The 72089-nt window shown below is 44.0% G+C and overlaps 1 protein-coding gene across 2 annotated transcripts; it reads right to left on the bottom strand.

Annotated features, from left to right (window-relative positions):
• Positions 1–18886: 18886 nt before the first annotated feature.
• On the bottom strand, positions 18887–35761 carry LOC306881639 (adiponectin-like). Of its 2 annotated transcripts, none has more exons than XM_079435816.1 (3): positions 31601–32229; positions 31015–31307; positions 18887–20965 (listed from the first exon to the last, which is right to left on the bottom strand). In XM_079435816.1, exons 2-3 carry the CDS (start codon positions 31304–31306, stop codon positions 20427–20429), a joined length of 831 nt encoding a protein of 276 aa, XP_079291942.1. In that variant the 5' UTR covers position 31307; positions 31601–32229; the 3' UTR covers positions 18887–20426. The 2 variants fall into 2 exon arrangements, with proteins under 2 accessions (XP_079291942.1, XP_079291943.1); XM_079435817.1 differs by lacking the exon at positions 31601–32229 and adding an exon at positions 35621–35761 and having other exon boundaries at positions 19854–20965.
• Between the last annotated feature and the right edge of the window lie 36328 nt (positions 35762–72089).

Raw genomic sequence — 72089 nt, 5'->3', positions numbered from 1 at the left:
CAGCCAAAACTTGAACCAACTGTCAATTTACATTAAAAGCAGTTTAATGCTGCCATCTACAGTAGGATATGTGCGCTTACACTGAAATGGACACTAATAGACATATTTAATTCAACCAACTACAGCTGGTATAAAATAAAATAAATGAATAAAACAAACAAACAAACGAAAAATACCTTGTGTGCAGCTGTTACTGAACTATATTATGCCTCAAGTTTTAGGCAAAAGAGAATATCAATAACCTAATATAAAAACAATGGAAGTTTATGAGATGTCTTCACTAATATAGTGAAACCAGTGTGCATGTGCTTCAAGGTCAGACTGGTCTAGACATAAGGGGGATTTCTAATCAGCACTGCTCATATTACTCCACTATATGAGGAGATTATATTTCAAACTTTGCCCTCATATTATCACTTTAATGTTAAATAATTTATTTGTACAGTCTTTCAGTATTCTAGCATATACACTACATATTGTAATCAATATACAACCAACCATTTCAAGAAACAAATTCAAATAAATAAAAATTCCTACTTTTCACAGTATGATCAAACAACAGAGTCAGTTAAAGGAATAACTGACTCAAAAATGGACGTTTTGTCCTCATGTTCTTACAAACTATACATGACGTACTTTACTTTAGATCAATTTTGAAGTACCGGTGTGTACTAATTGTCCTTTCTTTCTTTCTTTCTTTCTTTCTTTCTTTCTTTCTTTCTTTCTTTCTTTCTTTCTTTCTTTCTTTCTTTCTTTTTTTCTTTCTTTCTTTCTTTCTTTCTTTCTTTCTTTTCTGTGCAATTTAAGAATAGAGACTGGAGCCCAAAATAAATAAAGACAAGAAAAAATATGAAAGTGAATAAATGACAACAGTTAATTCATGGGTGAATTGTCTCTTTCAGCATAATTAAATTAATCTTGCAAATGAGGGCCAGATTTTAGAAAGAGATTTTGTTGCACCCTGGTGTCCTCACCAATTAGACTAAAAATAAACTAAAAGTAGACCATGTAACAGCTGCTTGGGCTGGACAGTGGCCAATGGAAGAGTCTTGACAATCCATTCATTGCTCGCAGACCAATACAGATTTGATTGAACTCTGGATCTACATTTGATATTCATTCATAAGTAAAATGTTAAGGCACTGTATGTGGGTTATTATTGAAAAATAAATCCTGACAAGATAAAACAAATGTTGAACAATATACAGTAGGTTAATATTAATATTAGACTGTCATGTTCAATGCAATCAATAAGGGAGATGCATGGTGCCAGTTGGGCTGTAACAAGAGAAAGCGAGTCTGTGGTGTAATATGAGACACAAGGTGGTATTATGAACAATCAGGTCCCACAAGAATATCCAGAGGTAGTTGTTGAAGCTATCAGTTCTCAAATTACATAAGAAGCTTTTTAAGTTTAGTTTAGTTTAGTTTTAAGCACTTTCAAAACAGCCTAGAGGCTGACCAAAGTGCTGTAAATGAGGAGAATAAGCCCAATATAAAATCCAAAATAAAAATATGCTGCTCTGTATAACATGGACACACAATTTAAAACATAAATAAAAATCAACATATTAACACATGTTGAAAGCTAAGGAAAACAAATGAGTTTTAAGGAGAGATTTGAAAACTGATAAAGAGGGGGCCATTCTAAATTGTACAGGCAAACTATTCCACAATCGATGGCCCACCACCGAAAAGGCTCGGTTCCCCCCTGCGTTTCAGCCTTGAGCAAGGGATGGTCAATAAGTTAAGGTTGCTAGATCTTAAACTTCTAGAGGGGTTATAGGGACACAGTCAATCGGACAAATATTTAGGAGCAAGATTATGTAGATATTTAAACACAAATAAAATAATTTTAAACTGAATCCTGAAGTGGACTGGGAGCCAATTAATGGCTTCGAAAATGGGGGTAATGGGGATCAAATTTGCGCCCATTTTTGAGAAATTTAGCTGCAGCATTTTGAACCAACTGAAGTCGAGCTCCCTGAGATTTAGAGATACCGTAAAATAGAGAATTGCAGTAATCCAAACGCGAAGTTATAAAAGCGTGGATTACTGTCTCACAAGATTTTTCAGACAAAACTTTTTTTTATTTTGAAGAGTGAACGAAGCTGAAAGAAACTAGCGACTATCAATGAGAACACCAAGATTACGTACACAGTTTGAATTAAAAACAGGCAAATTGCCCAGGACAGAATTATTAAATTCAGCTTTATCAGATGGACCAAAAATTATGATCTCAGTCTTAGAGTCATTAAGAGTTAAAAAGTTATTAGATAGCCAAAGTTTGTAGAGTAAGTAAAGCAGAGGGGTCATTTCTTTTTATCGGCAGGCAGATATGACTATCATCAGCATAAAAATGGAACGATACTCCAAACTTTCTCAAAATCGAGCCTAAAGGAAGCAAATAGATGGAAAAGAGCGAAGGTGACAAGATAGAGCCCTGGGGAAGTCCAGATATGAGCGGGGCAGCAGAGGAGGTACATTTGCCAATCCTAACGGAGAAGTATCTCTCAGATAGAAAAGATTTAAACCAGTTAAGGACAGAGCCTTTTATCGCCAAACGGGATTGTAATCTAGATAAGAGCAATGTGTGATCAACAGTATCAAAGGCAGGGGATAAGTCTAGGAGTACCAGAATTACGAATCACCAGCATCAGTAGCTATATAGATGTCATTTAAAACTCTCAAAAGAGCAGATTCAGTGCTGTGGAAAGGCTTAAAACCTGACTGAAAGGCCTCTGAGATGTGATTCTTATTCAAAAATGACTGAAGTTGGCAAAACACAGCTTTTTCCAAATTTTTGAAAATAAAAGGAACCACAGAGATTGGACGAAAATTATTTAAGTTAGTAGACATTTGTTTAAGAGGGATAGCAGACCAGGGCCAACAGAATCTACTACCAGCTTAAGAAACCGGAGATGTATCACATCCTGTGGGCAAAAGGACGTTTTGAGATTGGCAATAATTTCAGTAAAATGGAGAGGCGAAATAGGATCAAAAACTTCCCATGAGGTCAACGGCTGGGTAGAAACACAAGCGCCGATATATGGAGGTATCGGCTGCGGCCTTAGTTTAGAAATTGTGTCAATGAAATAGCTCTAAAAGGATTCACAGAGTGCATTAGAAGGGTTTGGGATATGGTTAACAGGTGGAGTTAAAACACTATTAATAATTGAAAACAGGACCTTAGGTCTATGATAGTTAGTGGAGATTATATTTGACAAGTAAGCAGCTTTTGCAGCCTTGGCAGCGTACTGGTTATCCCAGAGGCAGATCTTAAACGAATCATATGATGACTGGGATCTGTCCTTTTGCATTTTTCGCTCTGCTTTCCTACAGGCTTGTCTGAGCAGGCGAGTATTCGAAGTATGCCAGTGATCAGATTTGGGTTTAAAAGGTGCAGTCACATTTAAAGTGTCCAGCCATGCTGCATTTAACAACTCAAGATGTTGGTTGACATGCAAATCAGGAAAAGACAAATCTGATAACTAAGCGCTCTGAAAATTAAATAGCTCATTAAAATCAGATTTAAAGTGAGGTGAATATTACCGAGATTGTGTCTGGGCTTCAACAGATACAGAGGTTAGTTCTGGAAGCAATAAAAAAAATAGAATTGGCTTATGATCTGATTACAGCGTGTCACATAATACAGGCTCAGAAATGGCAAAACCATGGGTGAGAACAAGGTCCAAAATATGGCTGTGAATATTAGTAGCATCATTTATCCATTGTACCAGATTAAAAGATTCAATGTTAAAAACTCCTTTGATAGAGTATTTGATGGGCAAAATACATGGAGATTGAAATCACCAACTAATAAAACGCGATCATAGTTAGTAGTAATGAATCCCAGCAGGTCCTTAAATTCAACAACAAAGTCATTAACAAAATGAGGAGGACAATATATCAGAGGTATCAAGATAGGGCAATTCCACTCAACTCTTAATAACTGGACTTCAAAAGTAGAGAAAGCCCTTATAGAAACCAGTTGACTGCGAGAAAGAAAAGTCAGTTTAAAAACAGTCACTAACCCACGTCCTCGGCCTTTTTGACGGGGAGAGTTCAAAAATGAACAGTCATTCGAAACTAAATCAGAAAAAGGACTTAAATCTCCCACCTGTAACCAGGATTCAGTCATAAACATAAAATCCAGCTTGTGGGACAGATCTAGAAGGACGAAATCACATCCAGTCCGTAGGTAAGCTTTCCGTCGGGCAGAGGATCCAGTCCGTTTACCACGTTTCCTTCTGCGTTTTCTTCGTGTGAAATCGACATCCCATCGTACTAAACAGTCCGGTATGTCTGAGGGAGGAGACCCATGAGCTTTGTTTAGAAAACATTCCGCGTCCACCTTTCCAGAAGCCAAAACAGAGGAGCGAATGTCCAGCAGTGTTTGTCGATCGTAGAAAAACAGTTCAGAGGCCACAGAGAAAACAATAAGAGCAGAGAGAGGAACAGTAGCAGACGGCAAGCCGACACCGGCGCCGTCTTGAAATCTCCTCCCATAAATCTAGAAAATCTAATCTAATCTAATCTAATTTTAAATGTAATTCTGTTCACTTTATAGATTTCATTTAACAGATGTGCACTGTATAATTCCAAAATATTTTAGTACAAATATAACATTAAGAGTTAATGTTAACTCTAATTAAAGGACTCTATTTAAAATATCTAATACAGAACATGGAATTTAAAAGAAATGCAAAGTTCTGTCATGAAATTCTAGATGGCGGAGGCTGATGGGTAAATAAAGCAAACTGATAATATTCATAGCATTAAACAACTTGTCACAAGCTGATTAGTTCATGTTGCATATGCAACCAATGAGCCTGCTGCTTTACATTTAAATGGCTGGTTAGTATGCACTAGAGCATTTCACAGCATACTTTCAGAGTTCCTCTGAAACCCTCCACCTTCCCCAGCTCCACCTGTAAAGATCTGCTATGGGTTAATATATGCTATTTGTGCAGAAGTATGTCTTAAATACTCACAGCACCATATTGGCATATTATTCTTTGGGTCTGTTCCCTTCACAGAGACCAGTGGGCTGGTGTCGTTTTGGTGCTTTTGATGATGATGATGACAAGACCTTGTCGGTGCCTTCTAATAACGAAGACTGGTCCCAAAGTAGTCTAATGGATGACATTGTGCCTCAATGTGACACGAGCAGGCCTCCTGTCACTGTGGACGGTAAGGTGTTGAAGGTATTGACTAAGGCTATTGAGGAGCTCCGCTTTGAGTGGTCACCCCCTGCCAAACTCATTCACAGTTGCTTGGATGAGTAGTAGGCCTATTTCTAGTTGGGCCACAAGCAGAAAGCCACCCCTTTAAAGTTAGCCCCATTTTTTCCTGTGTCCATGACAAGATCTCCAAAACGTGACATGCCCCACACTCGGCTTGCAGTCACATCTCCGGAACACCACTCCACTTTTCAATGGAAGACATGTCTGTGATTGGCTACATTGCTCAGCGTTGCAAAAACATGTTGAAAACAGAAACCCCTTTGATGCTGTCCTGCAAACATAAATACGAACTGGAGCATTTGTCAAATCTGTTTTTCCAATATGGTATTATTACAGCTTCAGACGAGGGTGCTCTTGCTTTCCTTTGAGGGCTTAATTTACTTCCCACAGACTGGTCAAATGTATTGTGTGTTCTCACCGAATGTGCTTCGTGGAGTTTTGACATGCTTTCTAGACACAACATCTACACACCACCACTTGCTCCTTGGTTATGTAGTTTTCAAGTGCTTCTAAGACTAAGCAAGGAATTGAGTTTGACTTTTTTTTCCCCGACATTAATGTCATGTTTGTCTTGTACAAATATGTGGTTTAATAATTACAGTGTATACTTTTTTTCTTTATTTACCCCCAAAATAATGGAGGTGAAATGTGACAACATGCATCATAGGTGGGGCACATTGTAACATCTGAGGGGCACGTTATAATATGACCATATGATAGCTTACAATATTATCTGATCTAGTCAAGTCAAGTCACTATTATTTGTATAACGCTTTTAACAACTCAAATTGTGTCAGAGCAGCTTTACATCAGGGCCCGTATTCATAAAGATTCTAAGAATCCTCTCAGAGAGCTCCTATTTTAGTTAAAAAATTTCTAACTAGGAGTCTTAGCTTAAGAGTGATTCAGGACCAATCTGAGACCAACTCTGAGCAAGGAAAAGACAAAAACTTTTATCTTAGTGAGGAGGCAGGGCTGACCCCGTTGCTAGGAATGACACAGTCTTTTGAAGACTGTGATTGGTTGGTTGTAAAGAAGGAAATAAAAGAGCGCTTTTAGGAGTAGGGTATATTATAAGCCTTCACTTTGAAATTACAGGAGTAATTTTTCCTCTCGCTCTTTCTCTCTTTCTCTCTCTCTCTCACACACACACACACACATTATATATGTATATATATTCTTTATTTTTTATTTACCATGCTGTCATACTTACCGTGTTTTATAGGAAATTAACAAAGGCATAGCCTAATAAGTGCTGTAACAGACCCAAATCATCACTGCTGCATAGTTGCATTTTTCCAGTTGCCAAATATGTTAATGTAGTGATTACGTCCATTTCTGGCGCTATGGCATTTGTGCGTGGTGTTGGAGATGTTAGCACGTCTTTAATAAGATCGGTCACAAACATGATCCCTGCACGATCTAATGTGTAGCGTCTTATTAACTCACTGTCATACATTGTGTGCAACACATTTCTTCTCCCTCTTCATGTTTCGTCCATTTTCTCCACTGCTAAAGAAACTCTTAAGCCCCTTAAAAGTCCTCGTCCGCACTCCTAACAATTTTGGACCTGTTACGGGCTGTAGAGGTCATCTCTAGGTGCTGATCCACCATCTGATCTGGATACAGTCTGGATCTGGGTGGCTATGGTGACCTCGGAATAAGAAAGACTAATTTTAGCATAGATGCCATTCTTCTAATGATGTAACAAGTACATCGGGTGTTTTGGGAAGTGTTCCCAGTTCTGGTTGACCTAGTTAATGCAGCCTAACAATCCTTTAACGGATTTGAATAATAGAAGCGTATTAGTGTGTTATGTGTTCGTCAGGTTAAAGAGATGGGTCTTTAATCTAGATTTAAACTGACAGAGTGTGTCTGCTTCCCGAATAGTGTTAGGCAGGTTGTTCCAGAGTTTGGGCACTAAATAGGAAAGCAATCTCCTGCCTATATAAATTATAATAATACATACATACATACATACATATACACTCACCAGCCACTTTATTAGGTACACCTGTTCAATTGCTTGGTAAAACAAATTGCTAATCAGCCAATCACATGGCAACAACTCAGTGCATTTAGGCATCTAGATGTGGTGAAGACGACTTGCTGAAGTTCAAACCGAGTATCAGAATGAGGAAGAAAGGGGACTTTGAACGTGGAATGGTTGTTGGTGCCAGACGGGCTGGTCTGAGTATTTAAAAAACTGCTGATCTAGTGGGATTTTCACGCACAACTATCTCTAGGGTTTACAGAGAATGGACTGAAAAAGAGAAAATATCCAGTGAGCGGCAGTTGTGTGGACAAAAATGCCTTGTTGATGTCAGAGGTCAGAGGAGAATGGGCAGACTGGTTAGAGATGATAGAAAGGTAACAGTAACTTAAATAACCACTCGTTACAACCAAGGTATGCAGAATACCATCTCTGAACGCACAACACGTCAAACCCTGAAGCAGATGGACCACACCGGGTGCCGCTCCTGTCAGCTAACAACAGGAAAAGGAGTCTACAATTTGCACAGGCTCACCAAAATTGGACAACAGAAGATTGGAAAAACGTTGCCTGGTCTGATGAGTCTTGATTTCTGCTGCGACATTCATATGGTAGGGTCAGAATTTGGCGTAAAGAACATTAAAGCATGGATCCATCCTACCTTGTCTCAACGGTTCAGGCTGGTGGTGGTGGTGTAATGGTGTGGGGGATATTTTCTTGGCACACTTTGGGCCCCTTAGTACCAATTGAGCATTGTTTAAATGCCACAGCCTACCTGAGTATTGTTGCTGACCATGTCCATCCCTTTATGATTACAGCGTACCCATCTTCTGATGGCTACTTCCAGCAGGATAATGGACCATGTCACAAAGCTCACATGACAATGAGTTCACTTGACTCAAATGGTCTCCACAGTCACCAGATCTCAATCCAATAGAGCACCTTTGGGATGTGGTGGAACGGGAGATTCGCATCATGGACGTGCAGCCGACAAATCTGCAGCAACTGCATGATGCTATCATGTCAATATGGACCAAAATCTCTGAGGAATGTTTCCAACACCCTGAAGGCAAAAGGGGGTCCAACCCGGTACTAGCAAGGTGTACCTAATAAAGTGGCAAGTGAGTGTATATATATTAATATATATATATATATATATATATATAAGACAAGCTAAAATATTTTGTCAATAAAATAAAATTCTTAGCTTTTTCAAAAATTATTTTTTTAAGAATTAGAAATAAACTCATTTAAGTTTGACAATGAACACATAACAAATAGGCGAGCAAAACAGCTTTACATTTCTTGAAATAATAATTCCTGAACATTGATTCTGTCTTTATTCACCTGTTTCACATGGATTCTCATTAACGTTCATGAAAGTAATAAGTGTAAATTACATCACTAATCTCATAGAATAGCATAGGTTTAATCATAGCAGGCACATTGTAACGCAGTGTTACAGCGTTCCCCATCTGCACAACTGGAATTTAACACTGGTCAGTGTCTTTTGCTAGTTAGCAAAGCATTAAATAACTACCTAAATTGCTAAATAACAGATTGGAGATAAAAAATAATAGCAGATTTGTCTCATTATAAATAAACACTAAAAACTGAGATTAAAATTTACTTCAGCCAGAAATAAACTCTTGCTATGGTTAAATAAATGTTCAGCGATATCTTCAAAAGATTATGAATTTTTGCACAATTTATTTCTTTAGATAGTGTTGATATGGCAGTTAGTAAATACTATAAGTTTTATTATGCTAGCATGTGTGGAAATATTTAAACCGTGGTTTTTTACAAACCCTGCATTAGTTTCTATTAGAATTAGAATTTGAAAACCGATAGGGCCGACTTTTTTCATATTAAATGTAACAAAGCACAGCTTATTGTGACTGATATTGGATGACAGGTGCTACAAATATTGTTCCCTGTCGATATTTCACTCGTACTGCATTGTAAGACATTGTATGGGAAAAACTCAATTTTCCTCTTCAACTGAAGCCTTTTCAATCACGCAGTGAAACTGCACGTCCGTGCAGTTCATGCAGTGCTATAAAAATGAACCAATTGCTCGGCGGCAGCGATGAGCGAGCCTATGGCTTTGCAGCACGCCATAGCCCGCCAATATGGGCGGGGCCTCTGGCTATATAAGAAATCTCAGCTTTCTTCTCTTCAGCGACAAAGTTTCTTCCTCGCTGACTCTTCACTGACGCCGACTTCGCCGTGGAAACACCTCAGCAGTTGGATTGGACCTCACTTTGCCTGAGATGGAGGCGGATTAGGTCCCCTTCCTTGACGCTCCAGTCTGTGGAGGGCTTTGCAGAGCGGTTTACAGAGGCTCAGAAGTCGTCTCAGTCGATGTGACACTTCCTCCCGAAACGCTCCAGTTCCTCTGCTGCTGCTTGTCACCCCAAACCTGCGCCGATTCAGCAGCCCACCAAGCCAACGTCAGCCACTCCCGAACCCCAAGCCCCCAAGGATCGGCAGGACAGGGGGCGTTCCTGCTTGACAAGACGCTACCCCTTCCCAAAGCACCAAGGACCCCGGCCCAAGATCGCCTTGGATCCGGTGCCTCAGAATTCCTCCTGAACAGCCAGGCAGAAAGAGGAGGGGCTCGAGTCTCGCTACCGCCGGACCACCCCGCAAAGCAGCCTCTGACGTGCCTCTTGTCACCCCGCTTAGCGCTGGGTGCAGAGGGAAGTGTGTTATTGGTTCCCCAAGGGCCCACTCTAGCTCCCGGGTGTCCGACTGCTGTGATAGCTGACAAAATAAAACAAATACAATTTCAAAAAGAGAGCAAATATCCTTTTCTGCCTACCATAAGCATCCTGCCCTTATGCAGTCAGTCTTTAGAGCCTATTCAACCTCTCACCACACAAGCCGAGGTCTGGCAGGCCATCCCTGGTGTGTCAGAGTGGGTAATGGCTACGATAAGGTGAGGTTATTCACTCCAATTCACTCGAAGACCACCACACTTCTGCGGTGTGGTCACCACCACAGTACGCAGCAAGGACGCTCCAGTTCTGCGCGCAGAGGTGATGAATCTGCTGGTAAAAGGAGCCATTAAGGTCGTTCCTCCAGCACAGAGCGAGCCAGGCTTCTACAACCGCTACTTCTTTGTCCCCAAAAAAGACGGTTGATAGACGCTTACATTCACATCCAGGTAGCCCCCCATCACAGACGATTCTTGAAATTTGCATTCGAGGCGGTGGCATATCAATACAAGGACCTCCCGTTTGGGCTGTCCCTGGCTCCCCACACTTTTACGTGATGCATGGATGAGGCTCTCTCCCCTCTGCGACAGATGGGAATCCGCATCCTCAACTACCTCGACGACTGGATCATTCTGGCCCAGTCGGAGGCGGTTTCAGCGTCGCACAAGACCCTCCTCCTCAGCCACTTAGATCGCCTGGGGCTCAGGGTCAACTTTGCCAAGAGCACACTGTCACCCAGCCAATGAGTGTCGTTCCTTATCAACAGTTATCAACTCAGCAGAACGAGCCATGACGATTCAGCGCCGTGCGGCCTCCTTCAAGGAAGGGACCATCCACCCGCTCAAGACTTTCCAGAAAATGCTGGGCCTTATGGCAGCAGCTTCACCAGTACTTCGGTTGGGCTTGCTTTGCATGCGGCCCATCCAGTTTTGGCTAAAGCAGAGGGTTCCATTTGCGGCTTGGCGTCACGGTCGCCATCGCATAACGGTGACTCTGGCCTGTGTTTCAGCCCTGAACCATTAGAGGGACCCTCTCTGGCTGAAGCAAGGTGTGATCTTAGACACGGCGCACAGAAGGAAGGTTGTCACGACAGATGCTTCCAACAAGGGTTGGGGAGCGCTGTGCGAGGGCAAGCCGACCTTTGGTCTCTGGTCCGAGGAGAAGTTGGGTCTGCACATCGACTGCCTAGAGATGCTAGCAGTGTGCCGTGCCTGTCAATTCTTCCTGCCGGACATAAGGAGACACCATGTGCTAATACGCTCAGACAGCAGGTCCGTGGTGTCATACATAAATCACCAGGGCGGCCTCGTCTCGAAGCACCTCTGCACGCTGGAGAAAGGCATTTTTGTTTGGGCTCAGGCCAATCTGCGCTCACTGAAGGCGATGCATGTGTCGGGCAAGTTGAACCAAGGAGCGGACATGTTGTCGAGGAACAACGTCTCCTCAGAAGAATGGACGCTCCACCCTCTTGCGGTTCAGAAATTCTGGGGGGTCTTTGGCAGAGCTTGAGTACACCTCTTCGCCTCCGAAGACAATTCTCATTGCCCAATCTATTTCACAAAGAGCACAGATGCCCTAGCCCACGAGTGGCCCAGCCTTCCGCTCTATGCGTTCCCTCCAATCGCTCTGCTACCACAGGTACTCAGACAACGGCAGAGTCAGGGAACAACGGCACAGGCTTCTTCTAGTAGCCCCCCTTTGGAGGAACCAACCTTGGGTGTCGGAGTTATACCAGCTGCTCGAAGCAGCCCTGTGGCCCATTCCCTTGAGACGGGACCTCCTCTCTCAAGCGAACGGCACGCTGTGGCATGCACGCCCCGAGTTATGGGCCCTGCATGTGTGGCCGCTCAACGGGAGTCTTTTGTCCTCCCAGAGCGTGGCTTAAACACTATGGCAGAATCAAGAGCCCCGTCTACCAGATGCCTCTATGCTCTGAAATGGTCTATTTTCTCTTGGTGTCAAGACCGCGACGTAGATCCGGTTTCCTCCGAGATATCAGTGGTTCTTTCGTTTGTCAAGTCAAGTCAAGTCACCTTTATTTATATAGCGCTTTTTACAATGCAAATTGTCTCAAAGCACTGCACAATATCAAAAAAGGAAAATAATGTGTCAATAAGTTTAAATAGTGTCTTTGCAATCAGGTCGACGATATCGCTGGAAATGAAGCATCCCCAACTAAGCAAGCCAGAGGCGACAGTGGCAAGGAACCAAAACTCCATCGGTGACAGAATGGAGAAAAAACCTTGGGAGAAACCAGGCTCAGTCGGGGGGCCAATTCTCCTCTGGCCAAACAAACCAGCAGTTCAGTTCCAAACTGCAGCATGTCAGATTGAATGGGCTCAGCTGGTTCCAGTGGTCTTTTCCGATGGCTGTCTAAGTGGCGGGGTCCTCAATGGGGATCTGTCTCTGGCGTTCATCCAGGTGTCTGGCCTCTGCCTACGATCAGGGACACATACGTCATCTCCCGGCGCTGATCCTCCATCTCAGGTGTTCGGTCATCTCAGATCATGTAATGGTTGGATCCAGACTGAAGTTCTGTAATTCCTAGCTACCACGGGATGTTAGTCCCGTGGCAGAAACGGAGAGACAAGCAGAGACATGATTAGCGTAGCTGCTGTTCCATCTAAGCAAAAATAAATTGTTCAACCCAAGCTAAAGAATAGTAATAATGTACGTCTGATCAGATATAACTGCAGTACAAGATTATAAAATGCATTATGTGAATGCTTGGCTAAAGAGATGTGTCTTTAATCTAGATTTAAACAGAGAGAGTATATCTGAACCCCGAATGTTATCAGGAAGGCTATTCCAGAGTTTGGGAGCCAAATGTGAAAAAGCTCTACCTCCTTTAGTGGACTTTGCTATCCTAGGTACTACCAAAAGTCCAGAGTTTTGCGACCTTAGAGAGCGGGTTGGATTATAGTTTGTGCAGGAGATGCTGGATAAACAGCGTTCCCCATCCCCCATCAAAGTTTACGCTTCAGTCATAGTGGCTTTTCATGCCCCTATTGCTGGCCGATCGGTGGGTCCAGTTTATACGAGGTGCCAGGAGGATTTATTTTGTGTTTTGTGTGTGGCAGTCGTCCGTTAGGGGCTGCTGCTTTATTTATGTGTGTGTTTATTTTATTTATTAAAGTCTTTAAATGTTTGCCGGTGCCCGCCTCCTTCTTTCCGTTCTACGAACTGTGTTACATTGGTGCCGAAACCCGGGAGGAAGGTGGGACATGCTGTCAGAGAGCCCTCGCTGCTGAGGAGATCGGGCAGCAGGGAGTAGAGGGGGCGGCCGCTGGCTGCCCGAGGCGGCGGTGGTGTTGGAGCAAAGGAAGAACAGGTGGGACGGAAAGCTCGCTGCCATGCTCCTGAGTCGAGGAGGGGTGGCTGTTGTCCAGGAGGGAGCGGAGGAGTCGGCGCCATTCACCAGGAGGCCGTAGCCTACTGCCATCCTCCATGTTGGGGAGGAGCAGGGAATGGGGGACTCGCTGCCGGTTGCCCTCGACCGGAGGAGCCATCGCCATCCGCCAGGAGGCAGCGCGTCGAGCCGTCCACCAAAGAGGTCCAGTACCATCGCATGGCACCGCGAGTGAGAGCCTCTCAGCTGGCTGAGGACCAACCAGCAGTGTGTACGGGAACCGGACCGAATTTTTTTTTTCTCTCTCCTCTCTCCCCTCTCTCGTCTCTGTCTCTCCTCATCCTTCCGTCTCCTTTTCTCTCGCCTCGTCTGTCCTTACCCCCAGGTACGCCACGGCCGCCCTAACGGGCCCCCCCCAGTAGGCAGTCTCGAGGGTACCCCCCGGCCTGCGAGGGGCGATGGGGGTATATAGTGAGTGGGGCGGGGCCGAGAGCCATGGGAACGGAGCGAGGCCAGTGGAGTTAATGATAATGAGCGACACCTGCACCACTCACCGGTCTCGAGTCCCACGGAGGAGCTCCGGAAGGATAAAAGGAGGAGTGACGACAGTGGAAGACGAGAAAAGACCAGGCCTGGACTTTATTTTGTGTTTTGTGTGCGGCAGTCGTCCATGAGGGGCTGTCGCTTTACTTTTGTGTTTATTTATTTTGGTTATTACACTCTTAAATGTTTGCCGGTTCCTGCCTCCTTCTTCCCGTTCTACGAACAGTGGTACAGTGTCCATTTTGGAAATTTGTGAGGCGTCCGGCTGGTCCTCACCGTCCACATTTATAAGGTTTTACAACCTGGACGTTCCTTCCTTGCAGACCAGAGCCCTTTCTGCTTAATTCGCCGCCTCCGGCTAGTTGAGCAGTTTTAGGGGTTCACTTGACAAACATTGCTCAAAGCCCCTCCTTCTCTTGGGCGGTCCATGTTATATGGACACCAAGTGTCAACTATACGGGACGACACCCAGGCCACGGATGACCCTCATGGCTCAGCCTGTGCTTGGTCCTTTTTTTTTTGAGTCGTTCCCCATCATAGCACGGCGTGATTGTACTGGTTCCCATACAGCATCTTACGATGCAGTACGAGTGAAATTTCGACAGGGAACGTACTCGGTTACTATTGTAACCTTGGTTCCCTGAGATATGGGAACAAATACTGCGTTCCTGGCCGTGCTATGAGCTGCACGCCTCAGTCGCTTCATTCAAAGAAATCTGAGATGCGGCGGCAAAGCCATGGGTCATTTTTATAGCACTGCACAAACCAAGGGACGTGCAGTTTCACTGCGTGATTGAAACGGCTTCAGTTGAACAGAAAAAATGAGTTTTTCCCCATACAGCGTCTTACGACGCAGTACTCGTTCCCATATCTCAGGGAACTGAGGTTACGACAGTAACCGAGTACATTTAGTGAAATTCACACATCAGCTGAAAACAGCACAGACTATGCTGATACATTTACCTGTTGTAGTTTAGCCACGTTGCATGCACGTTGTGAAATATGACATTGAAGAATTAAAGATCATTGTTTTGGTCAATGATTTTGGCCTGCAAAAAAAACGTTTGCCAAAAGTTTGGTATGTCACTGGAACATTCATTCACTAGTCATTATGTAGTGATACAAGAGGTTTATACAGTGGCCGAGACAGCTCAATGTGCTGCAAATAGAAAAAAACACCTGCAAATTAAGAAAACTTGCTCAATTTTACAACACACACGCTGCAAATGCTCACAACACAACCAAAAAAACAAATGCACTGCAAATAGAAAAAAAAGCCTGCAAATTAAGAAAACAACTTTCGGCAATTTGACAACACACATGCTGCAAATGCTCAAAACAAAACCAAAAAAAGAAACGCACTGCAAATAAAATGTATTTGGTTGTATTGTGAGCATTTGCAGTGTGCTTCTTTATTTGTTTGTGTTGTGAGCATTTGCACCACCTGCTGTCAAACTGATGAAGATGTTTTCTTGATTTGCTGGTGCTTCTTCTATTTGCATGTGTTTTCTGAAGTTGCAGCGCTTTGATCTCTCGGCCACCGTAGGTTTATGTATAATGTTGTGCTATCCCCTGGCTCACCTGTGATCCAGCAAACATTGTTCAGAATAATTTATTTTGAAGCCATTATATCCATGCCTTTTCCAAGGTATTTGGCTTAAAATACATTAATGGTCATATCTACATACTTAAGACAACATAAATCAAATTTGGCAGAGTACCCACATAATTGATCTGATATACAACATGGGATGTGTCCAAAATAGCCCCTTATATCCTTATATAGTGCCCTTTTTGAGGGCACAGCCATTTGTAGTGGTGTCAGAAATAACAGAGTACACAATCAAAATGCAACTAATGGCCAGCCAAGAATACATATGCCCTGTGAGATACTAACCATTATTTAGGAGTTGGACTCTAGCCATTCCCTTTGGTACAACTGTGGTTTCCGGGGAGGTCAATAGACACACTTCTCTAATGAAGGGACCACCTGTGTTTCTTTGGCACCTAAAGGAAATAAGAAAATGCAATTGTGCACTTGCATTTTCATTATCTAATTCAGAAATAACATATCTTACTTCAGGCAGTTAAATACTCAATTATAGGCTAACTATGTCTATGACTAAATGCAAATACTTTGCTAGACGAATAGCATATACATTGTTATTCACTATTTTACCTTCTTCTCATGTTTACAGTTCCCGGTGAGGCCTCACCACTGAAGTTACGTGCGAACTGGAATGGGTCTGGTTTGTGGCAAACGGTTAAAAAGTCTTTGTCTCTCATTTTCTGAATGAATGTCTCTGTCCCCTAGAGCCTCCTCAATTCTATTCAAAATGTCAGGAGTAGTTAAAATTGTTTCTACAATGCGCCTAGCCATTTTACCTCACTCATTTACATTAATAATAGCAGAGGTTTATGGGTCAAATGTAATTGAGTGGCGCCAAATGAACTTGTATCTGTTTAGATTGGTCAGCGCAGCGCTGGTGAGGATTGTTCGCGCCGCGCTGCCCATTGGGTGTCGCTAGGAAACACGTCCGCGCTGCGCTGACGAATCGGCCGCGCGGCTCGGACCATTGAACCGCGCAGATGACATGTCAGCGTGGCGCGAGCTCTATAAACCCCCGCTGTCTCGTCCCACTTTTGGTTTGAATGGCTTCCCATAGCATTGCGTTAACAGCGCAAAAGGTAATGGGTTCAATTCCCAGGGAACACACATACTGATAAAAAAAAAAAAAAAGAAAATGTATAGCCTGAATATACTGTAAGTCGCTTTGGATAAAAGCGTCTGCTAAATGCATAAATGTAAATGTTCCATGACCTGAAGGAGGATGAACACACACACACACACACATATATACAGTGCCCTCCAAAAGTATTGGAACAGTAAAGACAAAATTGCTCTGTCGGCTATGGAGTCAAGACATTTACAAATATGATTAAAAGATGAATATGAGACAAAACTGCAGAATGTCACAATTTATTATTGGGTGATTCAACACATAGATGTTTTACCAGCTAAGAAGTTCAGCACTTTTAGAGTTTCATCCCTCTATCTGATGTGAGCATAAGAATTGGGACAGTTGCCTCATGGGTCTAAGTGATCAGCTGTGTCCTGTTGCATTAATTCTTCAGACATTTAAAGCAGGGAATGTGTCGTAGCAGTTATATCCATTACTTCTGTATTCTGAATCTTGCATTCGATGATGACACACACAAACGAGGATGAAGACGAGGGAGCTAACTTTGAGAGAAAAGCAAGCAATTTGGATGCTAAAAGAAAAGAGGAAGTCAGTTAGAGCTCTAGCAAAAACAAAGGGCATGGAGAAATCAAGAGTTTGGAAACCACCAGTGACACCAGCAAAAAACAACTACCTGATCGGCTGAGAAAACAACAGTAGTTGATGACAGACAAATAATAAAAGCTGTGAAAATTAACGCTAAAAGACATGTCTGTCACCAACAACTTCCAGAAAGCTGGGTGATGCTCTGACAATCTACTGTCCTCAGGAGACTTTGACACAGAATTACAGATGCTACACAGAAAGATGCAAACCTCTGACCAGCACCAAAAATAGAAAGGCAAGATTAGAGTTTGCAAAAAAGCACAAAGGTGAGCCAGAAGAGTTTTGGAACTGTGTTTATGGACCGATGAGAGAAGTGATGGGAAAGCAAAAATGTGAAGAAAAAAAGGTAACTGCAATGATTCCAAGGATACTTCCTCATCTGTAAAGCATGGTGGAGGTGGTGTCATGGCATGGGCATGCATGGCTGTCTCTGGAACAGGCCCTCTCAACTTTACTGATGACTTAATGTATGATGACAGTAGCAGAATGAATTTGGAAGGGTACAAAGCCATCTTGCCTACCAATATTCAAGAAAATCCCACCAGATTCATTGGGAAGTGCTTCATATTGCATCAGGACAATGACCCAAAAGACCCTGCCAGTTCAGTCAAGGAATTTATAAGGGCAAAGAAAAGGAAAGTCTTAGATTGCCCAAGTCAATCTCCAGATTTAAATCCGATTGAACACGAATTTCACCAGCTGGAGAGGAGAGTAAAGGCAGAAACTCCACAAAACAAGCAACAATTGTTATTGGCTGCATTAAAGGCTGGGAAAAGCATTTCAAAGGATGAAACCAAGAGTCTGGTCAGGTCTATGGGTCACAGACTCACTGCTGTGATTGTGCGCATGTGATCTGCAACTAAATAATAGCTTTTAATCTTTTATATCTGCCGTGTGTTCAACTATCCCAATACTTATGCTCACATCAATGAGTGGGACGAACTCTAAAAGTGCTGTTCTTTTTATTTGGTAAAACATATATGTGTTGAAACGGCTAATAATATAACGTGACATTCTGTAGTTTTGTCTCATGTTCATCTTTTAATCATATTTGCAAATGTCTTTGTTACAGAAGAAGGACACGGTCAGAGAGATGGATGATGAACCAGAGTTTTATTGTCAACAGGTGAGCAGTAAAAGGCAAAACTGGTGAGTATTGCACTTGGAGGTCTTCGGTAAGTTGCTGAAGGGTAATGAAGATTCTTCTTACGATAGGGAGCAGAGAACTGATGATGACACACACCTCGCACGGATTGCAGAACTGGCAGGAACAGACAGACTTCGGAGAACACACTCGGGAGGAAACACTGTAGGTAAGTAAACACGGTGGTAGGTAAGTAGGCATAGCGCTGTGGCACTAATGCAGTTCTCTTCGTATTAACAAGACCAGACACTGAGGGCTGCGAGGTGTGTGTATTTATGGTCTGGTTGATTAGTGACATGATCTAGTGCAGGTGCGTGTGATTAGTATTCTGGTGAAGGAGTGCGTTGTGATTGGCTGGTGACAGAGCCTGGCAGATCTGTGACAGTCTTGACTCCACAGCCAACAGAGCAATTTTGTCTTTATTGTTCCAATACTTATGGAGGGCACTGCATATATTATGAAAAGCCTTTTACTTGCTATAACCTTTTAACTATCAATCAGATGACAAAAGGCAATTAGGCTAAATAACCATACTGACAATATAGAGGCCTTAGAAATTAATGTATTGAATACAGTAAGTTTTTTAAAATATAAATAAATGAAGTTGAAATACAGAATAGAAATTTCAATATATTAATTGAAATCACTGTCCAAGATCAGATATAAAGATCAGGAAACAAAGGAGCAAACAAGAAGATTAATGGACACAGGTGATCAGACTGAATGAAGATAAACTAATGAGAACCTGAACAAAACCAAATATGGCAAAACAGGAACTCAACAGGAACATACACGTAACAGTTCGCCCCCACTCCTGGAAGGCGGGGGGGGCCATGGCGGATCAGGAGACAGGGGAGGCTATTGCGGATTTGGCTCCATGGCCTTGGCCTTCGGCCCGGCCACTATGGCCATGGATATATGCCCCCATGCCCCCAAATTTGGGGAGAATTAGGAATTCAGGGGGGCGCTCTGGAGGAGCAGGCACTGGAGAGCGCTTGCGAGGAATGGAGCTGGCCAACTTGGGGAACTCAGCAGACGGAGGACTGGACAGGACCAGTGGAGTCTTAGGAGACTCTGGGGTGAGGATAGGCACAGAGAACTCCGGGGGTAGCGCAATATCCATGAGTGCTGGGGAAGGAGTCGGCAGGCTTAACAACCCAGCGAACGGCGGGCTTGAGTGAGCCGCGGATGCTGGCACCATTGACTTCGCCGCGTATGGCGGGCTGGAGGCTGGTAGGCTGGTTCTGGATCGGGCTGGACACTCTCCAGACACCGGAGGATCCCTTCCCTCCAGCTGAGGTCCACTGGGCGATGGTAATTGGCCCCGATCCAGAACAAAGAGTTGAGCGTTGCGGTGAGCTCGCTGAACACTCGCGCAAATTCTACCAGTGGGAGATCTCGGCGGGCCAGGACGAGGAAGTGTGTATTGATCTCCATAACCAGTCTTCTGTATTCGTCTTGGATTCTGTTACGGTTATGTGGTTGTAGAAACAAGTGCCCAATACAGGAGTAAACGAAAGGACTTTTTAATCAGCATCAAAACACAATTTGCATTTAAACAACATCAATCCAAGACAAAGAACACAACGAAACTGAAGGCTTATAAAGATCAGGAAACAAAGGAGCAAACGAGAAGATTAATGAACACAGGTGATCAGACTGAATGAAGATAAACTAATGAGAACCGGAGTAAACCCAAATAAAGCAAAACAGGAACATACATGTAACAGCTGCATGCTTAAGGGTTACAATTACAATTACAAGAAAGAAAAAAACTGTCAAATAATTTCCATTGGTCTGATAATATTTTGATTGATTTTATAGGGGATACCTCTAAACTCATCAACAATTTTAAATGATTCAGCACTTAGTTATAGGAAAGCAGACATACTATACTATTATTATCAAACAGGCATTCAAGAACAAAAGCAGATTCATTATGTCTGAAGCTCTGTAAAACAGCAATAGAAATGGATTTCAAATTACATGCAATACTTTGCTGAACCTCATAACTATAGCTTGGTGCAAAATTGAATCACATCTCCCAATGCTAAAAATAACAAAATTAATTCATTTAGGTATTGTCAACGTCTCCGTGCAGATGCAGGAATATCAGGATACAGGAGGAAACCGGAGAAGGTAGAGTCGTTGGTGTTATCTGCATACACTCCCCCAAATGCCTCATCTCCATAGACTTGCAGCCATACCTCATCTCCTGCCTCCAAACGCAAGATAACAGAACCGGATGCCTGATCCACGTTGGTCTCTTGGTATTGGTCAAAGGTGAACATGATGGTCTTGTCATTCATGTAGAGACTGACTTTAGCATCTTTGGTGTAGACGGTGAGATGATAAGTAAAGAAGTAAACTCCTGGCAGAACACAGCGGAACTTTCCGGAAACGTCATCATAATGGTGCTGGTCATTGTAGAATAACTTGTTGAAGCGGATTGGCACATTGGTGGCAGGAACAAGTTCAGTCAGACCTACGCTAAAGGCTGAATGGTAAGACAAGGCACTTTCACCACGGACCCCTTTCAGACCTGGGTTCCCAGGAAAGCCTCTTAGTCCAGCAGGGCCAATGTCTCCCTTCTGTCCAGGATCTCCTTTCTCACCTGCTTCACCTGCAAAAAACAGAAGCATTATAAACTTTAGCAGTCTTACAACTAAATTAAATAGGTTGTTACAAGATCAGAATCAGAAGCCTGGAAGGATCCTAGTTCTTTGGCTTTTGTTGTCTTACTTCCCTAAGCTCATTCCTGGGCTTCGTACAAGTTTTCCACCTCAAACGTGACTTCCCAGACAGAGGGTCTGGGCTGCAATGCTTGTTTTCTGACCCTGTCTCCAGCTGGGACTATAGGACCATGGCAAGGGATGTGCTGCTCAAATGCCACCAACATAACCTCCGCCTTCCTTAACTTCTGGACCACAGTCTCAAAGGTGGTGCCAAAGAGACAAAAAGGTCTGATTGGGGCATCAAGGAGCAAAAATCTTTCTTTCTCCTTGAGTCCTAAAAGGATAAGCCACAGATGTTGCTCTGTGGCCCTGCCTACCTACTTGGTGGCACAAAGGGCAAAGTCCTTTAAAAGTTGGGCCTGATAGGCCTGCGACACCTGCATAGTGTGCAGGGCACCACCAGCCTGTTGGCCACTGTGTAAGCCTAGTCTGACAGGGCTTTGAAGGCCTTCCACAAAAATGCAACTGGATGTAGAACAGGCAAGAAAACAGGTTGAGTACAGTTTCTCCTATAATCTCATCACTTCCTGGTAAAGATCGGGGAGAAATGGCTCACCGTGGGGAGCATTTATGGCTTGTGAGGAAGCTTATCCAGCCTGCTGGTAGTTGCTTCCTCTCTCCGCCAACCAGTATAACAAAGTACCCCTTTTATGGATTTTTGAAAATTACCTTTCATGCAGTGTGCAACACAGCTCTATGTGAATGAAAACATCCTGCAAAGTTTTTAATCTGAAAGTGCACCGTTTATAAAGTTATTGTCTCTCAAAAGAAAGAGTCGACTCTAAATCATTAAAACAAGTCGTTTTAAAAACGAATCCCAAGCCGCTACATGCTGATGTCAACATGAAACATTAGCATATTGCCCGCCCACTTATAGGTCTTTTCGTGTTGGTCTGAATGAAAATGCAAATTCATTGTTTGCCACTAGGTGCTGCGCTTGGAGCGTTAAAAATAGCGGTTTCCCTGGTCACGCTGTGCACAAAGCAGCATGGCGCTCACAAACGCTGCTTTATCAGGCAGGCATGTTGAAATGAAAATTGAATCGACCAATCGAACCAATCACCGCAGATTGGCATCACACAAAGGAGGGGTTTGGGAAAATGAATCGTTAAACGAATCGTTGAGGAAATAACGTAAAAATAAATGCACATTATAAGACAATAAATGTGTTTTTTGACCTTGCATGCATGTCAACCTGATGTTGGGGGCTCCCAAAACCAAAATATGACATTACCCATAACAGGGGCACTTTAAGAAGGGAAGTCGTGGCCTAATGGTTAGAGAGTCGGACTCATAATCCAAAGGTTGCGGGCTCGAGTCTCAGGCCGGCAGGGACTGTAGGTGGGGGGAGTGAATGTCCAGCACTCTCTCCACCCTCAATACCATGACTGAGGTGCCCTTGAGCAAGGCACCGAACCCCCAACTGCTCCCCGGGCGCTGCAGCATAAATGGCTGCCCACTGCTCCGGGTGTGTGTTCACTGCTGTGTGTGTGCACGATGGTTGGGTTAAATGCAGAGCACGAATTCCGAGTATGGGTCACCATACTTGGCAGTATGTCACTTCACTTCACTTTTTTTAAGCCTGGCCAAGGTGTGGGAAGTAACAAAGTCGCCACCCATCCCCCTAAAAGAGTGTAATCTTTCACTGTCATGTCACTGCCATCAGCCAATTTAACTGGTCTATTTGCACAAATGCTTCAGATACCAGAAACACTGGAGGCATCAACACTGACTGAAGATCCACTTTGAAAGATAAACACAGTTTAGTTTTATAGATTACAAATCATATAATTGAGTGAATTTGTCAATAAGTGTGGTGTCCAATTTTTTTCAGTGAACCTTATATCAATGGAACTTAATTTCACCATAAACAAAAACTTCAATATAAGATAAGTAATTCTTATTTAGATAAAAAACTATTTTTAACCCTTGTGCATCAATAAAAAAAGTTACACTTAGGTCCATAGTGGACAAAAATGTCCATGTCAAAAAAACGCTTTGGGAGCTTGGGAGCAGAGACTTAAGTGTGGTCTCATTTTAAAGAAGTCCCATGGCAGATTATTGTTGAAGTAAAACAAATTTAAAAAGTGAAACAAAAAAAAAGTTATACAGGTTTAAGTATATGAAAATGATTTATGAACAATTTATATATTTTATTTTATGAATATTTTATATATGAAACCTGTTGAACTCTAAACCTGCTAGAAAATCAAAGCCATAAATCTAAACAAGCTGTGTTCCAAATTTGAGGTTGATATCTCAAAATATGAGCTTTCAGTAAAATTTTGTTTGGGCGCAGTACCAAATTTTCCCTATTAGATGCCAGCAAAACTCTGCTGGTGCAAACAGTGCTTGGATTTGTGATTAGCAGTAGAGTTTCTCTCTCTCAAATTTTACAAGAACACACATATACACACACACAATTTTTTTTTATGAAACACATACAAACCACACTCTGACATCTATACCAACACACCCACACAATTATAGCTGCATTATTTATCCAATTGGCTCTATAATATGCAGAAGCAGAAAACAGGAATAAAGCATGTATTTGGTTTATAGACCCTTTATAGACCAAACCTGAAAAAATGGCACCATCTGGTAATTGTTTTTAATTTTGAAGCCTTGCCAACAGAATGAAAGCCTATTAACAAAAATTGCCACATTTTACAGTTAAACGGCACTGCGATTAAAAATAGCTGTTTTAATGGGTTTCAATGGGGATATTTTTGTCCAAAAGGCACTGAGTGTAACAATTTTGTGTACCAAGTGTAAAATAGATTTATTAAAGGAAATGAGGGTGCAATATTAAAATTCCAATAAAAATACACACCTGAGCCAAAATGTATACAGTTAGCATTAACACAGACAAAATTATCAAAAAAACAAAACTAAAATGGACAAAAATGTCCATAAGGGTGCACAAGGGTTAAGTTAATTTAATCAAACAAAAAAATTGAGTCAGTAAAGCTTGTATGTGATCTGCACATCAACACTGTGATGTCAAGTGAAAATACTATTTAAACATTTATGTTCAATGTTTGACTGTTGGATAACATTATTTACACTGCCCTTCTCTCTTGTGGCCTATTTCACAAAACTGGTTTTGGTAGTCAGAGTTTCCAGATATTTTCTAGGATCAAAGCCTGAGTTGGAAAAAAAAAAGCTGACGATTAGTGTAATGGTACTGACAAAGCCTGGTTGGATTGGTTTTGGTTTTGGTTTTGTCAGTCCTGTAACCCTGAGTTTGTTCAACTGTTGTTTTTCAACTCTAAACATACTCTGAAACTCAGAGTTTGTTTAAATAGCTTTGTGTAACAAGCCATTGGTAAAGACCACTAAGATGAAAGTGGTTTCAGAAAAAAGTGAATCATTCACAAAAACAACACAACATTAAGAAAATTATTCACGAGTTCGCCCTTGCGTATAATGAACAGAGTTTAAGGTTTATGCGTATTTGGCGTGCTGTCCGGGGAGAGGGCTCCGAGCTCTGTGAATTACTCCCGAACCCGGGGCACTCCTCCTGTCCGGGGAGAGGGGTCCGAGCTCGGCATTTAGCCCGGACCCGGAGCGCTCCCCCCCCGAGCTCCTCCCCACGCTGGGGTAGGAGCGGGCTGATGGTGAGGAGTTGGGGTGGAGGTGGGATGCTGAAAACTGTAGAGAGAATGAAGGTAAGATGGCTTGGTCTATTTATAGAAGTTCTCTCTCGGCTGATGGGATAGACTGAGTGATTGCTGATGGTGAATTGGCCGTGTTAATTATCCGCGCGTGCTCCTCCCGAAATTTGTTAATAAAACATCACTTCACGAGTTCGCCCTTGCGTATAATGAACAGAGTTTAAGGTTTATGCGTATTTGGCGTGCTGTCCGGGGAGAGGGCTCCGAGCTCTGTGAATTACTCCCGAACCCGGGGCACTCCTCCTGTCCGGGGAGAGGGGTCCGAGCTCGGCATTTAGCCCGGACCCAGAGCGCTCCCCCCAAGATGCGATTAGCGCGGGACAGCAGCCGGAGTGGGGCGTTGATAACCCCCAAAATTTGCAAGGCTTCAGGATGGAGAGGCGCTGGACGTCGCTTGGAGTGGAAATGTTGCGGTGGCATCTGAAAGAGAATGTGGCTTCTGAGGAAGCGGCTCTGCTGCCGCATCTGGAAAGAGAATGCAACTGAAAGGGAATGTGGCTTCTGCGGAAACGGGCATTGCTGCGGCATCTGAAAAGGAATGCGGCTTCTGCGGAAGCGGGCACTGCTGTGGCATCTGGAAGGGAATGTGGCTTTTGCGGAAGCGGGCGCTGCTGTGGCATCTGAAAGGAAAATGCAACTGGAAGGGAATGTGGCTTCTGCGGAAACGGGCACTTCTGCGGCGTCTGAAAAGGAATGCGGCTTCTGCGGAAGCGGGCACTGCTGTGGCGTCTGAAAGGGAATGTGTCTTCTGCTGAAACGGGCACTGCTGTGGCGGTATCGAATGAATAGGGCGCTACTTGTAGTATTTGAAAGAGAATGTGGCTTCTGCGGAAGCGGGCACTGCTGCGGCATTTGAAAAGAGAATGTGGCTTCTGCGGAAGCGGGCAGTGCTGCGGCATCTGAAAAGGGGATGTGGCTTCTGCGGAAGCGGGCACTGCTGTGGCGGTATCGAATGAATAGGGCGCTCCTTGCTGCATTTGAAGAGAATGTGGCTTCTGCGGAAGCAGGCGCTGCTGCGGCATGTGAAAGGAGAGTTTGGCTTCTGCGGAAACGGGCACTGCTGCGGCGTCTGAAAGGGAATGCGGCTTCTGCGGAAGCGGGCACTGCTGCGGCAGTATCAGACGAGCGGGGCACTGCTGCGGCCTTTGGAAGAATATGGCGTCTGCGGACGCGGGCACTGCTGCGGCATCGGAAAAAGAGTGTGGCTTCTGCGGAAGCAGGCACTGCTGTGGCGTCTGAAAAGGAATGTGGCTTCTGCGGAAGTGGGCACTGCTGCGGCGGTATCGAATGAGCAGGGCGCTGCTGCAGCATTTTGGGACAGAAAGTGGCTTCTGCGGAAGCGGCCACTGCTGCGGTATGTGGAAAGGGAAGGAGGCTTCTGCGGGAGCGGTTACTGCGGCGGAGCGGGAATATGCGAAGGCTCCTGTGGGAGCGGGGTGCTGCTGGGATGGTTTGGAGTGGAGGTGAGCAGCTATGGGTGGATAAGGGGATCAGCTGATGAGGGTTTGTTGCGCTTCTCTGATGAGGAAGCGTTCTGACCGAATGTAGGTCTTGAATGCCTCTGATGTCCAACGGCCGAGTGTCTGGATCTGAGGCTGGGAGAGGCCTTTTTGGGCGGCTGTGGTAGCTGCGCCTATGCGAAAGGAGTGGCTGGAGTAGTGATCTGCTGGGATGCCGGATAGTAGTAGGACGGACTTGAGGTGTTTTTGGAACCAGAAGCGTGTGGCAGGGCGATTTGAGTCGTCGACGAAAAGCGGGTCGGATGGGAGTTTGGCCTGCGGGCTCCTGTACTGTAGGTAAGCTAAGAGGGTTTGGTATGGTTGGATTGGTGACTGGAGATTGAAGATATAAATGACGTGGCCTCTTCTCGCTTGGTCTGTCTTGCTTTGCTTGATGAGATAGGAGATTGCTTCGGTGTCTGGTGCTGATAGGTCTGAAAGGGTTGGATGGATTTTTGGATTGAAGCTGGATGTGATGGTGAGTTCCGAGCATCTGAGAAAACCGAAGAAGGCCAAGATGAACATGGCGTCGAGCGTGCGGGCGGTGTGCGTGGAGTGGTAGCCTCTGCGGAGGGTGGAAATGCATTTAGTTAAGGTTTCTAGTGTTATTGGCTGTCTAGCGTCTGGGCGGGTGGGTTGGGCTCTTTGGATGCCCTTAATGAGCATGGATGTCTGCGGGCTGGTTATTCCTGGGGAGGGTGAGCCGAGCATGAGCTTGTGGAAGAAATGGATTCCGCTGAGGTAGCCTTTGATGGAGCTGGCCTGGAGGTTTTTGGTGATGTTGAGATGGGAGATGAACGAGGTGATGGTGAGTAGGGAAAAATCGGGGAAAGGCAGGTTGTAGGTGCGGTGGAAACTTTTGAAACTATTCCAAGCAGTTAAGTACGATTGGAGGGTCCTGGGGGAGACGGCATGGAGGATGGAACTGAGGGAGGCATCTAGGAGGGTTCTTAGAGGGTGATTTACGGGAATATCAGCTCTGAATATGGAGGTACTGGCGTTGGGAGTTCGTCGGCATCTGGCACCAGCAGCCTGAATTTCTGAAAAGCAAACCGAGAGAGAGAGTCAGCTATTTGATTTTTGGACCCGGGGACATGTTTTGCATTTAGAATGAACTGGCCGCATGCCGAGATCCAGATGAGACGTCTTAGAAAGGGCATTAATGCAGGGGAATGAGACCGGCCTTTATTTATGCAATGCACGACCGCTTCATTATCGCAATGCACTACGATGCTTGCGGTGGACCATTCTTTCCCCCATAGAACCGCTGCGGCGACAAGAGGATATAACTCAAACAATGCTGAGGATGACAGGGACTGCGGTAAATCTGACAGCTGGGGGGGCCACGTGGATGCAAACCAGTGGCCTCTGTAGAATCCCCCGAAACCGCAGGAGGGGGCGGCATCCGTAAATAGTTGGATGTCGTCGGGGTGGGAAACCATGCTGTTATAGAAGAAGGATAAGCCGTTCCATTGTTTGAGGAAGTTTATCCATAGCCTGAGCTCGTTGCAACACGAGCTGGATAGGGATAGGTGATCCTCCAGCACGTGCACGGAGGACGCGAGGGATAGTAGGTGAGAAATGAAGGGGCGGCCCTGCGGGATGATGCGCATTGCGAAGTTTAGGTGACCGAGGATAGACAACAGCTCGCGCTTGGAACAGTTTGGGTTGTCTAAGAGGGCGGAGGCGACCAGGATCGTTCTATCGATTTTCTCTTTGGGCAGGGAAGCCTGGAATTTTTTCGAGTCTAGTTTGATGCCTAAAAATTCGATGGAAGTGGTTGGGCCCGTGGTTTTGTCCTGGGCGAGCGGAATCCCGAGTTTGGAAAAGACTTCCTGGACTGTTGAGAGGTGTGCGGCTGGGATGGAGCCGGGAGGCGAGATGAACAAAAAATCGTCTAAAAGGTGGATGAGGTATGGGATTTCGTAGTTATTGGAGAGGATCCAGCAGATAGCCTCTGCCAGCATGTCGAAAATTTTTGGGCTGCTTCTGCAGCCAAAGGTTAGGCGGACGGAAAAATAAAATTTCTCGTGCCAGCGTATGCCGAATAAATGCCAAAAATCTGGATGGATGGGCATTATTTTAAAGGCGGAGGCGATGTCGACTTTGGCCAGCCAGGCGCCGCGACCCGCGTCTTTGATCAGTGTTATGGCTTGGTCGATGTCGTGGTAGTGGAGAGAAAATTCTTCGAGCGGAATGAGGCTATTAATGCTTGGGAAGGGGGAGTTATGCGGGGATGAGAGATCGATTATTAGACGTTTTTTACCAGAAACTTTTCGGGTCGCGATGCCAATCGGACTGACGCGAAAACAGGGGAAGGGAGGAACGTTGAAGGGGCCGATCATGAAGTTTGACTCGACTTCGTTTTTGATTAGAAGATCGACTGTGTCGGGTTCGGCGAGGGCTGACTGGAGGTTGGCACAAATGGTGCTTTGTTGCGGGAGGCTTTCGACGCCGGGATTAAAGCCGTGAGTGAGACCGGTCAATAAAAAATCAGTAAAGTTGATGTCGGGGTGCTGGGACAGTTCGGCAGACAGACAGTAAATTTGCACAGGAGTCGATAGGTAAGGTTTTTCATCTTTATTGGAAGATTTAAACACTGGGCATATGGTGCGGGCGTGTGCGCCGCCGCAGAAGCTGCAGACGTGCATGTAGCGGCAGCGATGCCTGGAGCACCTGCTCGCGTTGAAGTTGGAGCAGACCTGGTTGTTGGAGAAGGAGGAAGGGTGGCGTCGGTGGTTTGGAAGTGGGTCGGTTGGAGTGGTTCGCTGGCGCGGGACATAGCTGGTTGATTTGCGCTGAGGCGTTTCGGCGCAAGGAGGGGTGGGCGGGGTGATGAGAGGGCATGCCGTGGTGGAATGGGCGACAGAACGGCAGACTGAGCATGTGACGTTGCGGCAGCCCAAGAAGACTCTGTTGTGGAGCTCGGTATCCAGAGCCCCCCAGTACGGGCACTGGTTCCACTGAGCTACCCTGATGGCACATTTTGCTGAAAACAGCTTGCGGTAGGTGTAGAAGTGCGTGCCTCCGTATGCTAAGGCGAGCTCGGCGACTATTGAGAGATAGTCGCTGAGCTCGCGTCTCCTGTGTGGGAAAGCTGTGCAAATTACCTCGGAGTAACGGGTGAAGGCGATCGTAAATTCGGAGAATGACAGAATGCGTGACGGATTGTGCGCTGAATTTTTTAATGTGACAGAAAAATCACCGCAATCGATTTGGCGGTCTGAAGAGGGTGGTGAAAGTGGTGACAGGAGAGAAAAAAGGTCTATGTCCGCACCTGTTAGGATCTGTGCTCTGATGCTGCTGGCGACAGGAGGTGGTTCCAGGGCAGGAGCGTTCGGTGGGATGGGCGTCGGAGTGGCGGATGCCAGCGTGAACGGAGGGCGAGCCTGAGGATGAGGAAGAGGAGGAAGAATGGCGGCCGTTGGAGCCGCTGGCGGAGGCAGGCTCGCGCTGGCGTCGCCTCCGGGAGCGAAGACGGAAGGGAGGAAAGGAGGGAGAGAGGAGAAGGGGGGCATTTGCGCCTGTGCCGCTGACGGAGGCAGCCTCACGCCGGCGACGGCTCCGGGAGCGAAGATGGAAGGAAGGAACGGAAGGAGAGAGGGCTCGTAAGGAGTCTGGGCTCGCGCCGCTAGCGGAGGCAGCCTCGCGCTAGGGTTTGAAGGCGGAGCCTCAGGCCATGGACCGGGGAGCGCATAGCAGGAAGGAGAGAGGAGAGGCTGTAGGTGAGCTGGAACTGCCGGCGGAGCCATGCTCACGCAGCTTGTGGCTGAGGGGGCCGGTGCGGCGCCGGGGGCGGCTGGGCGGAGAAACGGGCTAGGGCTAGCAGCGACGGAATCCGGGCATGGCCCAGGCTTGCCGAGGGCCTGCTACGGCGGTTTGAAGACCGGAGACTCCTCCTCGCGGGCGTGGCGTTGTTTCCAGGCCGTGAGTACGGGCCGCTGCGGGCCGGACTTGGTTTGTCGGCCGTTTTTGATGGAGGAGTGGAAGTCGGCGCTGGGTTTCTTGGCTGGAGAGATGAGTAGAGGTTGTAGAGCTCTGCCTTGTTCATCCGCCGTGAGAAGTAGACGTCGGCGTTGTTCAGCGCTTGTCTTAGGCTTAAGACTGTCCACTTCTCGATAGCGGGGACGAAGGAGCTGGCTGAGGCATATGAGGATGTGGGAGAAGGTGGAAGATGCCTGGAAGGGGGAGTCGAGGGCGAGACTCGGCGTCTCGAGGATTGAGAAGCGGCTCGGGAGGGCCGACGGCCCCGCGGTGTAGCCGTGGGCTCGATTGCGGTGTCCTGGCAGGTGCTAGCGCGCTGGGCGGCGCTGGGAGACTCCAGAGGACCCTGGTTGTCGAGGGAGTTGTCGTTGGTGAACATTTCGATCTCTGACATCGTGGCGATTGGGAGTACCAATGCTGAAAACTGTAGAGAGAATGAAGGTAAGATGGCTTGGTCTATTTATAGAAGTTCTCTCTCGGCTGATGGGATAGACTGAGTGATTGCTGATGGTGAATTGGCCGTGTTAATTATCCGCGCGTGCTCCTCCCGAAATTTGTTAATAAAACATCACATAGAGAAATTTTGATTACATGTTGAAAAAATAATTAAAATGAATTGCAAAAATCGCTAAGGAAAGTTCATGTCATTCTGAAAAAAAGGGGGGTCTGTAATTATTTGTTCACAGATGCCACTTAAAGAAGTCAGAAGCACTGTATGTTTCACACAAATGATCTAGCAAAGTTCCAAACAGTATAAAGTGAGCTTACTCTAACCTGTATCTCCTTTCTCACCCCTCGGTCCATCACGCCCATCTCTGCCATCTCTTCCAGGTTTACCACTGTGTCCAGGTGTGCCAGGAACACCTCCCATCCACATGGCACATGGTTGTCTATGATCAGGTTGACTGACATCTGTTTCCGGACCCTCAGGCTCTTCCATGTCCTCTCCTCCCTCAGTCCCTTCATCCAACGCTGTCTGCCCTATATTCTCCTCTAGAAGGTCTTGACTTTGACTAAGTCGTCCAATGAGAAATATTCCCAATAAGATGTTCCACAGCAGCGTCATACTGTTGTCAAATGGAATATCCAAGAATTGAAATAAGCATTTTGTATTGATAAATATGTTTTTGTATGTCATATATAACATATGAGATGTTGCACTTCACAAATAATCAATTGTTTCACTTTTTGTTAAGATTTTTGAACACAATGTTATAACTTAACCCCAAACCTAAATTGCTTGATGTGAATGGCTTTGGAAATTTCAAAATAATTTAGTGATATCAAACCTATATATTTGCTGATGTATAGACTATATTATGTAGACTATAATAATGATATGAAAACCTGGCTTTCTTACCTGGTCTGTAAGTGTTTGTCTCCCAGAAGCACAGAACAGTAAGAACAACCACTGAGCGACGCAACTGAATTTGTTGTTGATGTGCTGTCATCACTGTGGGCTTTTCTGAACTATATTTATCCAAGTCTAAATTCTAAATGTATTTATGGCTCGTTGAACAGCAGATCACTTTATCCAATCTGATACTAGCCTCACATATTGTATGTTGTTAAACGAAGGTTTCTTTTCTGCTATACTATATAAATGCAATGTAAGCAAGAGAAACAGAATTATCAAGTGTCATAGCAGAGTTTTCCTTTATCCTCTAGTGAACATTAATGCACTGAACTGAGTTCTCAAACCATTCTTGTTTTTTTGTAAAATGCACACTATAAGAATGTAATTGAAATTATAATACATTGTTGTATTTAGTTACAGATAGCAAATGTACAGATAGCAATGTGCCCTGAGCATACAGTTTCTTAAAATATAATGCACAATTCATATTTACTCAGGAGTCAGAATCTAATCCTGGAAGCAAAGTCGAGCATTTAATGACTTCACTACATTGTGTTGTCATTGTAAGTTAATTTCTGTAATGGTGTATAATTTATTCTCATCAGCATTACAAAACACAATATTCTCATGGTATCTTGGCCCCATCATATTTGCTGAAAAATTAATAACATAATTTAGTTTCCTTGAAGCAGAATATTCTGTCAAATTAAGAAAGATTTGCCTGTACAAAACATTTAAATCATAATTTATAACAGAATATAAATATCTGTTCATAAACTTAACTGGAAGAGCGATGGTAAAAACCAACCAGATGGGGGCAGTACTTGTTCATCTGGTAATATACGTAATAAGTGTCATCTCAGCCATCTCAAGTACTCACATTCTCAACCTTTACCAAAGAGTTCAGATGCAAAAGGCTCTTAAGTGCCGTTTGAAATTTTCATCTAAAATTAAAAATTTTCTCAGGCTCCTATGTGTAGGTTCAGTAATTTCACTTTAATGGCAATGAATAGGTTCTTTTTGTTGCCATTAAAGTGAAATAACTAAACATGAACATAGGAGCCTGATAAAAATATTAATTTTAGATAAAAATTTCAGACGGCACTCAGAGGCTTTTGCATCTGAACTCTTCATATCCACTTAAAAATTACAATAAATCGCACAGATTTAAAACTAGATTTGGTTGAAGAATAATTAGCATGAAAGTGTTCTAATGCCATACTTCCATCTGAATTCATAACTCACAACAGCAAAAGTTTTTTTTTTTAGTTAAATTAAAGAGTTCTTTATCAGTACAATGGGGGGGGGGGGGGGGTGCATGCACAAGCAGCTTTTATCAGAGCAATAGATCCAGTATAAGAGCAAATGTTATAGATAAAGCCCACTTATAAATTGCTAAATACTTTAATCATTTAATTATTACTTAATTCTTTACTAAAGTAAATTAAGGATAAGTGAGAATAATATTGTAGCAAAACAATTTCAATATATGATACCTCAGTTTATTACAATAACTGTATTGCTGTGGTCAAACTCAAAATCAGAGAGGATGGAAGAACTGTACCTCTAAGGAGAAATATAATTTGATTGTAATATTTGCAGTGAGAGAAAGGATTACTGCAGGTGCTCAAGGTAAATCTTGAGCTGATGCTGATGCAATTCACAATGTCATGCTGAGCATATTTTCTCCTAATTGTCCTTGCAGTATGATTGCTTATTTACACCTCAACAAAAATCTTATAAATGCCTTCTTCTTTAATAATACACACAAAATTTACTAAAAATTGAGGAAAATCAGGTCCTCGTAGTCTCGTTTGAAGAATAAGACTTGCCTGGGGAAGCTGCTGTCCATATAAAGCTATTTTTGTGAGAATATAATTTTACTCCCTGATGGCCTTCTTCAAATTTAATCCATTTACTTATTGTGAGAATATAATTTTACTCCCTGATGGCCTTCTTCAAATTTAATCCATTTACTTATTGTCAGCTCACAGAAGATTTTGACGCATTAGAAGTTTCTTGTTTCAAGAATTTTGGTAGACTAAACTTACTCTTACTTCCTTTTTTTAACATCTGCACTGCACCAGCCACACAGACAATTTTACTATAAATCAGGATTAGTGAGAACTTCGCTTCTCTTTAATAGCAATGGTTCTGTATTGTGGGCCTGTATTCTCAATGGCCTTAAACACAGTGTCCTGGTTCTCATTAGAGAGGATGTGGCTTATGCAATGACAAGTAGAAGCGCTTTATTTTTTTTCACATAATATTCCATCCCCTTCACTGACATGTGTATTTATTTTGATCCATTGTACCGATACAAGTGAGATATGTGTTCAGTTTAAAGGTTTATGAGAACCTGGCCAATTAAGGCTCAACTCCAACAAAAAGAAGATCACTGCTGTTTTCATTTTAGATATCCATAATCTTAATTGGTCTCTATTAGCTTTTTGTTGACAAAATTCACTGCCCTTCTCATTATTCTTCACACCCTTGTCCCAGGATGTAAGTCTCAAATTAAAGAGACTTATTCATCACAAAAGAGAGATATTGATGATTTTTTAAAGTGTAAGAAGCCTCCTGAAGTGTCCAAGAAAATTAAATTACATGGTCTAGACAGGTTCACCTAGAGGACTTCTGTCCTAGCGATTGCTTTGATTGACACAAATGTACAGTTCTGTTTATTTAGGAGGCTTAAAGTGGTCACTTGTGAAAAAGGAGTAACATTAGCATACTTTTAAAAAGAGTACTTTTGAAAGTAATATACTTTAAAATGCTGAACTGAATGTAATGTTTTCAGACACTTACGTGCATGTTGTTTACATGTTATTATAGTTTCAATTGATATTAAATACAATTTTTTGAACAAAAGAGTGTTTTGTGACCCACTTAATTAGGAGTTAAATACATCTTTTACATGTAATTTCATAATTATCTGTTGTCTTTGAAATATGGTTAAGTGTACATTCATGGTGAGCTAAAATATACTTTGCAATTTCTATTGAAACTTGTGTCATGTATTTAAATATATTTGTAGTTACACATTTGTAATAAAGACTTTGGTCACACTTTATATTAGGTGGCCTTAACTACTATGTACTTACATCAGAAAATAAGTACAATGTACTTATTGTGGTCATATTGTATTTTAAAACACTTTTGCTGCTATTGAGGTGGGATACGGGTAAGGTTAAGGACAGGTTTGGTGGTATGGGTCGGTTTAAGGGTGGGTTAAGGTGAGGGATGGGTCAACAGTGTAATTATAAATGTAATTACAGAAATTAATTACAGATGTAATTACAAATAGGTATTTTTAAAAATATAAGTACAATGTAAAAACATGTATGTACACAATAAGTGCATTGTACCAAATGATTAATTTAAATGTAAGTACACAGTAGTTAAGGCCACCTAATATAAAGTGGGACCAAGACTTTAAATGTAATGCAATACTGAATAATACATTACAGTAAAAATTATAATCAAATGATTTACATGTGACTTAGTAAGTTTGTGTACTCTCTATAGAAGTGTCCTTTTATCTCATTAATACTATGCTATCTGCAAGTACATTTTAAAAATATACTAGATATACTAGATTTGAAGTACAGTACAAGTGATAACTAAATGAATTTTTCACAAAGGGGTGGTTCACTCAAAATAAACAAACAAACAAATAAACACAATTATTTACTCTATCAACATCATTTACCATCTTGTCTTAATGTTTTTTGCACATACAATGCCTACAAAGTTGTTTTGAAGAACCACACTGATTTTCATTGTGTGGAAAAAACTATTAAAAAGAAAATCATTGTCAGGGATCCATCACAGTCTCAGTCACCTCCCTGTCATCACAGTCACCAGCTCAGACACACACAAGATCCCTGTCACCAGATTACCGATCACCCGCACCTGCAGCCACTAATCATCACTCCTTTAAATACACGCTCCACTCAGACACTCATCGTCCGGTCTACCACTCACTACCCCGAACTGTCACCAGATCCTGTGTATAATTACCTATTAGTTCTCCTACATATCTCATGTGAAGATTCCTGTCATCTCTGGTTCCCGCTCTCCATCGATCCTTCGAAAGAAACTCACTTCAGTTCACAGCTAAAACTGTTTTAAGCTTCAATATACTCACCAGCCTTTCTCTCCACACGATCTGCATTACCTGTCAATAAACCATCCTGTTGTTTCACTTACCTGTTTTACCCGACTCTATTTTTGACAATCATACAGTTCTGAAATGAAAGAGTGATTTTTTTTATCAACTTATGTATGGGATAATGCACTAATACCATTAATAAAAGCCATACGACAGTTCTTCCAGCAGCTTCATATCAAGTCAAGTCAAGTCACCTTTATTTATATAGCGCTTTTAACAATGTAAATTGTGTCAAAGCAACTGCACAATATCCAAAAAAAAAAAAAAAAAAGGAAATAGTGTGTCAATAGTGTAAAATGAAAAAAAAAAATTGCAATCAGGTCGACGATATCGCTGGAAATTAATTGTCCCCAACTAAGCAAGCCAGAGGCGACAGCGGCAAGGAACCAAAACTTCATCAGAGACAGAATGGAGAAAAAAACCTTGGGAGAAACCAGGCTCAGTCGGGGGCCAGTTCTCCTCTGGCCAATGAATTTCATATGTTCCTCAGACAAAGTGGAAACTGACTGACTGTGGATTTTTCTTTTTTTCTTTTTTACTTTTGCTTGGCTTGGTGAATGAGGTTAAAAACACAATGGGGGAATTGATTTATTACAGTCAATAAATCAGTCAATAAATTCAGTTGGTTCTACATCTAATTGTTTATAGGGTTTTAATTACAGTTGGATACACATATGATCAATAAACAATTGTCCCACAAAGGCCTGGTCACCGAATGCATGTGCCTTGGTTATTTTGCTTTTCACATTTGTTACATTCTTCTGAACATAAAGTTGCTTCAGCACGCATATCTTTCACCTTTACCTCTCACTCTCTCAAAGAATATGCGAAAATGCTAAATATTACCTCAGGACGGTTTATCTAATCAGAACACTTGGAGATTAATTTTGTTATCCAAATGTGTGCCCTAAGCAGAATTGTATTGTTGTGCCCCCCTCCCCCAAATATTATGGATATTAAAAAACAAAACAAAAAAACACCCACTATAGGGGTCAAAATAGAACTTTAATAAATACATACAAGTAAATAAATAAATAAATTGTAATTAAATTGTATTATTTACAAACTACAATTAGACAGTTACCTATGGCTATTATTTTATTAATACATTTGTCTGATTGATTTTATAGTCTCAAGCATTCAGAAATCACACAAAACAAATTGAGCAGTTTTACTACGGTGAAACCGTGGCTAATTTTTGTAAGAGCTGTGATGTCCACATGTTTTGAAGATAAAGGCAGTAGCATTTCCATCACAAAAAGGTGGCCAAAAATTCATGATTAAGTGGATATTTGAATGAGCCTAAATGTTTGGGCAATACTAAAGGACTTTGGCCCACTTTACAGGCATTTGTAACAATATGTAATGTAAATATATAAATTATTTATTTTTTATTACATTATGAATTTTAACAGTGTTTTTCAATGAAACCTTATAATTATTAACCAATCATTATTGCCTCATTGTTTTTATATAATGCATTTTAAGTCATTTTAAAGGATATTGTTGGCTTAGGTCTGTTTTTATAACCACAAAACATATCATCTTAATACGTCTTTGTAAACTATTATTTGAAGTAGGCTAACAAAATGGTTAATTTGTGGTTACCATCCATGGCTACAAGAACCATGATTTTTGGTTTTATTCGTATTAAAACCATGGCTAGTTTTCGTAAGGGAACATGGAAAGTTGTTGGTGGTTAAATTATTACCGACATTAAAACACGTTATTAATGTCAACAGCCAAAAAAGTAACAGGATTATGAATGTAGGCTACCTAAAAGTGATGCACGGGCTTCATCTTTTTTTCCTTTTCTTTTCTCGGTGCCGGATTGCTGATGTCTTTTCACGAGCATAGCTGTCCATCAATTATGATCATTTGCTTTCAGCCGTAAACATGAGGCACGAGCGATCACGGGCATGAATGTGGGAATTCTGTGTCACGTGAGATTGGACTACTGCGTCTGTGTTCACCGTAAAACGCATTTTTTATAATTATATTATTGTTATGGATGTTCTCGTTTGGCTCTCAGCGAAGGCGGTCGCATTCTTCTTTCCCTCTCCTCCCCTTACCTTCCTTTCCCTGCTTTTGCTCTCTCGTCTCGTCTCGTCTATTGTCTAATACTTGAGAGACTCTCTCTGCACTGCTCTCCAAACGGAAAAATCATGGATTTGATCAACTGGTCTCTCAACGCAATTGACACCATCTTCTCAACGAGAAGTTTAGGTTCGGGGGAACCTGATTGTCCCAGCGGGACATTCGCAGCTGGATATACGATTGACGCATGGGAAAGGTGGTAGGTCGTGTGTCTGGCGGCTCTTTCCGTGGAGGACAACCCTTTCGGCTCTCTCACACCAGCACTGCCGGCCAAGGTCGCTGTTCGAAAACAATCCCGGGAAGAGCACTGCAGTGAGACGCTCTTGCATTCCTCCCCCCTTGTACAGACACCTGCGGATTGTTGACTCTGTCTGGGTCCTGATCGAGGCTGTCTCCATAGCAACGTGCTGTGTCGCTATCACATTCTGCGGACTGAGACAACTTGATCTGAATGCCAGTGTGGCGACTCTCCAGGCATACAAATACATACATACACAGACACATACACACATATAAAGATATGCATTCACCTCCCCACCCCCGGTCCATCGCCTTCGCCGCTTTGTACCGCCAGCCTGACAAGCGGGTCTGACCGGCGCCGAGAATGGCTGCAGGACCGGATGGTTGCTTGCTGGAACTGGATTACCTTCCCTGTTGCAGTCGTGTGGCTATGTTGTTGATTGACTATGTGCTTTTTGTTGCTGGGGTGTTTTTCCTGTTCTCACACTGTACTCCCAAAGGAGCATAGTCTGTGAATTATTTTTTTTCTCCCCGCTTTCCTCATGTCATGCTGTATCTCTTCCTCACTCTAAAACAAATTCCTCGTATGTGTAAACATACTTGGCGAATAAAGCTCATTCTGATTCTGATTCTGATGTATTATGTTAATTATATATGTATTTTAATTATATATATGTTAATGTTTAGATGTTTATTTATGTATATGTTAATTGTAATACTAATATAGAACGAAAGCGGGGTTTTTTTTGAGCAACTGGGATGGTGTCCCCCTGGGAGTTGGTGCCCTATGCAAACTGCATACTCTGCGTATAGGGAACGGCGGTACTGGTTATCTCTCTAATGGAACTCTGGGTTTCAGATGGAGCCAGAATCTTTGACAAATCTTACAGAGAAAGATTTAACTTTACATTTTGGAATTTTAGTTCCCTATCTGTCGGTCACTACGAGTTATGTCGTGACGACATAGGGGATTTACTTGGAAGCCCCAAACATCTCTGACTTAAGAGAAAACGCCAATCAAAATTTGCTAGTGGATTTTGCATACCTGAGCCACTCCCCTTACATATGGGTATAAAAGGGCGACAGGTGCATCCACTCATCAGATTTTTGCTTCGGAGCCAAGTGGATGAAGACTGTGCTGCTCTCCACAAAGCCTCATCTTTGTTTTGTTCCGGTTGGCGTTACGGTGCAGACAGCGGAGTCCCTTTCACCAGCGATTCCCCTGGGCACTTCAACTGAAAGAGCAAATCTAAAAGACCAAATCACGGACGATCGCGTATTTTTCAAGATGCCGTTTCGTCCGTGTCCTCTTGGTTGCAGTCGTTTCCTGTCCGTGGATGACGGACACGATCGTTGTCTTCAGTGTCTGGGTCTCCAGCATGCTGAAGCTGCGTTCGTGGATGACTCATGCGCCTGTTGTGGGCGTATGAGCATGACATCACTGCGATCTCGCCTTTCCTTTCTGAAAGGCCGCCACCCGCCCCGGTCTCTCTGACTCGAGCAGAGGACCGCCGGCTGCTGCTCTGGGAGATCTGAGGGTTACAGTAAGAGCCTCTCCGCCGGGTACGTCCCCACGGACCTCTTACTCCTCACGCAGCGAATGTCCCGTCCGGCTCCCGGGTGATTTCACTGGTTCTTCCCACGGGACGCCCAGTATTTCATTCGGTGCGCCTCCGAGGATAGGATGTCGATCGCAGCATCGGGGGATGGGTTTACGTCCTCTGAGGATGAAGGTGCAGCGGGGATACCCCCCTCAGGTGTGGTCGCCACCGCTGCACCGGGGTGTGGCTCACAACCGCGTTCTATTCCAGTGCCTTTCTTCCCGGAGGTGCATGAGGAGCTGATGAAGTCGTGGATGGCCCCTTTCATGGCCAGAAGCCGCTCGTCTGTCTCCTCCTTCCTCACTACCCTCGATGGCGGGGCTGCCAGGGGGTACGCGGGCATTCCCCAGGTGGAGAGAGCAGCCGCCACTTGGAGGAATCGTCCGCGTCTCCCGTCCAAAGCCTGTAAGCTGACCGCTGCTCTTGCGGCCAAGGCTTATAGTGCTGCGGGCCAGGCAGCCTCTGCCCTGCATGCCATGGCTATCCTTCAGGTTCACCAAGCCAAGGCACTCAAACAAATGCACGAGGGTAGTTCCGACCCGGGGTTGATGCAGGAGCTGCGCACGGCGACTGACTTCACTCTACGAGCGACGAAAGTCACGGCGCGGCCCCTCGGGAAGGCGATGTCTACCATGGTGGTCCAAGAGCGCCATCTCTGGCTCAACCTGGCGGAGATGAAGGATGTCGACAAAGCACGCTTTCTCGACACTCCCATCTCCCCGTTGGGCTGTTCGGCGACACTGTCGAGGGATTTGCCCAGCAGTTCTCGGCAGTGCAGAGACAGACAGAGGCGATCCAGCACATCCTGCCCCGGCGCGATGCACCGGCAACGGTTGCCCCCGGGTCCAGGCCTCTGTCTGCTCGTCGCCGTGGGCGCCCCCCTGCGTCCTCCAGAGCTGCTCCGCCCCGTGCCGAACCAACACCGAGCCTCTCGCAGGAGGGCGGCGCCCCCCGCATCCCAGCCGGGCCCCAAGTCGTCCAGGAGATCGACGAAGCGGCCCTGACGCGGGCAACCCAGAGATGTTGGAGTTTGCTCTTTCTCAGGAGGAGGGCCGGGTGGAGAATCTTGTGTTCCCTTTTGTTTCTGTTCACTCTCGCCCGTGACCCATCTTGCCAGTGGCCAAGAAAGTGCGGTTCGGGGACGCAGTGCCTCCCCACACACCTCTAGCCAGTCCCCTTTGGGACCCAGGGAGTTCGGTAAGGATGCTTCAGAACGCGCTTCCTTCTGTACCATCTGCACCACCGCAGGTATGTCGATTGTGCCATTGGAGCCCCTTGCACGGCGTCTGGAAGCGTAGCTTGCGCTACCCAGCCCGTCTTGGTGGCTCGCGCGCACAATTCGACTTGGCTACGCGATTCAGTTCACCAGGCGACCTCCCAAGTACAGCGGCGTTCTCGAGACCTCAGTGGTAGCTTGGAACGCCCCTGTCTTGCGTGAGGAGATTGCTGTCCTCCTGGCAAAGGATGCAATCGAGCCGGTCCCTCCAGCCGAGATGAGGCAGGGGTTTTACAGCCCTTACTTCATCGTACCCAAGAAAGGCGGTGGTCTTCGACCTATCCTGGATTTGCGAGTCTTGAACCGGGGCCTGCACAGGCTCCCGTTCAAGATGTTGACGCACAGGTGCATGATCAGGTGCATCTAGCCCCAGGATTGGTTTGCAGCGATCGACCTGAAGGATGCTTACTTTCATGTTTCGATCCTTCCGCGACACAGACCGTTCCTACGGTTTGCGTTCGATGGTCGGGCATGGCAGTACAAGGTCCTCCCCTTCGGGCTCTCCCTGTCTCCCTGTGTCTTCACGAAGGTCGTAGAAGGCGCCCTTGCCCCGCTATGGGAAGTGGGCGTCAGGATCCTCAACTATCTCGACAACTGGCTCATTCTGGCCCAGTCCCGAGATCAGTTGTGCGATCACAGGGAGCTGGTGTTAGGGCACCTCAGCCAGTTGGGGCCTCGGGTCAACTGGGAAAAGAGCAAGCTCTCCCCTGTGCAGAGAATCTCTTTTCTCGGTGTGGAGTTAGACTCGGTGAGTATGACGGCGCGCCTCACGGACGAACGCGCCCAATCAGTGCTGAACTGCCTGAGTTCCTTCGGAGGCAGGACTGTGGTGCCACTGAAACAGTTTCAGAGGCTCCTGGGGCATATGGCATCCGCAGCTGCAGTCACGCCGCTCGGATTGCTTCATATGAGACCACTTCAGCACTGGTTGCACTCCCGAGTCCCGAGGTGGGCATGGTGCCACGGTTCACTTCGGGTGTATATCACACTGGAGTGTCGCCGCTCCTTCAGCCCCTGGACGGACCTTGCTTTTCTACAGGCCGGGGTGCCCTTAGAACAAGTGTCCCATCATATTGTTGTCACAACAGATGCCTCCAGTACGGGCTGGGGCGCTACATGCAACGGGCAGGCATCCTCGGGGCTCTGGACGGGGCCTCAACTGCTTTGGCACATCAATTGCCTGGAGCTGTTGGCAGTGCATCTGGCCTTGCGGCAGTTTCGACCACTGCTGCTAGGCAAGCATGTGTTGATCCGTACGGACAACACTGCGGCTGTGTCATACATCAACCGGCTGGGAGGTGTACGATCACACCGCATTTCACAGCTCGCCCGCCATCTCCTCCTCTGGAGTCACACGCGGCTCAGATCGCTGCATGCTGTCCACATTCCGGGGGAGCTCAATCGTGCGGCCGATGTGCTCTCATGACAGCTCATTTTCCCCGGAGAGTGGCGACTCCATCCCGAGATGATCCGGCTGATCTGGAATCGATTCGGCGAAGCTCAGGTAGACCTGTTTGCTTCCCGCGAGTCCTCCCACTGCCAGCTATATTTCTCCCTGACCGAGGGGCCCCTCGGCACGGACGCACTGGCACACAGCTGGCCTCGAGTGAGCCTGCTCGCACAGACACTGTGCAAGGTCAGGGAAGACGAGGAGCAGGTCCTGTTGGTCGCGCCGTATTGGCCCACCCGGACCTGGTTTCTCGAACTCATTCTCCTCTCGACAGCCCTTCCCTGGCACATTCCTCTGAGGAAGGAACTCCTTTCTCAGGGGCTCATCACCATATGGCACCCGCGTCCAGATCTGTGGAACCTTCATGTTTGGATCCTGGACGGGACGCGGCAGACTTAAGTGGTCTACCACAGGCCGTGGTAGACATCATCATTCAGGCTAGAGCTCCTTCAACAAGGCAAGCCTATGCACTGAAGTGGAGTCTGTTCGCAAACTGGTGTTTTTCTCGCCAGGAAGACCCCCGAAGATGCACAATTGGAGTAGTGCTTTCTTTCCTGCAAGAAAGGTTGGAGCGTAGGCTGTCACCCTCCACCTTGAAAGTGTATGTGGCTGCTATCGCGGCCCATCATGATGCAGTGGACGGCCGGTCCCTGGGAAAGCATGATCTCATCATGAGGTTCCTGAGGGGTGCCAGGAGGTTGAACCCCCCTAGATCACCCCTAATGCCCTCCTGGGACCCCTCTATCGTCCTGGTTGGACTTCAGAGGGGACCCTTTGAGCCGCTGGACTCAGTCGAGCTGAAATTCCTGTCGGCTAAGACAGCACTCCTGACCGTGCTCACCATCAAGAGGGCCGGGGTACCTATGCCTTGGGGTGAGGGCTCACTCCACACGGAGTGTTGCCTCCTCCTATGCGTTGGCGCACGGCGCCTCTTTGGCAGACATCTGTAGAGCTGCGGGCTGGGCGACACCGAACACCTTCGCAAGATTTTACAGTCTCCGCGTTGAGCCAGTCTCTTCCCATGTGTTGGGTAACAGGTAAGTGGCGGGAAGAGTTGGCCGGTGTCACGCTTGCTGCGCCATTCCCCCTCACCCGGGGATACGAGCGCCTTTTTTCCTCCTCCAGTTCAGTTCCCTGGACGGCGAACCCTGGTGGAGTCCTCCAGCACCCCCGACAGTCAGATTGGGCGGAGCAGTCTGACGCCAGGCCAGTACTGGTGCTAGCTCGCCAGGGTCTCCGGTTAGCCCCTGTACTCGGCTAGGTGTCCATATGGCCTGATTCCCTTCGGGTAATCCCAGATGTGTATTCGTCCACGGTACTGTTTCCCTCACGGTAAACACGTGTCTTCCCTTTGACAGAGCTCTGTCAGGCCCTGCTGGCAGCCCTCCTCCCTACTCCTAGGTAGGATCTGCCCCAGGGTCCAGTCGTATGTAGCACTGCCCCAGGCCTGGGCCAGTCCATATCAGTGTCTCCACATGTTACCTCCCTTCGGGCAGGATGTGGCCTCCGTAGCGCCCTTCTCTGGAAGGCTTGCTTCCCTGTCGTTACTGCCAACAACAAATAGGAAAGACTTGAAGCGGTCTTTCATACAAGGTCGAAATCCCTTCTGATTTCTTGGGGAAAGGAACAGCGGCTTGGCTATCTCCAGCAGCAATGTATTCAGTGGTACCTGCGGGCACCAAGGTTAGCAAATTTGCGCTGGGGCGATGGGAAGGTTGCGACCTTCGCATGGCATTTGTCTGTCACGCACCAACTTGTCAACATCTGCATGCACAAGGTCGTGACGGGGTTCAGGTTGTGGCGCTTTCCATATGGCCCTTATGTCGTCACGACATAACTCGTAGTGACCGACAGATAGGGAACGTCTCGGTTACGTACGTAACCCTCGTTCCCTGATGGAGAGAACGGAGACATTATGTCCCCATGCCACAATCTTGAACCATCACTGGTTGCCGAGGACTCGTTCATGGCTCCTCAGTGGGTAAAACCTGATGAGTGGATGCACCTGTCGCCCTTTTATACCCGTATGTACGGGGAGTGGCTCAGGTATGCAAAATCCACTAGCCAATTTTCATTGGCGTTTTCTCTTAAGTCAGAGATGTTTGGGGCTTCCAAGTAAATCCCCTATGTCGTCACGACATAACGTCTCCGTTCCCTCCATCAGGGAACGAGGGTTACGTACATAACCGAGACGTTCATTAGTGTTTCTGTGTTAGTGAGACCAATTACAGAGGCAAGGTTAGAGAATTACAGTATCAAGAATCAGAATATGACAAATTAGCAAGAGTATTCTTCCAATGGCAGTCACTGCCCTCATGCAGACCTTTTAAATGAAAAGTTGTTTCTCATAATTTAAGGTAATGTGTAAGCCTTGGACATAAATTATTTTCCTCTGTTTTTGTTACATAATTGTGAATATTAAATAATAGTGAATACAACCCGAATTCCGGAAATGTTGGAACGTTTTTTTTTTAATTAGAATATAGAACATAGATAAGATAACAAACATTTAAACAGAGAAATGCTTACATTTTTATGCACTAAATGAGCTCATGTCATATTTGATGCCTGTTACAGGTCTCATAAAAGTTGGCACGGGGGCAACAAAGGACTGAAAAGGCAAGAAATTTTGAAAAGATCAGCTGGGAGAAAATCTAGCAACTAATTAAATTAATTTACATCAGGTCTATAACTTAAGAGGGATGTCTTAGAGAGGCAGAGTCTCTCAGAAGTAAAGATGGGCAGAGGCTCTCCAATCTGTGAAAGAGTGCATTAAAAGATTACTTTAAAAACAATGTCCCTCAATGTCAAATTGCAAAGGCTTTGTAAATCTCATCATCTACAGTGCATAACATCATCATAAGATTCAGAGAAACTGGAGAAATCTCTGTGCGTAAGGGACAAGGCCGAAGACCTTTGTTGGATGCCCGTGGTCTTCGGGCCCTCAGACGACACTGCATCACTCATCGGCATGATTCTGTCATTGACATTACTAAATGGGCCCAGTAATACTTCCAGAAACCACTGTCGGTAAACAAATTTCGCCGTGCCATCTTCAGATGCCAACTTAAGCTCTATCATGCAAAAAGGAAGCCATATGTTAACATGGTCCAGAAGCACTGTCGTGTCCTGTGGGCCCAGGCTCATTTAAAATGTACTGTTTCAAAGTGTAAAAGTGTTCTACGGTCAGACAAGTCCAAATTAGACATTCTTGTTGGAAATCACAGACGCCATGTCCTCCGGGCTAAAGAGGAGGGACACCTTCCAGCATGTCATCAGTTCAAAAGCCAGCATCTCTGATGGTATAGGGGTGCATAAGTGCATACGGTATGTGCAGCTTGCATGTTTTGGAAGGCACTATGAATGCTGAAAGATATATAAAGGTGTTAGAGCAACATATAAGCTCCCCTCCAGACAACGTTTATTTCAGCAGGACAATGCAATACCACGTACTGCAGCTATTACAACAGCATGGCTTCGTAGTAGAAGAGTCCGGTTGCTGAATTGGCCTGCCTGCAGTCCAGATCTTTCACCTATAGAAAACATTTGGCCCATCATTAAACGAAAAATACGTCAAAGACGACAACAAACTCTTCAGCAGCTGGAAACCTATATCAGGCAAGAATGGGACCAAATTCCAACACCAAAACTCCAGAAATGCATAACCCCGATGGCCAGATGTCTTCAAACTGTTTTGAAAAGAAGAGGAGATGCTACACCATGGTAAACATGCCCCCGTCCCAACTATTTTAAGACCTGTAGCAGGCATCAAATTTGAAACGATTTAATTTTGTGCATCAAAGTGTAAAATTTCTCAGTTTAAACAATTGTTATGTTATCTATGTTCTATTGTGAATAAAATATTGGGTCATGCCATTTGAAAGTCTTTTAGTTTTCATTTTATTCAAATTTAAAAAATGTCCCAACATTTCCGGAATTCGGGTTGTATTTGTTTGGAAGGTTTGTTTATATAATTTTGATGTTATAGATTTGAATGTGTCAAACATGGAGTCTTATGACATCCTTTAAGAAATAATGTTAATGGATACTGAACTCACAATGCAACATTGCTTAAAGATTGCAAGCTTACTATGTGCTGAAATAGCAAAACATTCCATCTCACAGAATGGGTTACAGGCAGTGTTTGCTGCATCTGAAGCGGCATGGAGGCTCACACAGACTGCTTAATGCAGCTCAGAGGGGACATGAATGCATTTACACTGCAATTACAATTGCATAATAATGTTATATTTTTAATTAATTACATTTTAACCTCTGAACACGCAAAGATCGCCGGCGGCCTCAGATTATTGTTGTTTCACTTTCACAGCATAATAAAACATCACACTCTTACTTTAAATGGACAAACTTGTCCATCATTAGGAAGACTAAACCTGGAGAAGTATCTTAAAAACATAGTAATGGATGAGGATTACACTCTAATCAGCACAAACTGGGCTACAATAATATGTGAGCAGCATGAATGTGCAATGCATGTGTTTTTGAGAAAACGTTTATGCGTGGTTAGTGAAAAACCAAAATATGGGTGCTAAATTACCAATGGTTTTTCCCCACTATGAAAAAGATGGTAAACAGATCACCTCTCTGGTGATATGTTTAGCATCTTTGGCCTGGCACCGCCCCTTTTAAGGTGAATTGTGATTCTCTGATGATTATCATTAGGTTGTGGTTAATTGATGTGAAATACTGCCATTCTTTTGCTCTTCTCTCTCTGTTCCTTACTTTCTTTCATTATATATATAAGTGTTTTGCATAAGTTTGTTGTATGTTAGCTACAGTCCCATTATTAAATCCCTTATATTCATAAATGATTGTCTCTGTGTCCTGCTCACGATTCGAAGGCACTGAATGCTGTTCCTTGCTACGTGCTAAACTACTGCTAGTACTGTATAAGTAGGAAAGCTATTGTTCCTTGGCCAGGAAGATAATCTTTCCTAGAATTGATAAATAAATATATTGTCTGCTCGGTGGATGGACAGATCAAATAATTGTAATATCGATTCTGCTACAGTTAATTCTAGAATCTAATCTAAATATTTATTATTAATTATAACCAATTATAATTAATTATAAATGTTCTCCTTTGAGCTAATTTGCTACATATGTTATGGTGGAGAATGCGGGCACATTCAAACTTTGTGAGCAAACTCAGAATCAATTTATTTGTGTTTTTGTATTATGCGTGCTTAAAGTGAGACAAGTCGCAACTCAAACTCACTCTTTTGATTGGATGGTTTAAAGCCCCCTCCAGTACTGTATTTTTAACATATATCAAAATTGTTCTGAAAAGACGAAGAAATCTCTTTACAGTACATATTAATATTATCAAAATCGCCTGTTGGAAAGAAGAAATCTTCCTTCAATGCGATAAAGATTGATTTGAGTGATGCTCGTCTTATCATCTCTTAAAGGCCTTATGTGATTGTGTCACTAGATTGAAGTTATTTGCGTTGCAAATTTAATTCAACTAGATGATCGTTACTCTCTTAGCTTAACAATTAGCGTACGAATGGGTGCCTAATTCAAATCTAATCATATCTAATTTGTATGTAAATGAGAGTCCTAAAAAACCTTGATCAAGTGATAATTTGTGTAACAACAGCAAAGAAATCCTGTTCTTTATAATTGTTATTTTGTAACAGGCAGCAAAGAAACCCTGCCACACACTTTTGTGCAGTTAACTTCTTATATGTGCACGTACCAGTTTCTGATCAAGATCAGATAAAACTATAGCTTGAATGCACTTCTCCAAACAGTACAGATGTTATTCAGTGCTATAATGTATGTTCAAATCGTACGATAATAAACTAACCTGATGATAGTGAAGAAATCCTAATTTCTGTTGTTAGTAGAGCGTAAACCTTATCTGACAAAGAAATCTCAGACTAGCAGCCCGTTTACATGATACCAGAATAAATCAATCTGATCTTGGGTGAAGAAATCCCCACTTTCAGGTGTAGGTGATCTGAGCGATGCTCCTCATTTCACCGATTTAAGGACTTATAATGTGTTACGTATCATTGTATTCCTATTGATCTGCTCATGTGAAACATTTACGTCAAATTAATGGTGTTATTTGAGTGTAGCTAACTAATTCACCATTGCCTTGGAAGTGAACATGCTGTTTTGATTTCCAGTGCATGCTCACAGCGCGGACCAATCGCTGCTCCGCTTGGGCTGTGTTATGAGCTTGCATTGATCTCCTAACAACACGTGACCCCGGAAGTGTGAGCAGACTCTTCCGGGTTAATCTGACAACAGCACCCACTTCACAGACCTTTGTGTAAACAAAACAACTGTGTGTCGCCAAAGCTAGCTCTCCAGCAGCCCTAAACGCATACAAGCTAAAGCCCACTACCTCAGCTGATAGCTGTTAGCACTCAGCCAACACTTTAAGACATGTGCGGGTGTAGAGTGTAACTTTTAAATCAAAGACTACAGATTTTGGGACCTTTTGGATTGAGGGACTTGGATTTGAACTAGTGATGGGAGAGACAAAGCTTCTCGAGGCTTTGAATCAAATGAATCAATTGTTCCACAAACGATTCACTGTTTCGAAGTGCTCCCTGCTGGTCAGAACAGTGTAAGTGCAGTGAAAACTCAATTCAACCAAACACCTTACCAAACCAATAGTCAATGTGTTATTGATGGTGTAATCAATTAAAGGCAATCAACGATCCCTAATACCCGTAAATATTAAGGGTATTTTAATTAATTATATTTCAGTAAACTAATAGGAGACATTTAAAAAAATGCCTCCTCCCTTTATTAAATGCTTCACTAAATGTGTACGAATTTATAAAATTGATATGAGATCACAAACAAATCATAGACACTGGTTCATGAGACCTAGTATCGAACCATTAAAATTTAAAATAAATTTGAAACAGCTATGATGTGTAAAGAAGCCTTGTTTACTGAAATCACATGACTTTAGCAGTTTGATGCACGCTCCGAATCATGGATTCGAAAAGAGAAAAAAACTGACAGAGGTTCCGAAGCTCCACAAAGCATGTGTCAAAGACCCCCATCACTAGTTTAAACAATTTCTTCTTCTCTCTCTCTCTCTACCCCCTCACTCTTAGTTTCACTCTCTGTCAAAACCCATATACTCAGGTTTTATCTATGTTGGCTAGAATTTGATTTTAGTCTATCTATTTAATCCAATTTAATTTATATATGTTTATTTAGCCTGAATATCCATATTCAGCAACATGGAATTGAATTAAATCTGATATTTAATTGAATCAATGTGCTTTTACACCTTTTGGTTTAGTTTCCTATAGCTATAAGGAAATTCTACATTTACTCTTCATTTTGACTTTATTCCTCTATTCTATTTTATCTAATTTATTTACCTTTGTTTCAGGCGGAATATCCATATCCAGCTAAGCTGAATTTAATTACATTTGAAATCTAATTAAATCAGTCTGTTTATTTACCTCTCCTTTAGTCTTCTAGCGCTATAAGGGAATTCTACCTTTACTTTTACCTTATTTTAGTTATTTTACCATCACCATCTTCCCTCTTTGTATATGATTACAGTAGTTCTAACAACTGTTGCTTCCTTAATGAGTTGTACAGGTTATTAGTAGCCTAATTCCTGTTTCCTCTCTACCCCTCCTCACTCCTCAGTGTCAGGCCTAGTGCATTGAAGTGCAGTTACTGTTCAACACAATGTAGGCCCCAGATAGAACCAGAAACACTTCCCATTGTCTCTTTTTCTTTTTGATCTTGAGGTATTTGGTGTGTTCCTGATAGCTTAGCTAACAGTCTAACCCTAGGTTTATGAGTCTATAGCAGCATCACCCACAAGTTATCTGCTTAGCCATATCTCCTAGAAAAAACTAAATAGGTAATATCCTCCTTCATCCTTTTCCTTTTTGATTTCATCTTATTGTTTTATTCCAGTTTTGTTTTATTTGTTACCCTTGTAGTGACATTTGAGAACAACCATCAGTGTTTTGAGTAATAGTTTGACGACATGTAAAGGACCAGCCGTCAGTCTACGCTGCATGCAGCTGTCAACGAAGATGCTCAGAGTCCTTAGTTCTGTTCACCAACACTAAATGGTAGCACCCTGCCTTACTAGCTGCTCCACATCAGCTATTCCCACCTTACATGGCTTACGGAGCCGTTCCCTAAACAGATAGCTTACCACCTCTGTATGTGCTTGCATTTGCCTTTTTGCCTCTCTCTGTCATGTTCCCCCAAGTGAGCCAGCTTGTCTCAAACATCCGGCCCTGCCACCTACCCGAACCACTTGGAGACCCGGCAGAGCCCTGTGATGGACATCCTTCAACCCAAAGCAGCCAATGACCTGCAACAGCAGAGAACGGAACAGCAAGACTGCGACACAAGTGGACACCTGACACCCAGCCTGAACAACCAGGAGCTGACCAGCATCATCTCCTCCTTGGCCCACAATCGCAAGGGCCTCAGACAAGAGGTAAATGTACTGAAACTGCAAGTCACAGAGTCCCCAAGGGAACCGACACCCGTTCAGCGAGATACGGCACAGAACTGATGCAAGGAACCTGACAAAGTGGAGAAACAGAAGGAAATCGTCAGTTTTCAGGAGGCTCTAACAGCTGCTGAACACTAAGAGCGGCTGGAAAAAGTCACCAGACAGGACTCGGAAAGAGAATTGTTTCACAAAAGGACACTGTTAAAAACAGCGTATGTGGAAATTAATGAAATTGACACTAAAGCTAAGGCCTTGGAAGGCCATCTACATGCAGCCAGAGCTGAAGTCCAAACCCTGACTCAGCAATTATGCAACATTAAAGAGAAGCTTGACATGGTCCAGAAAGAACTGAGACAGTCCTACCGACTGTGCACAGACTCAAGTAAAAGACACCCTGCTGCATGTCACACAGCCAGCAGTGCAAACCCCCTCATCCCTGTATATAGATAGAAAGGAGAGGGGAGCCAAAGCCCTCTGCTTGACCCTTCACAAGTCAACTTCCTGAAAACCTCTGCAGCTGCAGAAGGAAAGGGATTAATTCAGGCAAGCCCTGAAACCGCACATTGCATGACACTCAAAGACCTCAACCGAATTGCCAGAAACATCCCTGCATTCACACCAGAAGGCACCCAGCACTGCCACAGCACAAGACCCTCCTACAAAAAGATTCCTAGTCAGCATGAGACATACAATATTTAAAGTAGATGAGAACACGTGCTCAAAGAGAAGCAAGAGTCTGCATTAGCAAATTTAGGATTTGCTGATTGAAAGGAAATCTTGAATGAAAGTGTAAGCCTCACATGTCAATAGACTATGCATGGCTCTTTTGAAACTTACAGACATCTGCTACACACTGTTTAAATTGGCACTGCTGCGCATTGATTTCCATGACAATGACTTGTCACAGGAAAAAACAACTCCAGATAGTGCATACATCGTGACACCGGACTGTAGACAAACCACCTGAGCCAGTTAAGCTAACACGACCTAGTGGCCCTTCAACTTAGGCTAAGCTAACTAATAACTTCAGCAGGTGGCATCATTCACTTGAAGCCTTTAACTACAACTTGTGGGTATGCAGTGTGACGTGATCTGACCCATTTTCATTTAACCATATTTCTGGTTCCTGATTTCTCACTTTTCTTTCCTTACCTTAAAGTCATCTCAGCTAATTTCACCTTCACTATTTTAGGAGTATCCCCTCCTGAGGGCTGTTCAAATAAATTAGCATTCAATTAATTACATCTAAATTTAATTACATGTAAACTGTTCAGTTAGAGAATAATTTTTCTTATAGATATTGGGAATTGTTCAATAGCACATTGTAGTGCTTGGGTCCCTAGTCTGAACACACACACCTAACTCAACAGACAGCCTGGCTCTTCTGGAATTAACTCCCTTATCTCCTGAGACTATAAACTCGGGATATATGGGACAGTCACATCTGGATTTCTTTCAAGAATAAAATTAAGCGCCTGGCTGGTTTTTATCATAAATAAAGACTTCGGCGTCTGAAGAAAAAAAAGGGTTCTAATGTGGACTCTCTCGATAATCCCTGACGTTCACGCTGTAATTCAAGAAAGTAATCGCTGAAGAAGACTTTTTACGAGTAACTCTGACAACTGACAAATCCCAGATCTCCAAAAGAAGTGACATTATGACCTCGCGTTTCGCCCAAGAAAGGAATGCGCCCTTTTCTGTGGCGTTCTCTAAAACAGACAAAGAGAGAGCCACAGCTTTGAATTAGAAACGAGTTCAAAAGGGAACAAAGTTATACTAAGTTTCTGCGACTGAAATTATACTCGAAAACAAAAACACTATATACCATATATTTACAATATATATATTAAAGGATGTTTTTGTTTGTGACATTTATAAGCTTGTTGTGTTATTTTGAACTTATGGTAATCTTTTTCCAGAATGTATAATATTCCTGATCACTAGTTTTCGCTCGATGTGATTATTTAGAATTCAGGATCGTTTAATCAATGCATTTAACCGAGTAATATCATTTGTATTCATATGTATTTTTGGCTATGCAAAGTTACATGGTGTTTGGTTTCGTCAGAAAGCCAATCTCATGAAAAATATTATGGTGAATGAAAATGATCTGTTTCAATGATTCAATGATTCATCAATGCATTACAATAACGGATAGAAATTTTCTTTCAATAATTTCTTCATGTGATGAATGACTGAACAAGATAATGTATGTACAACACGCAGCTGTGCAGGGCGGGGCTCCGCCCCACAGAAACACTTGCGATTGGATCAAACGCCCCACAGGAAGAATCCGATTGGATCAGGCACCCGTGGGCAGATCCCAAATCGGCCCGTTAAGAACAGATGCGCAACTGAAAAATTTGTGTTGGAGTTGAAAACTGAAAAGGAAGGGCTCACGCTCGCCTCGCTCGTCTCTCGTTCTGCTCACGCGCTGCAGAGCGCTTCTGGCCACTAACATCACGGCGGAGCATTGCAACTGAGACCAAGACTCAGTTAAACTTTGAGAGAAACTAACATCTGAAGCTAAGAACTAGAAAGACTTCCTGAGAGCGTCATCCAGTCAGCACGAAGCCAACCAACCACTGAAGAGTGTTTTCGTGACGGCGACCTCCCAAGCCGCCAATCCGCGCACGGTCCGTCGCGAACCCGGAAAGAACCGATCTCGACTGAGAGCCAGGTTTTCAGCAGAGACGTCTTCAACCGAAAAAGACTGAGTTCGATCGGAAACAACTGAAGAAACAGTAAGGCAAGCAGAATCTCTTAAATTGGCTGAAACTGGTGATATCTACCTGTTAAGAGTAAGGATAAAGAATTCTGTGCCTATGATTTTCCTCAGGTTGAAACGAGCATTAGAACTTAAGACTCTCTTCAGATCAAAACAACTCATTACCTGTATGTATGTCTGTTTAAATCGTCTGTTTTGTGTTGTCTAGTTAGTATTGTGTTAGAGTAGTGAATAAACTTTGATTTTATTAAGAAATCTCTTGTCTGTGCTATGTGATTGTGCAGATCATAATTATTTGCCAAAAGACCGCGTTACCTACGCTCATGAGCTTGATAACTAAAGTTAACTATTTGGTTTATTTTATCGTTGGCCACGAATGAGATAAATACAATGGTTAAAAGATCAACGTGCTGATTTTAATACTTGCGGGACAAGTCGTTAATAAGGTATCGTTAACCTGGTATAAGTTGGACATTCTGATTAATAGCAATTAATCATATGACCATCGACTCGTAAGAGTGATTCCCTAAAAGCTAAAATAAATAATAAATAATAATGTGGGGTTACAATATCCTACAACATTGACTAAACCTTATGGAAAGACATGCCCATGGTGTGGTCCTGAACACACAGCATCCATGACCAACTATGGAGTGATGGTCAAGACAAACCTAGTGGTTAATTAAGAGTGCAATTGAGTATTCCCAATTTCAGGTCACCCTGCTGTTTTAATCACTTATTTAAGATTTCTTGTTTTTTTTTGTTATCCTAATGATAATAGCAGTCAGCTATTCACTTATGTTTTCTTTATCTATTATCTACCCCTCTTGTTCTAGTGTGGTTTTGTTTCCTCGTAGAGTTGGAAGGAACCAGAGACATTTTTATTGGTCATTCTGTTTATTCCCAACAAGTGCACTAAGTTCTACGACCCTGATACGCGAGTAATCTCAATGATTACTAGGGCATAACTATAGTCATGAGCACTGGTAACCTTTTCCTCTTTTTCTTTACATCTTAAGAGATCTAGCCTTTTGCGATTCATCAGGAGATTCTGGGGAATAATTTGACCATAAGAACTAACTTAAGCCATTTATTAAATCTCGGTTTACGCCCATCAAGAAATATTCTCAGAACCACATAAATCTTAGAATCCTAGCATCCACAGCTGAGATATTAACCATAGAAGACACACTTCACTAGTAAGCTATGCCCGAAACAACAAGCTGTATGTCATATCCCTAGCTGACCCATTAAACTTTTAGCTTTAAACTCTTTAGCGTGGTGCCTTAGTCTCCCACCTTTACGTTTACCATGAGTATGCCAAAATGTTGAAGTTGGTCAGCTTATCCTCCCAGGTGGGAGACCTGAAGGACTGACTGGCCATTGTGAGGAACACCGTTCCGCCCAGGGGTGGTGAAAACCTACAGCACCAAAGCCAAATGCAACTGGACAATGAGAGAAACGGACCAATGACACGACCCAAGCCAGAGTTACAGCCATGCTGGGCTGACCAAGGTTATCATCACCTTAGCCCACCTCATGGATCTCAAACAGATGGTAAAAACAACCTCACTCAACAGATCACAGAGGCCCGCAAGGAGCAGATATGTGCTAAACGCCTCACAGAACAGCTAGATACTGAGAAACAAGACAGAATCAAAGACTTACTTTACTTACTTTTTACTTTTGTCATTTAGCAGACGCTTTTGTCCAAAGCGACTTACAAATAAGAAAAAGTAACTAAAATTAAAAGTTACAACTCTATAAATACTATATACCCACATATGTAAGGAAATAAAGAAATTAAATAAAATTGACACATGCATATAACAACATTTCAATAATAAACATATAAATGAAAAAACTAAAATAAAAAGCGATACTTCTATCCCTTGCCGGTGTCCCTGCCCGGTGGAGTCGCACGGTACAGTTGATGGTCTTTACACTCTTCGGTCTTCACACTAAGAGGGCTTCAGACTGCTTTTCATTACACTTTTCATTACACTGCCTTCTGCTGGCGCTTGAACCCACTTTCCTGTTTATCAACTAAAAATGGCCAAGCAAGTGCACACACTGACAAGATACGCGATACAGTACGAGACCAAACGCGATTTCAGCACCTCTCAACACAGTAAACAAAAATAAGCGTTTCCTAGCAACGGCAAATGTGCTAAACACTGAGACAAGTAAATACACTTACGAGCCGATTTCAAACTTCCGCTGACAGACTGCCTCTCCCAAAGACCACCTCACCACACTGCCCTCTGCTGGCACCTGAACTCACCCTCCCGTTCATCAACCAAAAATGGCCAAGCAAGTGCACACACAAAAAAAAAGACTTAAAAGGGGCTCAGACAACTGCTGAACAAGGAGAGCAGTTGGAAAGAGCAACACAAGACCAGCGCATAATTGTCTCCGTGGCAACAGCCCAGGTACCAGACCAACCACTGGGAGGAGCCATGGAAAAGGACATTCTCATCCCGCAAACACCATGGTATGTCCAACAGCAGTCCACCACAACATCCTCCTTCACACCCTTCACACAGGTGGCAAATGGATGCTGCACAAGGACAGCTGGAGACGCCTACTGCTGAGTTACTGGAGCTGCTGGCACTAGCAAAATAACTCATTGAACAGAACTCAACTGAGAAGCACTGGGAAGGACAAACTTCTGACTCAACACAGCATCAGACCCCTCCAAGTGAGGAGCACCTTGTAAAACCAGCCAACACCCTAGAAGCAGCCAGATAACATTGGATAGAGCAACGGGCCTACATGCCCAACAGTGAAACCTCTACCAACACAACTCAGGCAAGCTCAAGTCAGTGCCGCCACAAGAGCAAAGCGACACCACAAACATCGGACTCTGGTGATGTTCAAGCAGAATAGAGGGCTAACAACCACCTGCTGCCCTCCTGCCACCATCACTTGGTCAGTCGGAAACACTTTCACACTACAAAACCTCCGTAACCATTCCCTGCGACCCCTGGAACCACCTGCTCTCTCATAAGCTAGAGTCCCACCCAGTGGTTCAAACCGCAGGTAACACAGATAGCCTATGGGCTAACAACACCTAAAACAACCATCTGACCTCGACCAACTCACTTCAGGATGACAGGTGACACAGCCTCGACACCTGCTGCACAAGCTCGAGGACCCACACCTTGCTAAAGCCTACATCACCACAGCACACAGCCCGACAACATCCACAACCACTCCTCCAGGCAACAACAGCCAGAGAGCCACCACAGCCTTCAAGCCTTGCATGCCAGAGGCGTGTCTGATTTTCCTGCTTATTTTCCATTGTTCGCCGTTGTCTACAGAAGACAACAATGGTCGAAAGGGGGGGATTTATGTAGCGTTTGAACCAATCAGACACATTTATTCATTATATTTAATGAAAAATCCAGCAAACCCTCTCATTCAACAAACAATCTGTAAGGGTCTATGGACACGTCCCCCCGAAAGAGCACCTTAAAGGGCTCAGTTACCAGGGTAACCATCTGATAAGACTGTTTTATTGCTCAAAAGTATGTGAGATGTGATGTGCCGTCCTGAAAGGTGTGACTCTTCCCTGACTTTCAAGGGCTCATGCACAGGTCCGTTTCTTTTCTTCTGCTAAATCTTCACATTTCTTCCCCATATGGTTGGACTCATGGAGCGCCTGGCAGGCCCCAATATAGGGCTGTATGCGGTCTCCCCTGCCTGGGGAGATGGCTCTTGACTACAAAAAGTCAGACTAATACCACTGGAGTTCATCTTCACTCAACCCTGGAATTCACCATCATGGAAATGCACTCGCTCAGACATTTCTCTCTCCCCACTACCGGCAGTCTCTGCATCTTCATCTATGGATTGCGGCCTGCAGTTCCACTGCGGCCCACAGGGCCAACAGGCCCCATTTTACACCCAGCCATACTTAGGAGAGAGGACTCTCTCAACCACAACAGAGTCAAGAACAACCTCAGAGTTTCAAGAGATTGCAACTTTGGCCATCGAATGGAACCATCCAGACCTTCTTCAGAAGGGACTCTCGTTCTTGTTGAAAGTATCAAAATGCAAGTATCGTTCCTTTCACCACACAGAGGTTTGTTGTAAGCTATCATATACTGTGCTTTGAATTAGAGACTGATGGATCTTTCAGATGGTCAACTCAGCCTCATTTCCCCTGTTTCTGTCCGGTTTTATTCATCCAGTCTCACTTACCCTTCCCATGTACCATGTATGTGTGATGTGTGTGTGTGTGTATATATGTATGGGTTTGTTTAGTCTAGTTATGTGTTTGTGATTTAGTTAATAAAACTTTGTGCACAATACGTATGAGTATTTGTTTCTGATTCCCTGCTTGCAACAAAGTAAATTTAACGATTTCGATCTTATTACATGCTCTGAGTAGTGCTGTACCTTAAAAAAAGGTATTTGTCTTACCCTGGAAATTAGATTTCTTTGAATTCATAAATAATCAATACTGAGCGTTCACTAGACGACCTGGTCAATTGATTGTACTGTAAATTTGCTTTATCAAGCTAATTCTATTAACTTATCCAAATATTATAATTAATTATAAAGAGTTATGATTAATTAATAATATTCCCCCTTAAGCTAATTTGCAACATGGAATTCCTGAACAGAACAGAGGGAGTCATTTTCCCCTAGTGGAAATTTCAGCAACGGTGGATGAAGAGCCAGTGGAAGGATCTATTCAAAATTTCAGGACTCCTGTGCTTGAAGGTTTTGAGACCGCTTCAAAAAAGGCACTATACAATATTTGTGTGAAAGTGTCGCATTACAATGTACTCAAAGATTGCAAAGAGACAATGTGGTCAGATTTGTTTGGGCCAGACTCATCCCCTAGTGGCTGCTGGAGGTCCCTGTATAAACTTCCTATAGAGAAACGCACTGCGGATCTCCAATGGAGGGTTGTCCACTGGGCAGTAGCTACAAACAGACATGTGGCACACTGTAGGGAAAGAATGTCCTTTTTGTGGTACTGATGATTTAATAGATAATTTGTTTTTAAATTGTTTAAGGTTAAGAGGATTGTTTCAGATCTTAGAATGGTGGGTTAGAGATTTGGGGGCAGAGTTTAATAATGAATTATTCATTTTTGGACCAAAATATGTTGCATCAGACAGGAAAAAAAAACTTGTTAATTAATTTTGTGATAGGAGGGGCAAAGATGGCAATATGGTTAACACGGAAAATGAAATTAAAGGGAGAGGGGGAACTAGGTCCTGAGGTGGTTTTAAAGGCTCTTTCAGCACACAGAATCAAGGCAGAGTTTGCATATTTTAAATTGACAAACAACCTGGACAGATTTATTGAATTTTGGGCTTTGAATTGACAGTGGATTATGAAAATGAATTGGAATTACATTAATAATGAGTTTATGTGACTGTTAAAAATGTTTAAATGAGGATTGTCAAATTTTTTAAATAATTTGCTTAATATAAGTGAATCTATTAAAGGTTATTGTGTGGTTGTATATGCATATGTGTATTTGAAAAAGGAAAATATTTATGAGATTTTAATTAATTTTATTATTTATTTGTTATAAGTGAATATCAGTTGAGGTATGTCTAATATAATGTATTTAAAAATAAAGGTGTGTTGAAGGTCTCTCGCTCTCTCTCTCTCTAAATTAAATCTATGAAAAAAAAACTATGAAGGCTTTATTTTTCAGAATGTACAATGATCAGTTATTTTCTGAAAGGCTTAAGGTCAATATTATTTGTATAGTGCTTTTTTTTAACAATGCAAATTGTGTCAAAGCAGCTTTACATCGGCTTGATATAAAGCTGGGTGGCTTGATATCAGCTTTACAGTATTTAGACGGGGAAATAGTTTGTCGAAATAGTGTCATTATCCTCTGGCCAGACAAAATCATCAGTTTAAATCTAGGCTAAAGCAGAATCAGATTGTGCAAAGGACTCATCTGGTTCCTGTGGTCTTGTCCTGATGGCCACCTTGGAGACAGGGTCTTCATTGGGGATCAGTCTCTGGGGCTCATCTAGGTGTCCTGGATGTAGAGGTCATCTCTAGTTGCTGATCCACCATCTGATCTGGATACAGTCTGGATCTGGGTGGCTACGGTGACCTCGGAATAAGAAAGAAACAGACTAATATTAGCGTAGATGCCATTCTTCTAACAATGTAACAAGTACATCAGGTGTTTTCGAAAGTGTTCCCGGTTCCGGTTTACCTAATTAATGCAGCCTAACAATCCTTTAACGGATCTGAATTCTAGAAATGCGATAGTGTATTATGTGTAAGCCAGGTTAAAGAGATGGGTCTTTAATCTAGATTTAAACTGACAGAGTGTGTCTGCTTCCTGAACAGTATTAGGTAGATTGTTCCAGAGTTTGGGTGTTAAATAGGAAAACGATCTCCCGCCCGCAGTTGATTTTGATATTCTAGGTATTATCAAATGGCCAGAGTTTTGAGATCGCAGCTGACGTGAAGGACTATAATGTGATAAGAGCTCACTAAAATACTGAGGTGCCAAACCATTCAGGGCTTTATAGTAATTAGCAAGATCTTAAAATGTATACAATGTTTAATAGGGAGCCAGTGCAGTGTTGACAGAACCGGGCTAATCTGTCATACTTCCTGGTTCTAGTAAGAACTCTAGCTGCAGCATTTTGAACCAGCTGGAGTTTGTTTATTAAACGTGCAGAGCAACCACCAAATAAATCATTACAATAATCTAGCCTCGAGGTCATGAATGCATGAATTAATGTTTCTGCATTTGACATTGAGAGCATAGGTCATAATTTAGATATATATTTTAAGATGGAAAAATGCAGTTTTACAAATGCTAGAAACATGTTTTTCGAAGGAAAGATTGCTATCAAAAAGTATGCCTAGGTTCCTAACTGATGACGAAGAATTTACAGAGCAGCCATCAAGTATTAGACAGTGATCTAGGTTATTACATGCAAAAGTTTTTGGTCTAATAATTAACACCTCTGTTTTTTTCAGAATTTAGCAGTAAGAAATTGCTTGTCAATCAGTTTTTGATATCAACTATACATTCCGTTAGTTTTGCAAATTGGTAAGTTTCATCTGGTCACGAAGAAATATAGAGCAGGGTGTCATCAGCATAACAGTGAAAGCTAACACCATGTTTCCTAATGATATCTCCCAAGGGTAACATGTAAATCGTGAAAAGTAAGGGGCCAAGTACTGAACCTTGAGGTACTCCATACTGCACTTGTGATTGGTATGATAGCTCTTCATTTACTGCCACAAATTGATGGCGGTCAGATAAGTACGATTTGAACCATGCCAGTGCACTTCCGCTAATGCCAACATCATTTTCTAGTCTATTCAAGAGAATATTGTGGTCGATAGTGTCAAACGCGGCGCTAAGATCCAGTAGCACTAATAGAGAAATACAACCATGATCAGATGATAAAAGCAGGTCGTTTGTAACTCTAATGAGAGCAGTCTCAGTACTATGATATGGTCTAAAACCTGACTGGAAATCTTCACATATTACATTTTTCTCTAAGAAGGAACATAGTTGTGATGATACTACCTTTTCTAATATCTTTGACAGAAAAGGGAGATTCGAGATCGGTCTGTAATTAATTAATTCTTTGGGGTCAAGTTGTGGTTTTTTAATGAGAGGCTTAATAACAGCCAGTTTGAAGGTTTTTGGGACATATCCTAATGACAATGATGAGTTAATACTATTCAGAAGAGGATCTATTACTTCTGGAAGTACCTCTTTTAGGAGCTTAGATGGAACAGGGTCTAAAATACAGGTTGTTGATTTAGATGATTTAACAAGTTTATACAATTCTTCATTTCCAATAGAAGAGAACGAGTGGAACTGTTCCTCAGGGGATCTATCTGATGCGATACTGTTGCTGACAGCTGCATGGTTACAATTTTATCTCTAATAGTTTCGATCTTGGAAGTAAAGTAGTTCATAAAGTCATTACTACTGTGCTGCAGGGTAATGTCTGCATCTGGCGATGTTATATTTATTTGTTAATTTAGCCACTGTATTAAATAAATACTTGGGGTTGTGTTTGTTTTCTTCTAAAAGAGACGTAAAGTAAGCAGATCTAGCAGTTCCCTTCCAGGAACTCGAGCTGTGTCGAAGCGCTAGGGGAACGCCCACAGCGTGACCGCGCTCTGAACCAGAGTGTAACTTGTCCAATGGAAGGGCGAGACGTCATAGGCGGGTGACGTCACTGACCGGAAAGCATATAAGCACGTGCGGTGGAGCCGGCGATTGCTTTTTGTCATTCAGCAACCGCTACTCTGTCTGTGTGTCTGTCGTTTTGTGTTGTGAGTCTTATTTAGTGTTGTTTGTCCTGGCACAATCACTTGAATAGGCTCCAGCAATATGTGCAAGCACTGGGGCGATAGCAGATCGCATTCCGGGCTGTGTGTTCCTCCCTGCACACATTATATCACTGCTTGGGATACACGCAGTCTGTGTGTGGTCTGCTTGAGAGCAGAGCACGCAGATTCAGCTCTCGAGATTCAGCTCCCTTCCCTAGACCTGTCTTCCTCCGAGGAGGTGGACGCGTCAATGAAACAGTGCTTGCACAAGCATATTATCAATGAGAACGGCGCGCAGTCAGCTCTAAAAAAGGAGAAAGGGGGCTGATTGTGTTTCTCTCCGCTGTACATCTCGCATTCCCGTCGCTGCTGAGGAACGGCGGCGAGTGTGATTGCGGGGATCGCAGCGAGCGTTGCCAAGGTGACGCGTGCGTTATGTATTCTCATTCATATCAGAGCGAAGCCCCGGGTGGAACAGACGCTCGCGAGCTATCTGTCCCCTTGCGTGGCGTTGTCTCTGAAGGCTCGCGGCTGCAGGTCAGGCTGATGCGTGTCTGCACACCGAAAAAAAAAAAAAGAAAGAGAGTGTTGCAGGCGCACCAAGCTGACGTACCTGCTTAGAGAGCTGGATGAGGGATTGGGGCTCAATTTGATTGAAATATAAGCTGATCTCTGAGCTCCCTAGAAACGCTGTCTGTGGTTGACCCTATCTGACATGAAGGAGAAGATAGGGTTTTCCTCACGCTTGCGCCTTCTGGCCTGTTCGGCGACGCCGTCAATTACGTCGTCAACTAGGCACGCCAGAGGCCAGTCTCGAGAGACTGGTTCCCTTAGGAGACCATCTGGCAGCGTGGGAACTACTGCCAATGTGTCTCTTTGGGTCCTGCCTTGCAAGGTCTGGTTCTTCAGCTGATCTTCCTAGGAATGACGCGGGTCTGAGGACCGTCGTTCATTAGGAGGCTGAGGCGGTCCTGGTGCTGTGCCCAAGACTTACGAGGGCAGACCCCTCTGGGGCAGATCGGGTGTCCGTCTCCCCCAGTGCCCTCGGGAGAGCAGTCTGCCAACCCTGCCAGAGTTCCAGGGCGCAGCTGGCTCCAGCGAGCGATGTTCTCAGTTTCTTCCGCCCCGAAGTGTAGCGGAGCTGAGAAGCTCGCCACCCCTGCGGGGGTCTTTAGAGCTCCTGGTTCAGCCATCCCCTGCCGGTCCTCCGATTCAGGGCACCGAGCCAGCAGCTCTGGGTACATCAGAGGCCAGTCTCGAGAGACTGGTTCCATTAGTAGACCATTTAGGCAGTGTGGAAACTACTGCCAAATGGATCTCATTGGGTCCTGCGTACTGTAGAGAAAGGCCTTTGTATTCAGTTCGGCGCTCTGCCACCGCCTTTCAACGGGGTGATTCCCACGTGCGTGGGCCCCCAGCAGGCTCTGATCATGGAACAGGAATTAGACACTCTCTTGAGGAAGGAGGCCATCGAGGTGGTCCCTCCTCACGGAAGAGAGTCCGGGTTCTACAGCCGGTACTTCATTGTTCCAAGGAAGGATGGTAGATCTGCGTCAGTTGAACCGCTCAGTCATGTGACTGAAGTTCAGGGTGCTTACACTCATCAGTCGTGTCTCAGGCCAAGTCCGAGGACTGGTTTGTCACGATGGATCTAAGGACGCATGTTTCACGTCTCCATCCTTCCCTCTCACGGGAAGTCCCTGAGGTTTGCTTTTAGGGGCAAAGCTTACCGATATCGGGTTATTCCCGTTGGCCCTGCACTCTTACCCCGCATTTTTACATCAACGATTGGTTGATTCTAGCTCGATCAGAGCAGGTGGCGATTCGGCATCGAGATGTCGTTCTCGCGCACATGAAGGGGTTGAGACTGAACGCCAAGAAAGTGTGCTTTCTCCAGTATAGAGAACCACTTATCTTTGCGTGGTGTGGGATTCGACCACGATGCAGGCACGTATGTCTCCTGCTCGGATCGAATCGATCCTCACCTCAGTCAAGAGAGTGAAAGAGGGCCAGTCACTCACTGTCAAGCAGTTTCAGAACTGCTGGGGCTCATGGCAGCTGCGTCCAACTTGATTACTTTTGGCCTCTTGTACATGAGACCCCTACAGTGGTGGCTCAAGACCAAGGGGTTCTCCCCGAAGGGAAACCCGCTTCGCATGATCAAGGTCACGCGGCGATGCCTACGTGCCTTAGACATGTGGAGCCAAGCTTGGTTCTTGTCTCAGGGCCCGGTGCTGGGAGCCTCTTGTCGCCGCGTAATGCTAGCGACGGACGCATCCCTCACCGGTTGGGGAGCGGTCATGAGTGGCCACCCTGCCCGCGGTCTGTGGAGCGGTCGCCATCTAACGTGGCATATCAATTGTTTGGAAATGTTGGCCGTGTTTCGTGCACTCAAGCACTTTCTCCCGGACCTAAGAGATCACCATGTGTTGGTGCGCACCGACAGCACAGCGGTGGTCTCTTACATGAACCACCAGGGAGGTCTGCATTTGCGCCCCTTGTACAAGCTGGCGCACCAGATCCTTGTGTGGTCCCAGGGCAAACTTTGCTCGCTCAGAGCCATCGATATCCCTGGGTATCTCAATGTGGGAGCAGACATCCTGTCGAGGCAATGGATGCTTTACCCCGAGGTGGTGAAGCAGATATGGAGGTTTTTGGCTTTGCGACTCGAGAGTCAGCGCTATGCCCCTCTAGTTCCTCCAGCTCCTCTGGACTGGACGCTTGGTACAGACCTGGCCGAGGCTTCGTCTGTACAGTTTTCCCCGATCGCTCTGCTCCCGGGAGTTCTGGATGGCAACATGGATCTGGCGAACAGGTTGGAGACGGGTTCACCCTATCTCCTCCTGCATTCCCCAGATCCAGCGCTCTCGCTCGTGGAAGCCCGCGTGTGCGGTTCTTCCCCCTGTGAGTGAGTGCTCGCTGTTGCAGCGCACGTTGCCGAGGCGACGCGCGCATTACGTGTGGAAGTTCTGGCCGCTGAGGGGGTGCAGCTCGTAGCTTCCGGTCTCTCAACCGAGGTTGCTGAGACCATCTTCCAATCCAGAGCTCCCTCTACGAGGAAACTGTATGCCCTGAAGTGAAAATATTTCACTTCTTGGTGCGGAGACCGCCACCTTGACCCAGTTAACTGCCCGTTTGGTACAGTGCTGGAGGTCCTGCCGGCCCGTTTCTCCGCAGGGGTAAACTCCACCCTGAAGGTTTACGTGGCGGCTTTATCGGCCTACCACGCCCTTCTCGGTGGCCTTACAGTGGGTCGACACCCCCTGGTTACATGTTTCCTCCACGGTGCGCTGAGGCTGAGGCCTGTACGACGTGTCCCTACGGGGACCTGGCTGTGGCTTTAGAAGCTCTCTGTAACCTCCATTCGAGCCTTCAAAGAGATTTTTGATCGCATTCTCACTTTGAGACTTCCTTCCTTTGTCGATATCGTCTCTTAAGAGAGTGGGGATTTGTAGGCCCTTCATGGCCCCTTCTTATCTCGTCTTTGCCCCTGGTCTGGCCAAAGCGTTTTTCTACCCTCAAGCGGGTTATTTCCTAGATCCCCTCTTCTATACCTGTCGTGCTGCAGGCCCTCAGTCCTCCTCCCTTTCGGGAGCCTGACCAGCGAAAGCATAACTGTGTGTGTCCAGTGCGAGAACTGGACGCATACGTCCACAGAGCTGCCCTGTGGAGAAGGACAGAAAAATTGCTAGTTTGCTTCGGTCCTCCGAAGCGGGGTCTGCCTGCTTCTAAGCAGACCCTTAGTAGGTGGATTGTGGAAACTATTTCCTTGGCCTATGAATCTTCAGGCATCCCTTCGCCTCTGGGGCTTAAGGCCCATTCAATTAGGAGTATGGCGGCCTCCAAGGCCTTTCTGGCAGGGGTTTCGATGCAGGATATCTGCAATGCTGCGGGTTGGTCCACGCCCCTCACCTTTGTTCGGTTCTATCACCTTGATCTTACAGCCACTCCTGGCTCTTCTTTTTCTCGCCCTCGCTATGCTCCCAGTGATACACACAGGGCAGGTATTTTGGAAGTCTGGTGGCGTGGGCATCTCGTTCCCCTAGCGCTTAGACGCAGCTCGAGTTCCTGGAAGGGAACGTCTCAGTTACGTATGTAACCCCGGTTCCCTGAAGGGAACGAGACGCTGCGTCTCGAGGCCATACTTCCTGTATCCCTGCGAGCGGTTGCTTCATTCCTGGAAGCATCCATCTTGAGACGAAAATGCTTAATAGTCTTATTCACATTTTAGTCATTTGAGTCTTTCATAGATTTAGTCGACGAAAAGTCATTGCATTTTTGTCAACTTTTAGTCATTACTTTTAGTCAAACTGCAGTTACCAACATTTATTTTGGTAGCTATTTTATATGTAGTATTCAAACAAAAATAGTCATTAATTCTTCTCTCTTTAGACCAAATCAATTAAGCGTAGTTATGAGAAATTTGAATCAAGGATTGAATTTGGAAAAACTGGAATAAATTTTCATTTTTTGGTAGAGATATAAATTAAACTCATTTTTCAGATACAGTAGGTTTACTTAACAAGTATACATTTATTTAACATCTTTTGTTGGTTAACATTTATGACAGATAATTAGGAATGCTGTCCATTTAAGATGGAAAGTATGTATGTAATAGCCTACTGACATACATTCAGTTTTCACCCACCTGTTTAAGCTCACTTAAACCATAACGGACTGTATTTCCGTGAGATGCTCTACATGAGAGACATTTGGACTGCTGTGTGTGTATTTGAGCACTGAGAACTGATCGCGCGCTGTATCACTTCTGAACGCCACACCACCAATCTAACCTGCACCTGCTTATTAATGCACTGGTCACAGTACTTTACACACATGCATTTGCACTACTCATATTTTGCCCACATTGTTAAAGTTATTATTTGCACTACTCATATTTTGCACACATTGTTAAAGTTATTACACTATAAACTGTCTAAAGTTGTTACTGTACAAGCACAGTAAACTATTTCTATAAAATATTGCACTACTGCTATTTTGCATAGAATACATTGTTCTATCAATACTTTGCACACTCATCCAGCTGTATTTATTTATTACCACTGTTCTCACGTTTCTGCTGTTCATAATGTGTATATATAATCTGTAATCTATATAATCTACATTGCTCTGTTCATAATGTACATACAATCCCTACATTGCATTCCTATTTATATTCTGTATATACTCTGCTCAATACTGTATATAGCAGTTCCACTGTATATTCTGTAAATCATATCTTCTCTTACTCTGCACTTATATGTATATAAAACACTATATTCTTGCACTTCTGGTTAGATGCTAACTGCATTTCATTAGCTCTGTACTTGTACTCTGCATAAATGACAATAACGTTGAATCTAATCTAATCTAATGAGAACTGAAGAAGTGGAGCGTGCGCGAGAGAGAGCACTTCTGTCAGCGCGTTTCCGCCTATTGCACCTTCACTGACTTTAAGTTAATTGACAATGAATTGTGACTCCCGGGAAAAACGGGACGTCTGGTCACCCACTCCCTAACCCGTCGGGTGCTGAGGCCATTGTTTCAGATCGCTAGTTCGCGTTTTGGTAGCTTATCCGTCCACTGCGGCTGCCATACTGAGACTAGATATGCAAACTCTCTGCCCTTATCCAATGACAGAGACGCACATTTTGAAAGACAAGACAGTTAACTTAGCCTATAGGATGTATTTTGAATGTCCGGTAGTCCTCAAATAACATTTTAGTCCCGTCTTGTCTTGTTAACGAAGACGTGACATAAATTCGTCATAGTTTTTATCAACAGATATTAGTTTTAGCTCGTCAACGTCTCGTCTTAGTCACAGAAAAAAGGTTTGTTGACGAATATTTTTCGTCGTCGTCTTCGTCAACGAAATTAACACTGCTTTGGATAACATTATATGAAGCACCATTACTTTGAACGAAATATACTTGAAACCCAAATTCTGAGAAATACTGAAAATATTGCTATAAATTGTGGCATCACCTCCCCCTTTACCTTTTGGATGCGGTTCATGTTTGTAACTGTAATCTTGGGGGGTAGACTCGTTTAAAGTAATATAGTCATCTGGTTTTAGCCAGGTTTCTGTCAAACAAAGCACATCTAGTTTATAGTCAGTGATCATATCATTTACAAAAGTGATTTTGTAGAAAGGGATCTAATATTCAATAAGCCAAGCCTTATCATTTGTTTATCTGTATTATATCTGTTTTTTTTTTTTGAACAATTAAATTGTTACTCTTACTTTGGTTTGGATGTTTTCTGTATTTTCTATTTCAGGGAACAGACACAGTCTCTATAGTGTGATATCTAGGTGAAAGAGTCTCTATGTGCTGAAAAATTAACTGATTTCTGTGACGTGAGGCGGCTTGCAGATGTCGGTTTAGCCTTCCTGACCTGGGCCCCAGTTAGTCAAATACGAACTCTAAGACTATGTGCCATATTTCTAGAGAGAAGAGCGGCACCACCCCAAGGGGGATGAAGACCATCTCTTTTCAACAGGTCAGGTCTGCCCCAAAAATTCTTCCAATTGTCTATGAAACCTATGTTATTCTGCGGGCACCACTTACAGCCAGGTCCATAAATATTGGGACATCGACACAATTCTAAAATTTTTGGCTCTATACACCACCACAATGGATTTCAAATGAAACGAACAAGATGCGCTTTAACTGCAGACTGTCAGCTTTAATTTGAGGGTATTTACATCCAAATCAGGTGAACGGTGTAGGAATTACAACAGTTTGCATATGTGCCTCCCACTTGTTAAGGGACCAAAAGTAATGGGACAATTGGCTTCTCAGCTGTTCCATGGCCAGGTGTGTGTTATTCCCTCATTATCCCAATTACAATGAGCAAATAAAAGGTCCAGAGTTCATTTCAAGTGTGCTATTTGCATTTGGAATCTGTTGCTGTCAACTGTCAAGATGAGATCCAAAGAGCTGTCACTATCAGTGAAGCAAGCCATCTTTAGGCTGAAAAAATGAAACAAACCCATCAGAGAGATAGCAAAAACATTAGGCGTGGCCAAAACAACTGTTTGGAACATTCTTAAAAAGAAGGAACGCACCGGTGAGCTCAGCAACACCAAAAGACCCGGAAGACCACGGAAAACAACTGTGGTGGATGACCGAAGAATTCTTTCCCTGGTGAAGAAAACACCCTTCACAACAGTTGGCCAGATCAAGAACACTCTCCAGGAGGTAGGTGTATGTGTGTCAAAGTCAACAATCAAGAGAAGACTTCACCAGAGTGAATACAGAGGGTTCACCACAAGATGTAACCATTGGTGAGCCTCAAATACAGGAAGGCCAGATTAGAGTTTGCCAAACAACATCTAAAAAAGCCTTCACAGTTCTGGAACAACATCCTATGGACAGATGAGACAAAGATCAACTTGTACCAGAGTGATGGGTGTAGAAGAGTATGGAGAAGGAAAGGAAGGTGAAGCATGGTGGTGGTAGTGTCATGGCGTGGGCATGTATGGCTGCCAGTGGAACTGGTTCTCTTGTATTTATTGATGATGTGACTGCTGACAAAAGCAGCAGGATGAATTCTGAACTGTTTCGGGCAATATTATCTGCTCATATTCAGCCAAATGCTTCAGAACTCACTGGACGGCGCTTCACAGTGCAGATGGACAATGACCCAAAGCATACTTCAAAAGCAACCAAAGAGTTTTTGAAGGGAAAGAAGTGGACTGTTATGCAGTGGCCAAGCCAATCACCTGACCTGAATCTGATTGAGCATGCATTTCACTTGCTGAAGACAAAACTGAAGGGAAAATGCCCCAAGAACAAGCAGGAACTGAAGACGGTTGCAGTAGAGACCTGGCAGAGCATCACCAGGGATGAAACCCAGCGTCTGGTGATGTCTATGCATTCCAGACTTCAGGCTGTAATTGACTGCAAAGGATTTGCAACCAAGTATTAAAAAGTGAAAGTTTGATTTATGATTATTATTCTGTCCCATTACCTTTGGTCCCTTAACAAGTGGGAGGCACATATGCAAACTGTTGTAATTCCTACACCGTTCACCTAATTTGGATGTAAATACCCTCAAATTAAAGCTGACAGTCTGCAGTTAAAGCACATCTTGTTCATTTCATTTGAAATCCATTGTGGTGGTGTATAGAGCCAAAAATGTTAGAATTGTGTCGATGTCCCAATATTTATGGACCTGACTGTAGACATCCAGCCATTGAGTGACGACAGTCTGCTATGTATCTCATCACCCTGGTTAGCAGGGAGCGGACCAGAGCATATTACAGTGTCTGGCATCGTACTTGCAAGTTCACACACCTCTTTAACATTATATTTAGTGATCTCAGACTGGCGAAGTCGAACATCATTAGCGCTGACGTGAATAACAATCTTATTCAATTTATGTTTAGCATTAGCCAGCACGTTTAAATTTGCAAAGATGTCAGGCGCTCTGGCTCCCGGTAAACATTAGACTATGGTGGCTGGTGTCTCTATTTTCACATTCCGTACAATAGAATCGCCAGTAACTAAAGCACTTTCATCAGGTTTCTCAGTGGGTGGGGAGAGCCTGTTTGATGTTTTGATCGGAACGGAAGAGTGGTGTTTTGACCCGCGACTAGGCCGCCTCACAGTCATCCAGTTACCCTGCTGCACGGGCTCTACTGGAACCGAACATTGTACACGACTCCCTGAGCTAGTCGCATCCAAAGCAGTACCTACAGCCCTCACATTCTTACTGTCCTCAATTAAAGTTTGGATGTGTGTCTCTAATTCTGAAACCTTCTCTGTCAGCCTAACTATTTCCCTGCATTTATCACATGTGAATCCCTCGTCGCCGACAGAAAGAGATAAACTGTACATGTGGCAAACAGTGCAAACAACAATAGCATGAGAAGAAGCCATTATTCACTGTGATTGAAGAATGATTCGCTTACTACTGTTGTTTGATTAACAAAGTGAGAACAAAGAAAACAATAATAGGCGCGAATAGAAACGCGAATGGAACCGCGAGTGACAAGCTAACCGGCTAACAAATGCTATCGCGCTGCACGTGCGGTTTTAAAAAGCGAACGATCAAATTAGTTTGATAGATAATACCAGAAATATGGTGAGAATTAAGTTATATATTACCACTTTAAACAACAGAGAGTGAAAGTAAGCTACACGGAGCTACAATCTCAAACCTCTCAGCAGCACGACAGACAGGGACAGACAGAAGCCAAGGGAAATTAATCGAGAGGGAGGCAATAAAAACCCTGTACATTTCTGCTTGGCACTGAACAGAATACTGGTGATCTAGAAACTGGAGTTATTACTGTAACATATCTTGTTTTGTTTCACTGAGCCATGTTATCATCGTGCCCGTAACTCCAAGTACTTGCAATTAGTCAAGTAAACAGACTAAGCGCAAACTATTCTCGAAGCAAGCAGAGCAGAACTGGTTGCATGAAATAGCCATTAGTTACAATATGGAGGACAAAACTAGATAAACATGGCCTTGTCCAGCATAAACTGCAGAGCTTCAAGGTTAAGACAAGTCTGTCCGTGAATCAGATGTACTATATGCCATGTGTTATGCTGAATGGATGAATGGGTCTGTAGAGCTCAGTCTAAGTTATAAGGGCCTTTCGCACCGCAGGAACCTTTTCATAGTACCTGAACTAATTGGGGAACTACCCACTTTTTGGCGTATTCTCACTGCAGGAACCAGGAATGATTTTAGTTCTAGGAACTTGGTTTGGAGGAACTAAATTAGCTCCTACTTCAGAGTAGAGTCTAAAACAGTTATATAGGAACTATCAGTGACGTAAATGTACGCTGATCGGCCAAAAGCACGCGAAACACCAGCTACCCGGCATTTTTAAAAAGCCATGTAAACATATGTACTCCACGAACATGGAAAACAGTGATAACTACGGTGGCCGAGAGAGCTCAACACGCTGCAACTTCAGAAAACATATGCAAATAGAAAAAACACCAGCAAATCAAGAAAACATCTTCATCAGTTTGACAGCAGGTGCTGCAAATGCTCACAACATAAACAAATAAAGAAACGCACTGCAAATACTCACAACACTACCAAATAAAGAATTTTATTTGCAGCGCGTTTCTTTATTTGATTATGTTGTGAGCATTTGCAGCGCGTGTGTTGTCAAAT

Source organism: Barbus barbus (assembly GCF_936440315.1).
Source record: "Barbus barbus genome assembly, chromosome: 15".
NCBI lineage: Eukaryota > Metazoa > Chordata > Actinopteri > Cypriniformes > Cyprinidae > Barbus > Barbus barbus.
The sequence above is the reverse complement of the archived record's forward strand: the minus strand, read 5'-3'. Positions and strand labels throughout refer to the sequence as shown.

Excerpts from the sequence above, each read along its gene's own strand:
- LOC306881639 (XM_079435817.1), bottom strand. The coding sequence starts at position 31,306 with ATGACGCTGCTGTGGAACATCTTATTGGGAATATTTCTCATTGGACGA. Across the intron at positions 20,966-31,014 it reads GGGTGAGAAAGGAGATACAG|GTGAAGCAGGTGAGAAAGGA; the intron begins GTTAGAGTAAGC and ends TGTTTTTTGCAG.